Below are 70,838 nucleotides of genomic sequence, written 5' to 3'. Positions count from 1 at the left end.
AAGGAGCCAGGTCTGGCTCACATGCTCAGGGAACAGCCCATGGCCAGCACTGGGCTCAGCAAGGAACTTTTTCCCCCGGGGCACATTGGCACTGGTCCCCGGCGGTTTTTTGCCTTCCTCTGCAGTTCTCAGCACCGCCCCTTGCCACCATTTCTTTGGGCCATTTGGCCTGGGAGCCGGCTGCTCATGCTCCACCATGCTGGCAGCCGCAGCTGCCACTTCTCAGCTCTCCCTGCAGCTAACACAAGCGCCTGGCAGGGACCAGAGCGCTTCTCATGCATCCCTGGCCAAGAAGCACAGCAGCCAAACAAGTTGTGGAAGGCAAAAAGTCTGCTCGTCATCGCTACATGTCACGCTTTGGAAGAGATGCCACGGTACCACTCACCTCTTCTTCCTCTTCTTCCTCTTCTTCTTCTTCTTCTTCTTCTTCTTCTTCTTCTTCCTCTTTTGTGCATGGTCAGTCCCATAACTCCTTGTCAAGGTTCTCCCTCTGCAGGAACCGCGGACAGCTTGGCCTCTATTCCTGCTGCTGCTCTCTGCAGCTCTGGGACTTGCCTTTGCCAGCCTGCAAGGGATCTTTTCTCATGCTAAACTGAAGAATGCCTCAGCCTACTCCTGGCTACACTTGGGCTTGAGCTAATGCTTGTGAGCCTGGGTTCTGAAACAGAGTCACAAAGGAAAAGAATGACATGAAATAACATGAATTAACATCAAATCAAGAAAATTAATAAATTAACAACAAAATAAAATAAAATTCATTGTGTTTTGTGTCCTTGACATTGATTTTGGAACTGAAAACCCTCTGTCCTTTCAGGCAAACAGTCTCTTAGATATTGAACTGGCGAGCAGGAGAGAAGAGGAGAGGAGAGGAGAGGAGAGGAGAGGAGAGGAGAGCGGAGAGGAGAGGACAGGAGAGGATAGGAAAGGAGAGGAGAGGAGAGGAGAGGAGAGGAGGGGAGAGGAGAGCAGTTCTGCTCTGTCAGGCCTGCAGTTCTGCGTGACAAGCCCTGAGCGAGCCCTGAGGCCTCCATACATGATACTACAGGCAGTATTGCTACTGGAAGGAAGGCTGCACTGGCAACAAATCCACACTGCCTTTTTACAAAAAAGGGACTCTATTAGGTTGATTACTCCCCTATTTTGTAGGTACAGGGACTGATTTGGAGCCAGCACCCCAAAGGCTTCCTCCAAAGGGCTGCACATATGCGGCTGTGTCACCCCCATGTCACAATGCCAGCACCCGGCAACGCAGTGGTCACCAGGCCCCACGCAGGATCCAGAGGAGCAGCCTCCCGTGTCCACTGCCAGAGCTGGCCCGGGGGCAGCCCCAGCACATCTGACAGGAAGCACTTGAGGAGCTGCTGGAATCACAGGCCAGGGGCTGAGGGAAGAAAACCTTGCATGAGGCTGCTGGAGGTTCTCCGCTGCAAGACAAGCTGCTGGCAGGGCCACCTTCCAAGCTCGGCTCATGGATGCAAATCCTTTTCAACTGGATAGCAGTGGCAAGACCAAGGCAATTCCTTCTTGAGGAGCACTGCACAGCTGACCATCCTCATCTCCTACAGAGCAATGCTCAGGAGCCCTAAGAGATAGGATGTCGAGGGCTTGCAAGGGCTTGCAAGGGCTTGCAGTGCTTTGGAACACCCACTGGTGTCCTACACAGGGACAGCAAGGATTCTTGCCCACAAGGTCTATCAGCTCAGAGGCACTTGGGCACTCTGGCAAGTCCGCCAGATAGCTCCAGCTCAAGGGAGGATAGGGCTTGGGCAGCTCCTGGGAAGCATGAGCAGCCTGTGGGACAAGGAGCCAGGTCTGGCTCACATGCTCAGGGAACAGCCCATGGCCAGCACTGGGCTCAGCAAGGAACTTTTTCCCCCGGGGCACATCGGCACTGGTCCCCGGTGGTTTTTTGCCTTCCTCTGCAGTTCTCAGCACGGCCCCTTGCCACCATTTCTTTGGGCCATTTGGCCTGGGAGCCGGCTGCTCATGCTCCACCATGCTGGCAGCCGCAGCTGCCACTTCTCAGCTCTCCCTGCAGCTAACAGAAGCGCCTGGCAGGGACCAGAGCGCTTCTCATGCATCCCTGGCCAAGAAGCACAGCAGCCAAACAAGTTGTGCAAGGCAAAAAGTCTGCTCGTCATCGCTACATGTCACGCTTTGGAAGAGATGCCACGGTACCACTCACCTCTTCTTCCCCTTCTTCCTCTTCTTCTTCTTCTTCTTCTTCTTCTTCTTCTTCTTCCTCTTTTGTGCATGGTCAGTCCCATAACTCCTTGTCAAGGTTCTCCCTCTGCAGGAACCGCGGACAGCTTGGCCTCTATTCCTGCTGCTGCTCTCTGCAGCTCTGGGACTTGCCTTTGCCAGCCTGCAAGGGATCTTTTCTCATGCTAAACTGAAGAATGCCTCAGCCTACTCCTGGCTACACTTGGGCTTGAGCTAATGCTTGTGAGCCTGGGTTCTGAAACAGAGTCACAAAGGGAAAAAGAATGACATGAAATAATATGAATTAACATCAAATCAAGAAAATTAATAAATTAACAACAAAATAAAATAAAATTCATTGTGTTTTGTGTCCTTGACATTGATTTTGGAACTGAAAACCCTCTGTCCTTTCAGGCAAACAGTCTCTTAGATATTGAACTGGCGAGCAGGAGAGAAGAGGAGAGGAGAGGAGAGGAGAGGAGAGGAGAGGAGAGCGGAGAGGAGAGGACAGGAGAGGATAGGAAAGGAGAGGAGAGGAGAGGAGAGGAGAGGAGAGCAGTTCTGCTCTGTTAGGCCTGCAGTTCTGCGTGACAAGCCCTGAGCGAGCCCTGAGGCCTCCATACATGATACTACAGGCAGTATTGCTACTGGAAGGAAGGCTGCACTGGCAACAAATCCACACTGTCTTTTTGCAAAAAAGGGACTCTATTAGGTTGCTTACTCCCCTATTTTGTAGGTACAGGGACTGATTTGGATCCAGCACCCCAAAGGCTTCCTCCAAAGGGCTGCACATATGCGGCTGTGTCACCCCCATGGCACAATGCCAGCACCCGGCAACGCAGCGGTCACCAGGCCCCACGCAGGATCCAGAGGAGCAGCTTCCCGTGTCCACTGCCAGAGCTGGCCCGGGGGCAGCCCCAGCACATCTGACAGGAAGCACTTGAGGAGCTGCTGGAATCACAGGCCAGGGGCTGAGGGAAGAAAACCTTGCATGAGGCTGCTGGAGGTTCTCCGCTGCAAGACAATCTGCTGGCAGGGCCACCTTCCAAGCTCGGCTCATGGATGCAAATCCTTTTCAACTGGATAGCAGTGGCAAGACCAAGGCAATTCCTTCTTGAAGAGCACTGCACAGCTCACCATCCTCATCTCCTACAGAGCAACGCTCAGGAGCCGTAAGAGATAGGATGTCGAGGGCTTGCAAGGGCTTGCAAGGGCTTGCAGTGCTTTGGAACACCCACTGGTGTCCTACACAGGGACAGCAAGGATTCTTGCCCACAAGGTCTATCAGCTCAGAGGCACTTGGGCACTCTGGCAAGTCCGCCAGATAGCTCCAGCTCAAGGGAGTATAGGGCTTGGGCAGCTCCTGGGAAGCATGAGCAGCCTGTGGGACAAGGAGCCAGGTCTGGCTCACATGCTCAGGGAACAGCCCATGGCCAGCACTGGGCTCAGCAAGGAACTTTTTCCCCTGGGGCACATTGGCACTGGTCCCCGGCGGTTTTTTGCCTTCCTCTGCAGTTCTCAGCACCGCCCCTTGCCACCATTTCTTTGGGCCATTTGGCCTGGGAGCCGGCTGCTCATGCTCCACCATGCTGGCAGCCGCAGCTGCCACTTCTCAGCTCTCCCTGCAGCTAACACAAGCGCCTGGCAGGGACCAGAGCGCTTCTCATGCATCCCTGGCCAAGAAGTACAGCAGCCAAACAAGTTGTGGAAGCCAAAAAGTCTGCTCGTCATCGCTACATGTCACGCTTTGGAAGAGATGCCACGGTACCACTCACCTCTTCTTCCTCTTCTTCCTCTTCTTCCTCTTCTTCTTCTTCTTCTTCTTCTTCTTCTTCTTCTTCCTCTTTTGTGCATGGTCAGTCCCACAACTCCTTGTCAAGGTTCTCCCTCTGCAGGAACCGCGGACAGCTTGACCTCTATTCCTGCTGCTGCTCTCTGCAGCTCTGGGACTTGCCTTTGCCAGCCTGCAAGGGATCTTTTCTCATGCTAAACTGAAGAATGCCTCAGCCTACTCCCGGCTACACTTGGGCTTGAGCTAATGCTTGTGAGCCTGGCTTCTGAAACAGAGTCACAAAGGGAAAAAAAATGACATGAAATAACAGAACATGAATTAACATCAAATCAAGAAAATTAATAAATTAACAACAAAATAAAATCAAATTCATTGTGTTCTGTGTCCTTGACATTGATTTTGGAACTGAAAACCCTCTGTCCTTTCAGGCAAACAGTCTCTTAGATATGGGACTGGCGGACAGGAGAGAAGAGAAGAGGAGAGGAGAGGAGAGGAGAGGAGAGGAGAGGAGAGGAGAGCAGAGGAGAGGAGAGGAGAGGAGAGCAGTTCTGCTCTGTCAGGCCTGCAGTTCTGCGTGACAAGCCCTGAGCGAGCCCTGAGGCCTCCATACATGATACTACAGGCAGTATTGCTACTGGAAGGAAGGCTGCACTGGCAACAAATCCACACTGTCTTTTTGCAAAAAAGGGACTCTATTAGGTTGCTTACTCCCCTATTTTGTAGGTACAGGGACTGATTTGGAGCCAGCACCCCAAAGGCTTCCTCCAAAGGGCTGCACATATGCGGCTGTGTCACCCCCATGTCACAATGCCAGCACCCGGCAACGCAGTGGTCACCAGGCCCCACGCAGGATCCAGAGGAGCAGCCTCCCGTGTCCACTGCCAGAGCTGGCCCGGGGGCAGCCCCAGCACATCTCACAGGAAGCACTTGAGGAGCTGCTGGAATCACAGGCCAGGGGCTGAGGGAAGAAAACCTTGCATGAGGCTGCTGGAGGTTCTCCGCTGCAAGACAATCTGCTGGCAGGGCCACCTTCCAAGCTCGGCTCATGGATGCAAATCCTTTTCAACTGGATAGCAGTGGCAAGACCAAGGCAATTCCTTCTTGAGGAGCACTGCACAGCTCACCATCCTCATCTCCTACACAGCAACGCTCAGGAGCCGTAAGAGATAGGATGTCGAGGGCTTGCAAGGGCTTGCAAGGGCTTGCAGTGCTTTGGAACACCCACTGGTGTCCTACACAGGGACAGCAAGGATTCTTGCCCACAATCTCCATCAGCTCAGAGGCACTTGGGCACTCTGGCAAGTCCGCCAGATAGCTCCAGCTCAAGGGAGGATAGGGCTTGGGCAGCTCCTGGGAAGCATGAACAGCCTGTGGGACAAGGAGCCAGGTCTGGCTCACATGCTCAGGGAACAGCCCATGGCCAGCACTGGGCTCAGCAAGGAACTTTTTCCCCCGGGGCACATTGGCACTGGTCCCCGGCGGTTTTTTGCCTTCCTCTGCAGTTCTCAGCACGGCCCCTTGCCACCATTTCTTTGGGCCATTTGGCCTGGGAGCCGGCGGCTCATGCTCCACCATGCTGGCAGCCGCAGCTGCCACTTCTCAGCTCTCCCTGTAGCTAACACAAGCGCCTGGCAGGGACCAGAGTGCTTCTCATGCATCCCTGCCCAAGAAGCACAGCAGCCAAACAAGTTGTGGAAGGCAAAAAGTCTGCTCGTCATCGCTACATGTCACGCTTTGGAAGAGATGCCACGGTACCACTCACCTCTTCTTCCTCTTCTTCCTCTTCTTCCTCTTCTTCTTCTTCTTCTTGTTCTTCTTCTTTTTCTTCTTCCTCTTTTGTGCATGGTCAGTCCCACAACTCCTTGTCAAGGTTCTCGCTCTGCAGGAAGCGCGGACAGCTTGGCCTCTATTCCTGCTGCTGCTCTCTGCAGCTCTGGGACTTGCCTTTGCCAGCCTGCAAGGGATCTTTTCTCATGCTAAACTGAAGAATGCCTCAGCCTACTCCTGCCTACACTTGGGCTTGAGCTAATGCTTGTGAGCCTGGGTTCTGAAACAGAGTCACAAAGGGAAAAAAAATGACATGAAATAACATAACATGAATTAACATAAAATCAAGAAAATTAATAAATTAACAACAAAATAAAATAAAATTCATTGTGTTATGTGTCCTTGACATTGATTTTGGAACTGAAAACCCTCTGTCCTTTCAGGCAAACAGTCTCTTAGATACTGGACTGGCGGACAGGAGAGGAGAGGAGAGGAGAGGAGAGGAGAGGAGAGGAGAGGAGAGCAGTTCTGCTCTGTCAGGCCTGCAGTTCTGCGTGACAAGCCCTGAGCGAGCCCTGAGGCCTCCATACATGATACTACAGGCAGTATCGCTACTGGAAGGAAGGCTGCACTGGCAACAAATCCACACTGCCTTTTTGCAAAAAAGGGACTCTATTAGGTTGCTTACTCCCCTGTTTTGTAGGTACAGGGACAGATTTGGAGCCAGCACCCCAAAGGCTTCCTCCAAAGGGCTGCACATATGCGGCTGTGTCACCCCCATGTCACAATGCCAGCACCCGGCAACGCAGTGGTCACCAGGCCCCACGCAGGATCCAGAGGAGCAGCCTCCCGTGTCCACTGCCAGAGCTGGCCCGGGGGCAGCCCCAGCACATCTCACAGGAAGCACTTGAGGAGCTGCTGGAATCACAGGCCAGGGGCTGAGGGAAGAAAACCTTGCATCAGGCTGCTGGAGGTTCTCCGCTGCAAGACAATCTGCTGGCAGGGCCACCTTCCAAGCTCGGCTCATGGATGCAAATCCTTTTCAACTGGATAGCAGTGGCAAGACCAAGGCAATTCCTTCTTGAGGAGCACTGCAGAGCTCACCATCCTCATCTCCTACAGAGCAATGCTCAGGAGCCGTAAGAGATAGGATGTCGAGGGCTTGCAAGGGCTTGCAAGGGCTTGCAGTGCTTTGGAACACCCACTGGTGTCCTACACAGGGACAGCAAGGATTCTTGCCCACAAGGTCTATCAGCTCAGAGGCACTTGGGCACTCTGGCAAGGCCGCCAGATAGCTCCAGCTCAAGGGAGGATAGGGCTTGGGCAGCTCCTGGGAAGCATGAGCAGCCTGTGGGACAAAGAGCCAGGTCTGGCTCACATGCTCAGGGAACAGCCAGCACTGGGCTCAGCAAGGAACTTTTTCCCCTGGGGCACATTGGCACTGGTCCCCGGCGGTTTTTTGCCTTCCTCTGCAGTTCTCAGCACCGCCCCTTGCCACCATTTGTTTGGGCCATTTGGCCTGGGAGTCGGCTGCTCATGCTCCACCATGCTGGCAGCCGCAGCTGCCACTTCTCAGCTCTCTCTGCAGCTAACACGAACGCCTGGCAGGGACCAGAGCGCTTCTCATGCATCCCTGGCCAAGAAGCACAGCAGCAAAACAAGTTGTGGAAGGCAAAAAGTCTGCTCGTCATTGCTACATGTCACGCTTTGGAAGAGATGCTACGGTACCACTCACCTCTTCTTCCTCTTCTTCCTCCTCTTCTTCTTCCTCTTCTTCCTCTTCTTCCTCTTCTTCTTCTTCTTCTTCTTCTTCTTCTTCCTCTTTTGTGCATGGTCAGTCCCACAACTCCTTGTCAAGGTTCTCCCTCTGCAGGAACCGCGGACAGCTTGGCCTCTATTCCTGCTGCTGCTCTCTGCAGCTCTGGGACTTGCCTTTGCCAGCCTGCAAGGGATCTTTTCTCATGCTAAACTGAAGAATGCCTCAGCCTACTCCTGGCTACACTTGGGCTTGAGCTAATGCTTGTGAGCCTGGGTTCTGAAACAGAGTCACAAAGGGAAAAAAAATGACATGAAATAACATAACATGAATTAACATAAAATCAAGAAAATTAATAAATTAACAACAAAATAAAATAAAATTCATTGTGTTATGTGTCCTTGACACTGATTTTGGAACTGAAAACCCTCTGTCCTTTCAGGCAAACAGTCTCTTAGATATTGGACTGGCGGACAGGAGAGAAGAGGAGAGGAGAGGAGAGGAGAGGAGAGGAGAGGAGAGGAGAGGAGAGGAGAGGAGAGGAGAGGAGAGGAGAGGAGAGGAGAGGAGAGCAGTTCTGCTCTGTCAGGCCTGCAGTTCTGCGTGACAAGCCCTGAGCGAGCCCTGAGGCCTCCATACATGATACTACAGGCAGTATTGCTACTGGAAGGAAGGCTGCACTGGCAACAAATCCGCACTGGCAACAAATCCACACTGTCTTTTTGCAAAAAAGGGACACTATTAGGTTGCTTACTCCCCTGTTTTGTAGGTACAGGGACTGATTTGGAGCCAGCACCCCAAAGGCTTCCTCCAAAGGGCTGCACATATGCGGCTGTGTCACCCCCATGTCACAATGCCAGCACCCGGCAACGCAGTGGTCACCAGGCCCCACGCAGGATCCAGAGGAGCAGCCTCCCGTGTCCACTGCCAGAGCTGGCCCGGGGGCAGCCCCAGCACATCTCACAGGAAGCACTTGAGGAGCTGCTGGAATCACAGGCCAGGGGCTGAGGGAAGAAAACCTTGCATGAGGCTGCTGGAGGTTCTCCGCTGCAAGACAATGTGCTGGCAGGGCCACCTTCCAAGCTCGGCTCATGGATGCAAATCCTTTTCAACTGGATAGCAGTGGCAAGACCAAGGCAATTCCTTCTTGAGGAGCACTGCACAGCTCACCATCCTCATCTCCTACACAGCAACGCTCAGGAGCCGTAACAGATAGGATGTCGAGGGCTTGCAAGGGCTTGCAAGGGCTTGCAGTGCTTTGGAACACCCACTGGTGTCCTACACAGGGACAGCAAGGATTCTTGCCCACAAGCTCCATCAGCTCAGAGGCACTTGGGCACTCTGGCAAGTCCGCCAGATAGCTCCAGCTCAAGGGAGGATAGGGCTTGGGCAGCTCCTGGGAAGCATGAGCAGCCTGTGGGACAAAGAGCCAGGTCTGGCTCACATGCTCAGGGAACAGCCCATGGCCAGCACTGGGCTCAGCAAGGAACCTTTTCCCCCGGGGCACATTGGCACTGGTCCCCGGCGGTTTTTTGCCTTCCTCTGCAGTTCTCAGCATGGCCCCTTGCCACCATTTCTTTGGGCCATTTGGCCTGGGAGCCGGCTGCTCATGCTCCACCATGCTGGCAGCCGCAGCTGCCACTTCTCAGCTCTCCCTGCAGCTAACACAAGCGCCTGGAAGGGACCAGAGCGCTTCTCATGCATCCCTGGCCAAGAAGCACAGCAGCCAAACAAGTTGTGGAAGGCAAAAAGTCTGCTCGTCATCGCTACGTGTCACGCTTTGGAAGAGATGCCACGGTACCACTCACCTCTTCTTCCTCTTCTTCCTCTTCTTCTTCTTCTTCTTCTTCTTCCTCTTTTGTGCATGGTCAGTCCCACAACTCCTTGTCAAGGTTCTCCCTCTGCAGGAACCACGGACAGCTTGGCCTCTATTCCTGCTGCTGCTCTCTGCAGCTCTGGGACTTGCCTTTGCCAGCCTGCAAGGGATCTTTTCTCATGCTAAACTGAAGAATGCCTCAGCCTACTCCTGGCTACACTTGGGCTTGAGCTAATGCTTGTGAGCCTGGCTTCTGAAACAGAGTCACAAAGGGAAAAAAAATGACATGAAATAACATAACATGAATTAACATCAAATCAAGAAAATTAATAAATTAACAACAAAGTAAAATAAAATTCATTGTGTTATGTGTCCTTGACATTGATTTTGGAACTGAAAACCCTCTGTCCTTTCAGGCAAACAGTCTCTTAGATATTGGACTGGCGGACAGGAGAGGAGAGGAGAGGAGAGGATAGGAGAGGAGAGGAGAGGAGAGGAGAGGAGAGGAGAGGAGAGGAGAGGAGAGGAGAGGAGAGGAGAGGAGAGGAGAGGAGAGGAGAGGAGAGGAGAGGAGAGGACAGGAGAGGAGAGGAGAGGAGAGGAGAGCAGTTCTGCTCTGTCAGGCCTGCAGTTCTGCGTGACAAGCCCTGAGCGAGCCCTGACGCCTCCATACATGATACTACAGGCAGTATTGCTACTGGAAGGAAGGCTGCACTGGCAACAAATCCACACTGTCTTTTTGCAAAAAAGGGACTCTGTTAGGTTGCTTACTCCCCTATTTTGTAGCTACAGGGACTGATTTGGAGCCAGCACCCCAAAGGCTTCCTCCAAAGGGCTGCACATATGCGGCTGTGTCACCCCCATGTCACAATGCCAGCACCCGGCAACGCAGTGGTCACCAGGCCCCACGCAGGATCCAGAGGAGCAGCCTCCCGTGTCCACTGCCAGAGCTGGCTCGGGGGCAGCCCCAGCACGTCTCACAGGAAGCACTTGAGGAGCTGCTGGAATCACAGGCCAGGGGCTGAGGGAAGAAAACCTTGCATGAGGCTGCTGGAGGTTCTCCGCTGCAAGACAATCTGCTGGCAGGGCCACCTTCCAAGCTCGGCTCATGGATGCAAATCCTTTTCAACTGGATAGCAGTGGCAAGACCAAGGCAATTCCTTCTTGAGGAGCACTGCACAGCTCACCATCCTCATCTCCTACAGAGCAACGCTCAGGAGCCCTAAGAGATAGGATGTCGAGGGCTTGCAAGGGCTTGCAAGGGCTTGCAGTGCTTTGGAACACCCACTGGTGTCCTACACAGGGACAGCAAGGATTCTTGCCCACAAGGTCTATCAGCTCAGAGGCACTTGGGCACTCTGGCAAGTCCGCCAGATAGCTCCAGCTCAAGGGAGGATAGGGCTTGGGCAGCTCCTGGGAAGCATGAGCAGCCTGTGGGACAAAGAGCCAGGTCTGGCTCACATGCTCAGGGAACAGCCCATGGCCAGCACTGGGCTCAGCAAGGAACTTTTTCCCCCGGGGCACATTGGCACTGGTCCCCGGCGGTTTTTTGCCTTCCTCTGCAGTTCTCAGCACGGCCCCTTGCCACCATTTCTTTGGGCCATTTGGCCTGTGAGCCGGCTGCTCATGCTCCACCATGCTGGCAGCCGCAGCTGCCACTTCTCAGCTCTCCCTGCAGCTAACACAAGCGCCTGGCAGGGACCAGAGCGCTTCTCATGGATCCCTGCCCAAGAAGCACAGCAGCCAAACAAGTTGTGGAAGGCAAAAAGTCTGCTCGTCATCGCTACATGTCACGCTTTGGAAGAGATGCCACGGTACCACTCACCTCTTCTTCCTCTTCTTCCTCTTCTTCCTCTTCTTCTTCTTCTTCTTCTTCTTCTTCTTCTTCTTCTTCTTCTTCTTCCTCTTTTGTGCATGGTCAGTCCCACAACTCCTTGTCAAGGTTCTCCCTCTGCAGGAACCGCGGACAGCTTGGCCTCTATTCCTGCTGCTGCTCTCTGCAGCTCTGGGACTTGCCTTTGCCAGCCTGCAAGGGATCTTTTCTCAGGCTAAACTGAAGAATGCCTCAGCCTACTCCTGGCTACACTTGGGCTTGAGCTAATGCTTGTGAGCCTGGGTTCTGAAACAGAGTCACAAAGGGAAAAAAAATGACATGAAATAACATAACATGAATTAACATAAAATCAAGAAAATTAATAAATTAACAACAAAATAAAATAAAATTCATTGTGTTATGTGTCCTTGACATTGATTTTGGAACTGAAAACCCTCTGTCCTTTCAGGCAAACAGTCTCTTAGATATTGGACTGGCGGACAGGAGAGGAGAGGAGAGGAGAGGAGAGGAGAGGAGAGGAGAGGAGAGCAGTTCTGCTCTGTCAGGCCTGCAGTTCTGCGTGACAAGCCCTGAGCGAGCCCTGAGGCCTCCATACATGATACTACAGGCAGTATTGCTACTGGAAGGAAGGCTGCACTGGCAACAAATCCACACTGTCTTTTTGCAAAAAAGGGACTCTATTAGGTTGCTTACTCCCCTATTTTGTAGCTACAGGGACTGATTTGGAGCCAGCACCCCAAAGGCTTCCTCCAAAGGGCTGCACATATGCGGCTGTGTCACCCCCATGTCACAATGCCAGCACCCGGCAACGCAGTGGTCACCAGGCCCCACGCAGGATCCAGAGGAGCAGCCTCCCGTGTCCACTGCCAGAGCTGGCCCGGGGGCAGCCCCAGCACATCTGACAGGAAGCACTTGAGGAGCTGCTGGAATCACAGGCCAGGGGCTGAGGGAAGAAAACCTTGCATGAGGCTGCTGGAGGTTCTCCGCTGCAAGACAATCTGCTGGCAGGGCCACCTTCCAAGCTCGGCTCATGGATGCAAATCCTTTTCAACTGGATAGCAGTGGCAAGACCAAGGCAATTCCTTCTTGAGGAGCACTGCACAGCTCACCATCCTCATCTCCTACAGAGCAACGCTCAGGAGCCGTAAGAGGTAGGATGTCGAGGGCTTGCAAGGGCTTGCAAGGGCTTGCAGTGCTTTGGAACACCCACTGGTGTCCTACACAGGGACAGCAAGGATTCTTGCCCACAAGGTCTATCAGCTCAGAGGCACTTGGGCACTCTGGCAAGTCCGCCAGATAACTCCAGCTCAAGGGAGGATAGGGCTTGGGCAGCTCCTGGGAAGCATGAGCAGCCTGTGGGACAAAGAGCCAGGTCTGGCTCACATGCTCAGGGAACAGCCCATGGCCAGCACTGGGCTCAGCAAGGAACTTTTTCCCCTGGGGCACATTGGCACTGGTCCCCGGCGGTTTTTTGCCTTCCTCTGCAGTTCTCAGCACGGCCCCTTGCCACCATTTCTTTGGGCCATTTGGCCTGGGAGCCGGCTGCTCATGCTCCACCATGCTGCCAGCCGCAGCTGCCACTTCTCAGCTCTCCCTGCAGCTAACACAAGTGCCTGGCAGGGACCAGAGCGCTTCTCATGCATCCCTGGCCAAGAAGCACAGCAGCCAAACAAGTTGTGGAAGGCAAAAAGTCTGCTCGTCATCGCTACATGTCACGCTTTGGAAGAGATGCCACGGTACCACTCACCTCTTCTTCCTCTTCTTCCTCTTCTTCTTCTTCTTCTTCTTCTTCCTCTTTTGTGCATGGTCAGTCCCACAACTCCTTGTCAAGGTTCTCCCTCTGCAGGAACCACGGACAGCTTGGCCTCTATTCCTGCTGCTGCTCTCTGCAGCTCTGGGACTTGCCTTTGCCAGCCTGCAAGGGATCTTTTCTCATGCTAAACTGAAGAATGCCTCAGCCTACTCCTGGCTACACTTGGGCTTGAGCTAATGCTTGTGAGCCTGGGTTCTGAAACAGAGTCACAAAGGGAAAAAAAATGACATGAAATAACATAACATGAATTAACATCAAATCAAGAAAATTAATAAATTAACAACAAAGTAAAATAAAATTCATTGTGTTATGTGTCCTTGACATTGATTTTGGAACTGAAAACCCTCTGTCCTTTCAGGCAAACAGTCTCTTAGATATTGGACTGGCGGACAGGAGAGGAGAGGAGAGGAGAGGATAGGAGAGGAGAGGAGAGGAGAGGAGAGGAGAGGAGAGGAGAGGAGAGGAGAGGAGAGGAGAGGAGAGGAGAGGACAGGAGAGGAGAGGAGAGGAGAGGAGAGCAGTTCTGCTCTGTCAGGCCTGCAGTTCTGCGTGACAAGCCCTGAGCGAGCCCTGAGGCCTCCATACATGATACTACAGGCAGTATTGCTACTGGAAGGAAGGCTGCACTGGCAACAAATCCACACTGTCTTTTTGCAAAAAAGGGACTCTGTTAGGTTGCTTACTCCCCTATTTTGTAGCTACAGGGACTGATTTGGAGCCAGCACCCCAAAGGCTTCCTCCAAAGGGCTGCACATATGCGGCTGTGTCACCCCCATGTCACAATGCCAGCACCCGGCAACGCAGTGGTCACCAGGCCCCACGCAGGATCCAGAGGAGCAGCCTCCCGTGTCCACTGCCAGAGCTGGCTCGGGGGCAGCCCCAGCACATCTCACAGGAAGCACTTGAGGAGCTGCTGGAATCACAGGCCAGGGGCTGAGGGAAGAAAACCTTGCATGAGGCTGCTGGAGGTTCTCCGCTGCAAGACAATCTGCTGGCAGGGCCACCTTCCAAGCTCGGCTCATGGATGCAAATCCTTTTCAACTGGATAGCAGTGGCAAGACCAAGGCAATTCCTTCTTGAGGAGCACTGCACAGCTCACCATCCTCATCTCCTACAGAGCAACGCTCAGGAGCCGTAAGAGATAGGATGTCGAGGGCTTGCAAGGGCTTGCAAGGGCTTGCAGTGCTTTGGAACACCCACTGGTGTCCTACACAGGGACAGCAAGGATTCTTGCCCACAAGGTCTATCAGCTCAGAGGCACTTGGGCACTCTGGCAAGTCCGCCAGATAGCTCCAGCTCAAGGGAGGATAGGGCTTGGGCAGCTCCTGGGAAGCATGAGCAGCCTGTGGGACAAAGAGCCAGGTCTGGCTCACATGCTCAGGGAACAGCCCATGGCCAGCACTGGGCTCAGCAAGGAACTTTTTCCCCCGGGGCACATTGGCACTGGTCCCCGGCGGTTTTTTGCCTTCCTCTGCAGTTCTCAGCACCGCCCCTTGCCACCATTTCTTTGGGCCATTTGGCCTGAGAGCCGGCTGCTCATGCTCCACCATGCTGGCAGCCGCAGCTGCCACTTCTCAGCTCTCCCTGCAGCTAACACAAGCGCCTGGCAGGGACCAGAGCGCTTCTCATGCATCCCTGGCCAAGAAGCACAGCAGCCAAACAAGTTGTGGAAGGCAAAAAGTCTGCTCGTCATCGCTACATGTCACGCTTTGGAAGAGATGCCACGGTACCACTCACCTCTTCTTCCTCTTCTTCCTCTTCTTCTTCTTCTTCTTCTTCTTCTTCTTCTTCTTCTTCTTCCTCCTCTTTTGTGCATGGTCAGTCCCACAACTCCTTGTCAAGGTTCTCCCTCTGCAGGAACCGCGGACAGCTTGGCCTCTATTCCTGCTGCTGCTCTCTGCAGCCCATGGACTTGCCTTTGCCAGCCTGCAAGGGATCTTTTCTCAGGCTAAACTGAAGAATGCCTCAGCCTACTCCTGGCTACACTTGGGCTTGAGCTAATGCTTGTGAGCCTGGGTTCTGAAACAGAGTCACAAAGGGAAAAAAAATGACATGAAATAACATAACATGAATTAACATAAAATCAAGAAAATTAATAAATTAACAACAAAATAAAATAAAATTCATTGTGTTATGTGTCCTTGACATTGATTTTGGAACTGAAACCCCTCTGTCCTTTCAGGCAAACAGTCTCTTAGATATTGGACTGGCGGACAGGAGAGAAGAGGAGAGGAGAGGAGAGGAGAGGAGAGAAGAGGAGAGGAGAGGAGAGGAGAGCAGTTCTGCTCTGTCAGGCCTGCAGTTCTGCGTGACAAGCCCTGAGCGAGCCCTGACGCCTCCATACATGATACTACAGGCAGTATTGCTACTGGAAGGAAGGCTGCACTGGCAACAAATCCACACTGTCTTTTTGCAAAAAAGGGACTCTATTAGGTTGCTTACTCCCCTGTTTTGTAGGTACAGGGACTGATTTGGAGCCAGCACCCCAAAGGCTTCCTCCAAAGGGCTGCACATATGCGGCTGTGTCACCCCCATGTCACAATGCCAGCACCCGGCAACGCAGTGGTCACCAGGCCCCACGCAGGATCCAGAGGAGCAGCCTCCCGTGTCCACTGCCAGAGCTGGCCCGGGGGCAGCCCCAGCACGTCTCACAGGAAGCACTTGAGGAGCTGCTGGAATCACAGGCCAGGGGCTGAGGGAAGAAAACCTTGCATGAGGCTGCTGGAGGTTCTCCGCTGCAAGACAATCTGCTGGCAGGGCCACCTTCCAAGCTCGGCTCATGGATGCAAATCCTTTTCAACTGGATAGCAGTGGCAAGACCAAGGCAATTCCTTCTTGAGGAGCACTGCACAGCTCACCATCCTCATCTCCTACAGAGCAACGCTCAGGAGCCGTAAGAGGTAGGATGTCGAGGGCTTGCAAGGGCTTGCAAGGGCTTGCAGTGCTTTGGAACACCCACTGGTGTCCTACACAGGGACAGCAAGGATTCTTGCCCACAAGGTCTATCAGCTCCGAGGCACTTGGGCACTCTGGCAAGTCCGCCAGATAGCTCCAGCTCAAGGGAGGATAGGGCTTGGGCAGCTCCTGGGAAGCATGAACAGCCTGTGGGACAAGGAGCCAGGTCTGGCTCACATGCTCAGGGAACAGCCCATGGCCAGCACTGGGCTCAGCAAGGAACTTTTTCCCCCGGGGCACATTGGCACTGGTCCCCGGCGGTTTTTTGCCTTCCTCTGCAGTTCTCAGCACGGCCCCTTGCCACCATTTCTTTGGGCCATTTGGCCTGGGAGCCGGCGGCTCATGCTCCACCATGCTGGCAGCCGCAGCTGCCACTTCTCAGCTCTCCCTGTAGCTAACACAAGCGCCTGGCAGGGACCAGAGTGCTTCTCATGCATCCCTGCCCAAGAAGCACAGCAGCCAAACAAGTTGTGGAAGGCAAAAAGTCTGCTCGTCATCGCTACATGTCACGCTTTGGAAGAGATGCCACGGTACCACTCACCTCTTCTTCCTCTTCTTCCTCTTCTTCTTCTTCTTCTTCTTCTTCTTCTTCTTCTTCTTCTTCTTCTTCTTCTTCCTCTTTTGTGCATGGTCAGTCCCACAACTCCTTGTCAAGGTTCTCGCTCTGCAGGAACCGCGCACAGCTTGGCCTCTATTCCTGCTGCTGCTCTCTGCAGCTCTGGGACTTGCCTTTGCCAGCCTGCAAGGGATCTTTTCTCATGCTAAACTGAAGAATGCCTCAGCCTACTCCTGGCTACACTTGGGCTTGAGCTAATGCTTGTGAGCCTGGGTTCTGAAACAGAGTCACAAAGGGAAAAAAAATGACATGAAATAACATAACATGAATTAACATAAAATCAAGAAAATTAATAAATTAACAACAAAATAAAATAAAATTCATTGTGTTATGTGTCCTTGACATTGATTTTGGAACTGAAAACCCTCTGTCCTTTCAGGCAAACAGTCTCTTAGATACTGGACTGGCGGACAGGAGAGGAGAGGAGAGGAGAGGAGAGGAGAGGAGAGGAGAGGAGAGGAGAGGAGAGGAGAGGAGAGGAGAGCAGTTCTGCTCTGTCAGGCCTGCAGTTCTGCGTGACAAGCCCTGAGCGAGCCCTGAGGCCTCCATACATGATACTACAGGCAGTATCGCTACTGGAAGGAAGGCTGCACTGGCAACAAATCCACACTGCCTTTTTGCAAAAAAGGGACTCTATTAGGTTGCTTACTCCCCTGTTTTGTAGGTACAGGGACTGATTTGGAGCCAGCACCCCAAAGGCTTCCTCCAAAGGGCTGCACATATGCGGCTGTGTCACCCCCATGTCACAATGCCAGCACCCGGCAACGCAGTGGTCACCAGGCCCCACGCAGGATCCAGAGGAGCAGCCTCCCGTGTCCACTGCCAGAGCTGGCCCGGGGGCAGCCCCAGCACATCTCACAGGAAGCACTTGAGGAGCTGCTGGAATCACAGGCCAGGGGCTGAGGGAAGAAAACCTTGCATGAGGCTGCTGGAGGTTCTCCGCTGCAAGACAATCTGCTGGCAGGGCCACCTTCCAAGCTCGGCTCATGGATGCAAATCCTTTTCAACTGGATAGCAGTGGCAACACCAAGGCAATTCCTTCTTGAGGAGCACTGCACAGCTCACCATCCTCATCTCCTACAGAGCAATGCTCAGGAGCCGTAAGAGATAGGATGTCGAGGGCTTGCAAGGGCTTGCAAGGGCTTGCAGTGCTTTGGAACACCCACTGGTGTCCTACACAGGGACAGCAAGGATTCTTGCCCACAAGGTCTATCAGCTCAGAGGCACTTGGGCACTCTGGCAAGTCCGCCAGATAGCTCCAGCTCAAGGGAGGATAGGGCTTGGGCAGCTCCTGGGAAGCATGAGCAGCCTGTGGGACAAAGAGCCAGGTCTGGCTCACATGCTCAGGGAACAGCCAGCACTGGGCTCAGCAAGGAACTTTTTCCCCTGGGGCACATTGGCACTGGTCCCCGGCGGTTTTTTGCCTTCCTCTGCAGTTCTCAGCACCGCCCCTTGCCACCATTTGTTTGGGCCATTTGGCCTGGGAGCCGGCTGCTCATGCTCCACCATGCTGGCAGCCGCAGTTGCCACTTCTCAGCTCTCTCTGCAGCTAACACGAACGCCTGGCAGGGACCAGAGCGCTTCTCATGCATCCCTGCCCAAGAAGCACAGCAGCCAAACAAGTTGTGGAAGGCAAAAAGTCTGCTCGTCATTGCTACATGTCACGCTTTGGAAGAGATGCTACGGTACCACTCACCTCTTCTTCCTCTTCTTCCTCCTCTTCTTCTTCTTCTTCTTCTTCTTCTTCTTCTTCTTCTTCTTCTTCTTCTTCTTCTTCCTCTTTTGTGCATGGTCAGTCCCACAACTCCTTGTCAAGGTTCTCGCTCTGCAGGAAGCGCGGACAGCTTGGCCTCTATTCCTGCTGCTGCTCTCTGCAGCTCTGGGACTTGCCTTTGCCAGCCTGCAAGGGATCTTTTCTCATGCTAAACTGAAGAATGCCTCAGCCTACTCCTGGCTACACTTGGGCTTGAGCTAATGCTTGTGAGCCTGGGTTCTGAAACAGAGTCACAAAGGGGAAAAAAATGACATGAAATAACATAACATGAATTAACATAAAATCAAGAAAATTAATAAATTAACAACAAAATAAAATAAAATTCATTGTGTTATGTGTCCTTGACATTGATTTTGGAACTGAAAACCCTCTGTCCTTTCAGGCAAACAGTCTCTTAGATACTGGACTGGCGGACAGGAGAGGAGAGGAGAGGAGAGGAGAGGAGAGGAGAGGAGAGGAGAGGAGAGGAGAGCAGTTCTGCTCTGTCAGGCCTGCAGTTCTGCGTGACAAGCCCTGAGCGAGCCCTGAGGCCTCCATACATGATACTACAGGCAGTATCGCTACTGGAAGGAAGGCTGCACTGGCAACAAATCCACACTGCCTTTTTGCAAAAAAGGGACTCTATTAGGCTGCTTACTCCCCTGTTTTGTAGCTACAGGGACTGATTTGGAGCCAGCACCCCAAAGGCTTCCTCCAAAGGGCTGCACATATGCGGCTGTGTCACCCCCATGTCACAATGCCAGCACCCGGCAACGCAGTGGTCACCAGGCCCCACGCAGGATCCAGAGGAGCAGCCTCCCGTGTCCACTGCCAGAGCTGGCCCGGGGGCAGCCCCAGCACATCTCACAGGAAGCACTTGAGGAGCTGCTGGAATCACAGGCCAGGGGCTGAGGGAAGAAAACCTTGCATGAGGCTGCTGGAGGTTCTCCGCTGCAAGACAATCTGCTGGCAGGGCCACCTTCCAAGCTCGGCTCATGGATGCAAATCCTTTTCAACTGGATAGCAGTGGCAACACCAAGGCAATTCCTTCTTGAGGAGCACTGCACAGCTCACCATCCTCATCTCCTACAGAGCAATGCTCAGGAGCCGTAAGAGATAGGATGTCGAGGGCTTGCAAGGGCTTGCAAGGGCTTGCAGTGCTTTGGAACACCCACTGGTGTCCTACACAGGGACAGCAAGGATTCTTGCCCACAAGGTCTATCAGCTCAGAGGCACTTGGGCACTCTGGCAAGTCCGCCAGATAGCTCCAGCTCAAGGGAGGATAGGGCTTGGGCAGCTCCTGGGAAGCATGAGCAGCCTGTGGGACAAAGAGCCAGGTCTGGCTCACATGCTCAGGGAACAGCCAGCACTGGGCTCAGCAAGGAACTTTTTCCCCTGGGGCACATTGGCACTGGTCCCCGGCGGTTTTTTGCCTTCCTCTGCAGTTCTCAGCACCGCCCCTTGCCACCATTTGTTTGGGCCATTTGGCCTGGGAGCCGGCTGCTCATGCTCCACCATGCTGGCAGCCGCAGCTGCCACTTCTCAGCTCTCTCTGCAGCTAACACGAACGCCTGGCAGGGACCAGAGCGCTTCTCATGCATCCCTGCCCAAGAAGCACAGCAGCCAAACAAGTTGTGGAAGGCAAAAAGTCTGCTCGTCATTGCTACATGTCACGCTTTGGAAGAGATGCTACGGTACCACTCACCTCTTCTTCCTCTTCTTCCTCCTCTTCTTCTTCTTCTTCTTCTTCTTCTTCTTCTTCTTCTTCTTCTTCTTCTTCTTCTTCTTCTTCTTCCTCTTTTGTGCATGGTCAGTCCCACAACTCCTTGTCAAGGTTCTCCCTCTGCAGGAACCGCGGACAGCTTGGCCTCTATTCCTGCTGCTGCTCTCTGCAGCTCTGGGACTTGCCTTTGCCAGCCTGCAAGGGATCTTTTCTCATGCTAAACTGAAGAATGCCTCAGCCTACTCCTGGCTACACTTGGGCTTGAGCTAATGCTTGTGAGCCTGGGTTCTGAAACAGAGTCACAAAGGGAAAAAAAATGACATGAAATAACATAACATGAATTAACATAAAATCAAGAAAATTAATAAATTAACAACAAAATAAAATAAAATTCATTGTGTTATGTGTCCTTGACACTGATTTTGGAACTGAAAACCCTCTGTCCTTTCAGGCAAACAGTCTCTTAGATATTGGACTGGCGGACAGGAGAGAAGAGGAGAGGAGAGGAGAGGAGAGGAGAGGAGAGGAGAGGAGAGGAGAGGAGGGGAGAGGAGAGGAGAGGAGAGGAGAGCAGTTCTGCTCTGTCAGGCCTGCAGTTCTGCGTGACAAGCCCTGAGCGAGCCCTGAGGCCTCCATACATGATACTACAGGCAGTATTGCTACTGGAAGGAAGGCTGCACTGGCAACAAATCCGCACTGGCAACAAATCCACACTGTCTTTTTGCAAAAAAGGGACTCTATTAGGTTGCTTACTCCCCTATTTTGTAGCTACAGGGACTGATTTGGAGCCAGCACCCCAAAGGCTTCCTCCAAAGGGCTGCACATATGCGGCTGTGTCACCCCCATGTCACAATGCCAGCACCCGGCAACGCAGTGGTCACCAGGCCCCACGCAGGATCCAGAGGAGCAGCCTCCCGTGTCCACTGCCAGAGCTGGCCCGGGGGCAGCCCCAGCACATCTGACAGGAAGCACTTGAGGAGCTGCTGGAATCACAGGCCAGGGGCTGAGGGAAGAAAACCTTGCATCAGGCTGCTGGAGGTTCTCCGCTGCAAGACAATCTGCTGGCAGGGCCACCTTCCAAGCTCGGCTCATGGATGCAAATCCTTTTCAACTGGATAGCAGTGGCAAGACCAAGGCAATTCCTTCTTGAGGAGCACTGCACAGCTCACCATCCTCATCTCCTACAGAGCAATGCTCAGGAGCCGTAAGAGATAGGATGTCGAGGGCTTGCAAGGGCTTGCAAGGGCTTGCAGTACTTTGGAAAACCCACTGGTGTCCTACACAGGGACAGCAAGGATTCTTGCCCACAAGGTCTATCAGCTCCGAGGCACTTGGGCACTCTGGCAAGTCCGCCAGATAGCTCCAGCTCAAGGGAGGATAGGGCTTGGGCAGCTCCTGGGAAGCATGAGCAGCCTGTGGGACAAGGAGCCAGGTCTGGCTCACATGCTCAGGGAACAGCCCATGGCCAGCACTGGGCTCAGCAAGGAACTTTTTCCCCCGGGGCACATTGGCACTGGTCCCCGGCGGTTTTTTGCCTTCCTCTGCAGTTCTCAGCACGGCCCCTTGCCACCATTTCTTTGGGCCATTTGGCCTGTGAGCCGGCTGCTCATGCTCCACCATGCTGGCAGCCGCAGCTGCCACTTCTCAGCTCTCCCTGCAGCTAACACAAGTGCCTGGCAGGGACCAGAGCGCTTCTCATGCATCCCTGGCCAAGAAGCACAGCAGCCAAACAAGTTGTGGAAGGCAAAAAGTCTGCTCGTCATCGCTACATGTCACGCTTTGGAAGAGATGCCACGGTACCACTCACCTCTTCTTCCTCTTCTTCCTCTTCTTCCTCTTCTTCTTCTTCTTCTTCTTCTTCTTCTTCTTCTTCTTCCTCTTTTGTGCATGGTCAGTCCCACAACTCCTTGTCAAGGTTCTCGCTCTGCAGGAAGCGCGGACAGCTTGGCCTCTATTCCTGCTGCTGCTCTCTGCAGCTCTGGGACTTGCCTTTGCCAGCCTGCAAGGGATCTTTTCTCATGCTAAACTGAAGAATGCCTCAGCCTACTCCTGGCTACACTTGGGCTTGAACTAATGCTTGTGAGCCTGGGTTCTGAAACAGAGTCACAAAGGGAAAAAAAATGACATGAAATAACATAACATGAATTAACATAAAATCAAGAAAATTAATAAATTAACAACAAAATAAAATAAAATTCATTGTGTTATGTGTCCTTGACATTGATTTTGGAACTGAAAACCCTCTGTCCTTTCAGGCAAACAGTCTCTTAGATATTGGACTGGCGGACAGGAGAGGAGAGGAGAGGAGAGGAGAGGAGAGGAGAGGAGAGGAGAGGAGAGGAGAGGAGAGGAGAGGAGAGGAGAGGAGAGGAGAGGAGAGGAGAGCAGTTCTGCTCTGTCAGGCCTGCAGTTCTGCGTGACAAGCCCTGAGCGAGCCCTGAGGCCTCCATACATGATACTACAGGCAGTATTGCTACTGGAAGGAAGGCTGCACTGGCAACAAATCCACACTGCCTTTTTGCAAAAAAGGGACTCTATTAGGTTGCTTACTCCCCTATTTTGTAGCTACAGGGACTGATTTGGAGCCAGCACCCCAAAGGCTTCCTCCAAAGGGCTGCACATATGCGGCTGTGTCACCCCCATGTCACAATGCCAGCACCCGGCAACGCAGTGGTCACCAGGCCCCACGCAGGATCCAGAGGAGCAGCCTCCCGTGTCCACTGCCAGAGCTGGCCCGGGGGCAGCCCCAGCACATCTCACAGGAAGCACTTGAGGAGCTGCTGGAATCACCGGCCAGGGGCTGAGGGAAGAAAACCTTGCATGAGGCTGCTGGAGGTTCTCCGCTGCAAGACAATCTGCTGGCAGGGCCACCTTCCAAGCTCGGCTCATGGATGCAAATCCTTTTCAACTGGATAGCAGTGGCAAGACCAAGGCAATTCCTTCTTGAGGAGCACTGCACAGCTCACCATCCTCATCTCCTACAGAGCAACGCTCAGGAGCCGTAAGAGATAGGATGTCGAGGGCTTGCAAGGGCTTGCAAGGGCTTGCAGTGCTTTGGAACACCCACTGGTGTCCTACACAGGGACAGCAAGGATTCTTGCCCACAAGGTCTATCAGCTCAGAGGCACTTGGGCACTCTGGCAAGTCCGCCAGATAACTCCAGCTCAAGGGAGGATAGGGCTTGGGCAGCTCCTGGGAAGCATGAGCAGCCTGTGGGACAAAGAGCCAGGTCTGGCTCACATGCTCAGGGAACAGCCCATGGCCAGCACTGGGCTCAGCAAGGAACTTTTTCCCCTGGGGCACATTGGCACTGGTCCCCGGCGGTTTTTTGCCTTCCTCTGCAGTTCTCAGCACGGCCCCTTGCCACCATTTCTTTGGGCCATTTGGCCTGGGAGCCGGCTGCTCATGCTCCACCATGCTGCCAGCCGCAGCTGCCACTTCTCAGCTCTCCCTGCAGCTAACACAAGTGCCTGGCAGGGACCAGAGCGCTTCTCATGCATCCCTGGCCCAGAAGCACAGCAGCCAAACAAGTTGTGGAAGGCAAAAAGTCTGCTCGTCATCGCTACATGTCACGCTTTGGAAGAGATGCCACGGTACCACTCACCTCTTCTTCCTCTTCTTCCTCTTCTTCTTCTTCTTCTTCTTCTTCTTCTTCTTCTTCTTCTTCCTCTTTTGTGCATGGTCAGTCCCACAACTCCTTGTCAAGGTTCTCCCTCTGCAGGAAGCGCGGACAGCTTGGCCTCTATTCCTGCTGCTGCTCTCTGCAGCTCTGGGACTTGCCTTTGCCAGCCTGCAAGGGATCTTTTCTCATGCTAAACTGAAGAATGCCTCAGCCTACTCCTGGCTACACTTGGGCTTGAGCTAATGCTTATGAGCCTGGCTTCTGAAACAGAGTCACAAAGGGAAAAAAAATGACATGAAATAACATAACATGAATTAACATAAAATCAAGAAAATTAATAAATTAACAACAAAATAAAATAAAATTCATTGTGTTATGTGTCCTTGACATTGATTTTGGAACTGAAAACCCTCTGTCCTTTCAGGCAAACAGTCTCTTAGATATTGGACTGGCGGACAGGAGAGAAGAGAAGAGGAGAGGAGAGGAGAGGAGAGGAGAGGAGAGGAGAGGAGAGGAGAGGAGAGGAGAGGAGAGCAGTTCTGCTCTGTCAGGCCTGCAGTTCTGTGTGACAAGCCCTGAGCGAGCCCTGAGGCCTCCATACATGATACTACAGGCAGTATTGCTACTGGAAGGAAGGCTGCACTGGCAACAAATCCACACTGTCTTTTTGCAAAAAAGAGACTCTATTAGGTTGCTTACTCCCCTATTTTGTAGCTACAGGGACTGATTTGGAGCCAGCACCCCAAAGGCTTCCTCCAAAGGGCTGCACATATGCGGCTGTGTCACCCCCATGTCACAATGCCAGCACCCGGCAACGCAGTGGTCACCAGGCCCCACGCAGGATCCAGAGGAGCAGCCTCCCGTGTCCACTGCCAGAGCTGGCCCGGGGGCAGCCCCAGCACATCTGACAGGAAGCACTTGAGGAGCTGCTGGAATCACAGGCCAGGGGCTGAGGGAAGAAAACCTTGCATGAGGCTGCTGGAGGTTCTCCGCTGCAAGACAATCTGCTGGCAGGGCCACCTTCCAAGCTCGGCTCATGGATGCAAATCCTTTTCAACTGGATAGCAGTGGCAAGACCAAGGCAATTCCTTCTTGAGGAGCACTGCACAGCTCACCATCCTCATCTCCTACACAGCAACGCTCAGGAGCCGTAAGAGATAGGATGTCGAGGGCTTGCAAGAGCTTGCAAGGTCTTGCAGTGCTTTGGAACACCCACTGGTGTCCTACACAGGGACAGCAAGGATTCTTGCCCACAAGGTCTATCAGCTCAGAGGCACTTGGGCACTCTGGCAAGTCCGCCAGATAGCTCCAGCTCAAGGGAGGATAGGGCTTGGGCAGCTCCTGGGAAGCATGAGCAGCCTGTGGGACAAAGAGCCAGGTCTGGCTCACATGCTCAGGGAACAGCCCATGGCCAGCACTGGGCTCAGCAAGGAACCTTTTCCCCCGGGGCACATTGGCACTGGTCCCCGGCGGTTTTTTGCCTTCCTCTGCAGTTCTCAGCATGGCCCCTTGCCACCATTTCTTTGGGCCATTTGGCCTGGGAGCCGGCTGCTCAAGCTCCACCATGCTGGCAGCCGCAGCTGCCACTTCTCAGCTCTCCCTGCAGCTAACACAAGCGCCTGGCAGGGACCAGAGCGCTTCTCATGCATCCCTGGCCAAGAAGCACAGCAGCCAAACAAGTTGTGGAAGGCAAAAAGTCTGCTCGTCATCGCTACATGTCACGCTTTGGAAGAGATGCCACGGTACCACTCACCTCTTCTTCCTCTTCTTCCTCTTCTTCTTCTTCTTCTTCTTCTTCCTCTTTTGTGAATGGTCAGTCCCACAACTCCTTGTCAAGGTTCTCCCTCTGCAGGAACCACGGACAGCTTGGCCTCTATTCCTGCTGCTGCTCTCTGCAGCTCTGGGACTTGCCTTTGCCAGCCTGCAAGGGATCTTTTCTCCTGCTAAACTGAAGAATGCCTCAGCCTACTCCTGGCTACACTTGGGCTTGAGCTAATGCTTGTGAGCCTGGGTTCTGAAAGAGAGTCACAAAGGGAAAAAAAATGACATGAAATAACATAACATGAATTAACATCAAATCAAGAAAATTAATAAATTAACAACAAAGTAAAATAAAATTCATTGTGTTATGTGTCCTTGACATTGATTTTGGAACTGAAAACCCTCTGTCCTTTCAGGCAAACAGTCTCTTAGATATTGGACTGGCGGACAGGAGAGGAGAGGAGAGGAGAGGAGAGGATAGGAGAGGAGAGGAGAGGAGAGGAGAGGAGAGGAGAGGAGAGGAGAGGACAGGAGAGGAGAGGAGAGGAGAGGAGAGCAGTTCTGCTCTGTCAGGCCTGCAGTTCTGCGTGACAAGCCCTGAGCGAGCCCTGAGGCCTCCATACATGATACTACAGGCAGTATTGCTACTGGAAGGAAGGCTGCACTGGCTACAAATCCACACTGCCTTTTTGCAAAAAAGGGACTCTATTAGGTTGCTTACTCCCCTATTTTGTAGGTACAGGGACTGATTTGGAGCCAGCACCCCAAAGGCTTCCTCCAAAGGGCTGCACATATGCGGCTGTGTCACCCCCATGTCACAATGCCAGCACCGGCAACGCAGTGGTCACCAGGCCCCACGCAGGATCCAGAGGAGCAGCCTCCCGTGTCCACTGCCAGAGCTGGCCCGGGGGCAGCCCCAGCACATCTCACAGGAAGCACTTGAGGAGCTGCTGGAATCACAGGCCAGGGGCTGAGGGAAGAAAACCTTGCATGAGGCTGCTGGAGGTTCTCCGCTGCAAGACAATCTGCTGGCAGGGCCACCTTCCAAGCTCGGCTCATGGATGCAAATCCTTTTCAACTGGATAGCAGTGGCAAGACCAAGGCAATTCCTTCTTGAGGAGCACTGCACAGCTCACCATCCTCATCTCCTACAGAGCAACGCTCAGGAGCCGTAAGAGATAGGATGTCGAGGGCTTGCAAGGGCTTGCAAGGGCTTGCAGTGCTTTGGAACACCCACTGGTGTCCTACACAGGGACAGCAAGGATTCTTGCCCACAAGGTCTATCAGCTCAGAGGCACTTGGGCACTCTGGCAAGTCCGCCAGATAGCTCCAGCTCAAGGGAGGATAGGGCTTGGGCAGCTCCTGCGAAGCATGAGCAGCCTGTGGGACAAGGAGCCAGGTCTGGCTCACATGCTCAGGGAACAGCCCATGGCCAGCACTGGGCTCAGCAAGGAACTTTTTCCCCTGGGGCACATTGGCACTGGTCCCCGGCAGTTTTTTGCCTTCCTCTGCAGTTCTCAGCACGGCCCCTTGCCACCATTTCTTTGGGCCATTTGGCCTGGGAGCCGGCTGCTCATGCTCCACCATGCTGGCAGCCGCACCTGCCACTTCTCAGCTCTCCCTGCAGCTAACACAAGCGCCTGGCAGGGACCAGAGCGCTTCTCATGCATCCCTGGCCAAGAAGCACAGCAGCCAAACAAGTTGTGGAAGGCAAAAAGTCTGCTCGTCATCGCTACATGTCACGCTTTGGAAGAGATGCCACGGTACCACTCACCTCTTCTTCCTCTTCTTCCTCTTCTTCTTCTTCTTCTTCTTCTTCTTCTTCCTCTTCTTCTTCTTCTTCTTCTTCCTCCTCTTTTGTGCATGGTCAGTCCCACAACTCCTTGTCAAGGTTCTCCCTCTGCAGGAAGCGCGGACAGCTTGGCCTCTATTCCTGCTGCTGCTCTCTGCAGCTCTGGGACTTGCCTTTGCCAGCCTGCAAGGGATCTTTTCTCATGCTAAACTGAAGAATGCCTCAGCCTACTCCTGGCTACACTTGCGCTTGAGCTAGTGCTTGTGAGCCTGGGTTCTGAAACAGAGTCACAAAGGGAAAAAAAATGACATGAAATAACATAACATGAATTAACATAAAATCAAGAAAATTAATAAATTAACAACAAAATAAAATAAAATTCATTGTGTTATGTGTCCTTGACATTGATTTTGGAACTGAAAACCCTCTGTCCTTTCAGGCAAACAGTCTCTTAGATATTGGACTGGAGGACAGGAGAGAAGAGGAGAGGAGAGGAGAGGAGAGGAGAGGAGAGGAGAGGAGAGGAGAGGAGAGGAGAGCAGTTCTGCTCTGTCAGGCCTGCAGTTCTGCGTGACAAGCCCTGAGCGAGCCCTGAGGCCTCCATACATGATACTACAGGCAGTATTGCTACTGGAAGGAAGGCTGCACTGGCTACAAATCCACACTGTCTTTTTGCAAAAAAGGGACTCTATTAGGTTGCTTACTCCCCTATTTTGTAGCTACAGGGACTGATTTGGAGCCAGCACCCCAAAGGCTTCCTCCAAAGGGCTGCACATATGCGGCTGTGTCACCCCCATGTCACAATGCCAGCACCCGGCAACGCAGTGGTCACCAGGCCCCACGCAGGATCCAGAGGAGCAGCCTCCCGTGTCCACTGCCAGAGCTGGCCCGGGGGCAGCCCCAGCACATCTCACAGGAAGCACTTGAGGAGCTGCTGGAATCACAGGCCAGGGGCTGAGGGAAGAAAACCTTGCATGAGGCTGCTGGAGGTTCTCCGCTGCAAGACAATCTGCTGGCAGGGCCACCTTCCAAGCTCGGCTCATGGATGCAAATCCTTTTCAACTGGATAGCAGTGGCAACACCAAGGCAATTCCTTCTTGAGGAGCACTGCACAGCTCACCATCCTCATCTCCTACACAGCAACGCTCAGGAGCCCTAAGAGATAGGATGTCGAGGGCTTGCAAGGGCTTGCAAGGGCTTGCAGTGCTTTGGAACACCCACTGGTGTCCTACACAGGGACAGCAAGGATTCTTGCCCACAAGCTCCATCAGCTCAGAGGCACTTGGGCACTCTGGCAAGTCCGCCAGATAGCTCCAGCTCAAGGGAGGATAGGGCTTGGGCAGCTCCTGGGAAGCATGAGCAGCCTGTGGGATAAGGAGCCAGGTCTGGCTCACATGCTCAGGGAACAGCCCATGGCCAGCACTGGGCTCAGCAAGGAACTTTTTCCCCTGGGGCACATTGGCACTGGTCCCCGGCGGTTTTTTGCCTTCCTCTGCAGTTCTCAGCACGGCCCCTTGCCACCATTTCTTTGGGCCATTTGGCCTGGGAGCCGGCTGCTCATGCTCCACCATGCTGGCAGCCGCAGCTGCCACTTCTCAGCTCTCCCTGCAGCTAACACAAGCGCCTGGCAGGGACCAGAGCGCTTCTCATGCATCCCTGCCCAAGAAGCACAGCAGCCAAACAAGTTGTGGAAGGCAAAAAGTCTGCTCGTCATCGCTACATGTCACGCTTTGGAAGAGATGCCACGGTACCACTCACCTCTTCTTCCTCTTCTTCCTCTTCTTCCTCTTCTTCTTCTTCTTCTTCTTGTTCTTCTTCTTTTTCCTCTTTTGTGCATGATCAGTCCCACAACTCCTTGTCAAGGTTCTCCCTCTGCAGGAACCGCGGACAGCTTGGCCTCTATTCCTGCTGCTGCTCTCTGCAGCTCTGGGACTTGCCTTTGCCAGCCTGCAAGGGATCTTTTCTCATGCTAAACTGAAGAATACCTCAGCCTACTCCTGGCTACACTTGGGCTTGAGCTAGTGCTTGTGAGCCTGGGTTCTGAAACAGAGTCACAAAGGGAAAAAAAATGACATGAAATAACATAACAGGAATTAACATCAAATCAAGAAAATTAATAAATTAACAACAAAATAAAATAAAATTCTTTGTGTTATGTGTCCTTGACATTGATTTTGGAACTGAAAACCCTCTGTCCTTTCAGGCAAACAGTCTCTTAGGTATTGGACTGGCGGACTGGAGAGAAGAGAAGAGGAGAGGAGAGGAGACGAGAGGAGAGGAGAGGAGAGGAGAAGAGAGGACAGGAGAGGAGAGGAGAGGACAGGAGAGCAGTTCTGCTCTGTCAGGCCTGCAGTTCTGCGTGACAAGCCCTGAGCGAGCCCTGAGGCCTCCATACATGATACTACAGGCAGTATTGCTACTGGAAGGAAGGCTGCACTGGCTACAAATCCACACTGTCTTTTTGCAAAAAAGGGACTCTATTAGGTTGCTTACTCCCCTATTTTGTAGGTACAGGGACTGATTTGGAGCCAGCACCCCAAAGGCTTCCTCCAAAGGGCTGCACATATGCGGCTGTGTCACCCCCATGGCACAATGCCAGCACCCGGCAACGCAGTGGTCACCAGGCCCCACGCAGGATCCACAGGAGCAGCCTCCCGTGTCCACTGCCAGAGCTGGCCCGGGGGCAGCCCCAGCACATCTGACAGGAAGCACTTGAGGAGCTGCTGGAATCACAGGCCAGGGGCTGAGGGAAGAAAACCTTGCATGAGGCTGCTGGAGGTTCTCCGCTGCAAGACAATCTGCTGGCAGGGCCACCTTCCAAGCTCGGCTCATGGATGCAAATCCTTTTCAACTGGATAGCAGTGGCAAGACCAAGGCAATTCCTTCTTGAGGAGCACTGCACAGCTCACCATCCTCATCTCCTACACAGCAACGCTCAGGAGCCGTAAGAGATAGGATGTCGAGGGCTTGCAAGGGCTTGCAAGGGCTTGCAGTGCTTTGGAACACCCACTGGTGTCCTACACAGGGACAGCAAGGATTCTTGCCCACAAGCTCCATCAGCTCAGAGGCACTTGGGCACTCTGGCAAGTCCGCCAGATAGCTCCAACTCAAGGGAGGATAGGGCTTGGGCAGCTCCTGGGAAGCATGAGCAGCCTGTGGGACAAGGAGCCAGGTCTGGCTCACATGCTCAGGGAACAGTCCATGGCCAGCACTGGGCTCAGCAAGGAACTTTTTCCCCCGGGGCACATTGGCACTGGTCCCCGGCGGTTTTTTGCCTTCCTCTGCAGTTCTCAGCACCGCCCCTTGCCACCATTTCTTTGGGCCATTTGGCCTGGGAGCCGGCTGCTCATGCTCCACCATGCTGGCAGCCGCAGCTGCCACTTCTCAGCTCTCCCTGCAGCTAACACAAGCGCCTGGCAGGGACCAGAGTGCTTCTCATGCATCCCTGCCCAAGAAGCACAGCAGCCAAACAAGTTGTGGAAGGCAAAAAGTCTGCTCGTCATCGCTACATGTCACGCTTTGGAAGAGATGCCACGGTACCACTCACCTCTTCTTCTTCTTCTTCTTCTTCTTCTTCTTCTTCTTCTTCTTCCTCTTTTGTGCATGGTCAGTCCCACAACTCCTTGTCAAGGTTCTCCCTCTGCAGGAACCGCGGACAGCTTGGCCTCTATTCCTGCTGCTGCTCTCTGCAGCTCTGGGACTTGCCTTTGCCAGCCTGCAAGGGATCTTTTCTCATGCTAAACTGAAGAATGCCTCAGCCTACTCCTGGCTACACTTGGGCTTGAGCTAGTGCTTGTGAGCCTGGGTTCTGAAACAGAGTCACAAAGGGAAAAAAAATGACATGAAATAACATAACATGAATTAACATCAAATCAAGAAAATTAATAAATTAACAACAAAACAAAATAAAATTCATTGTGTTATGTGTCCTTGACATTGATTTTGGAACTGAAAACCCTCTGTCCTTTCAGGCAAACAGTCTCTTAGATATTGGACTGGCGGACAGGAGAGAAGAGGAGAGGACAGGAGAGGAGAGGAGAGTACAGGAGAGGAGAGGAGAGGAGAGGAGAGGAGAGGACAGGAGAGCAGTTCTGCTCTGTCAGGCCTGCAGTTCTGCGTGACAAGCCCTGAGCGAGCCCTGAGGCCTCCATGCATGATACTACAGGCAGTATTGCTACTGGAAGGAGGGCTGCACTGGCAACAAATCCACACTGTCTTTTTGCAAAAAAGGGACTCTATTAGGTTGCTTACTCCCCTATTTTGTAGGTACAGGGACTGATTTGGAGCCAGCACCCCAAAGGCTTCCTCCAAAGGGCTGCACATATGCGGCTATGTCACCCCCATGGCACAATGCCAGCACCCGGCAACGCAGTGGTCACCAGGCCCCACGCAGGATCCAGAGGAGCAGCCTCCCGTGTCCACTGCCAGAGCTGGCCCGGGGGCAGCCCCAGCACATCTGACAGGAAGCACTTGAGGAGCTGCTGGAATCACAGGCCAGGGGCTGAGGGAAGAAAACCTTGCATGAGGCTGCTGGAGGTTCTCCGCTGCAAGACAATCTGCTGGCAGGGCCACCTTCCAAGCTCGGCTCATGGATGCAAATCCTTTTCAACTGGATAGCAGTGGCAAGACCAAGGCAATTCCTTCTTGAGGAGCACTGCACAGCTCACCATCCTCATCTCCTACACAGCAACGCTCAGGAGCCGTAAGAGATAGGATGTCGAGGGCTTGCAAGGGCTTGCAAGGGCTTGCAGTGCTTTGGAACACCCACTGGTGTCCTACACAGGGACAGCAAGGATTCTTGCCCACAAGGTCTATCAGCTCAGAGGCACTTGGGCACTCTGGCAAGTCCGCCAGATAGCTCCAGCTCAAGGGAGGATAGGGTTTGGGCAGCTGCTGGCAAGCATGAGCAGCCTGTGGGACAAGGAGCCAGGTCTGGCTCACATGCTCAGGGAACAGCCCATGGCCAGCACTGGGCTCAGCAAGGAACTTTTTCCCCTGGGCCACATTGGCACTGGTCCCCGGCGGTTTTTTGCCTTCCTCTGCAGTTCTCAGCACGGCCCCTTGCCACCATTTCTTTGGGCCATTTGGCCTGGGAGCCGGCTGCTCATGCTCCACCATGCTGGCAGCCGCAGCTGCCACTTCTCAGCTCTCCCTGCAGCTAACACAAGCGCCTGGCAGGGACCAGAGCGCTTCTCATGCATCCCTGCCCAAGAAGCACAGCAGCCAAACAAGTTGTGGAAGGCAAAAAGTCTGCTCGTCATCGCTACATGTCACGCTTTGGAAGAGATGCCACGGTACCACTCACCTCTTCTTCCTCTTCTTCCTCTTCTTCTTCTTCTTCTTCTTCTTCTTCTTCCTCTTCTTCTTCTTCTTCTTCCTCTTTTGTGCACGGTCAGTCCCACAACTCCTTGTCAAGGTTATCCCTCTGCAGGAACCGCGGACAGCTTGGCCTCTATTCCTGCTGCTGCTCTCTGCAGCTCTGGGACTTGCCTTTGCCAGCCTGCAAGGGATCTTTTCTCATGCTAAACTGAAGAATGCCTCAGCCTACTCCTGGCTACACTTGGGCTTGAGCTAGTGCTTGTGAGCCTGGGTTCTGAAACAGAGTCACAAAGGGAAAAAAAATGACATGAAATAACATAACATGAATTAACATCAAATCAAGAAAATTAATAAATTAACAACAAAACAAAATAAAATTCATTGTGTTATGTGTCCTTGACATTGATTTTGGAACTGAAAACCCTCTGTCCTTTCAGGCAAACAGTCTCTTAGATATTGGACTGGCGGACAGGAGAGAAGAGGAGAGGAGAGGAGAGGAGAGGAGAGGAGAGGAGAGGACAGGAGAGGAGAGGAGAGTACAGGAGAGGAGAGGAGAGGAGAGGAGAGGAGAGGACAGGAGAGCAGTTCTGCTCTGTCAGGCCTGCAGTTCTGCGTGACAAGCCCTGAGCGAGCCCTGAGGCCTCCATGCATGATACTACAGGCAGTATTGCTACTGGAAGGAGGGCTGCACTGGCAACAAATCCACACTGTCTTTTTGCAAAAAAGGGACTCTATTAGGTTGCTTACTCCCCTATTTTGTAGGTACAGGGACTGATTTGGAGCCAGCACCCCAAAGGCTTCCTCCAAAGGGCTGCACATATGCGGCTATGTCACCCCCATGGCACAATGCCAGCACCCGGCAACGCAGTGGTCACCAGGCCCCACGCAGGATCCAGAGGAGCAGCCTCCCGTGTCCACTGCCAGAGCTGGCCCGGGGGCAGCCCCAGCACATCTGACAGGAAGCACTTGAGGAGCTGCTGGAATCACAGGCCAGGGGCTGAGGGAAGAAAACCTTGCATGAGGCTGCTGGAGGTTCTCCGCTGCAAGACAATCTGCTGGCAGGGCCACCTTCCAAGCTCGGCTCATGGATGCAAATCCTTTTCAACTGGATAGCAGTGGCAAGACCAAGGCAATTCCTTCTTGAGGAGCACTGCACAGCTCACCATCCTCATCTCCTACACAGCAACGCTCAGGAGCCCTAAGAGATAGGATGTCGAGGGCTTGCAAGGGCTTGCAAGGGCTTGCAGTGCTTTGGAACACCCACTGGTGTCCTACACAGGGACAGCAAGGATTCTTGCCCACAAGGTCTATCAGCTCAGAGGCACTTGGGCACTCTGGCAAGTCCGCCAGATAGCTCCAGCTCAAGGGAGGATAGGGCTTGCGCAGCTCCTGGGAAGCATGAGCAGCCTGTGGGACAAGGAGCCAGGTCTGGCTCACATGCTCAGGGAACAGCCCATGGCCAGCACTGGGCTCAGCAAGGACCTTTTTCCCCTGGGGCACTTTGGCACTGGTCCCCGGCGGTTTTTTGCCTTCCTCTGCAGTTCTCAGCACGGCCCCTTGCCACCATTTCTTTGGGCCATTTGGCCTGGGAGCCGGCTGCTCATGCTCCACCATGCTGGCAGCCGCAGCTGCCACTTCTCAGCTCTCCCTGCAGCTAACACAAGCGCCTGGCAGGGACCAGAGCGCTTCTCATGCATCCCTGCCCAAGAAGCACAGCAGCCAAACAAGTTGTGGAAGGCAAAAAGTCTGCTCGTCATCGCTACATGTCACGCTTTGGAAGAGATGCCACGGTACCACTCACCTCTTCTTCTTCTTCTTCTTCTTCTTCTTCTTCTTCTTCTTCTTCCTCTTTTGTGCATGGTCAGTCCCACAACTCCTTGTCAAGGTTCTCCCTCTGCAGGAACCGCGCACAGCTTGGCCTCTATTCCTGCTGCTGCTCAGTGCAGCTCTGGGACTTGCCTTTTCCAGCCTGCAAGGGATCTTTTCTCATGCTAAACTGAAGAATGCCTCAGCCTACTCCTGGCTACACTTGGGCTTGAGCTAATGCTTGTGAGCCTGGGTTCTGAAACAGAGTCACAAAGGGAAAAAAAATGACATGAAATAACATAACATGAATTAACATAAAATCAAGAAAATTAATAAATTAACAACAAAATAAAATAAAATTCATTGTGTTATGTGTCCTTGACATTGATTTTGGAACTGAAAACCCTCTGTCCTTTCAGGCAAACAGTCTCTTAGATATTGGACTGGTGGACAGGAGAGAAGAGGAGAGGAGAGGAGAGGAGAGGAGAGGAGAGGAGAGGAGAGGAGAGGAGAGGAGAGGAGAGGAGAGCAGTTCTGCTCTGTCAGGCCTGCAGTTCTGCGTGACAAGCCCTGAGCGAGCCCTGAGGCCTCCATACATGATACTACAGGCAGTATTGCTACTGGAAGGAAGGCTGCACTGGCAACAAATCCACACTGTCTTTTTGCAAAAAAGGGACTCTATTAGGTTGCTTACTCCCCTATTTTGTAGGTACAGGGACTGATTTGGAGCCAGCACCCCAAAGGCTTCCTCCAAAGGGCTGCACATATGCGGCTGTGTCACCCCCATGTCACAATGCCAGCACCCGGCAATGCAGTGGTCACCAGGCCCCACGCAGGATCCAGAGGAGCAGCCTCCCGTGTCCACTGCCAGAGCTGGCCCGGGGGCAGCCCCAGCACATCTGACAGGAAGCACTTGAGGAGCTGCTGGAATCACAGGCCAGGGGCTGAGGGAAGAAAACCTTGCATGAGTCTGCTGGAGGTTCTCCGCTGCAAGACAATCTGCTGGCAGGGCCACCTTCCAAGCTCGGCTCATGGATGCAAATCCTTTTCAACTGGATAGCAGTGGCAACACCAAGGCAATTCCTTCTTGAGGAGCACTGCACAGCTCACCATCCTCATCTCCTACAGAGCAACGCTCAGGAGCTGTAAGAGATAGGACGTCAAGGGCTTGCAAGGGCTTGCAAGGGCTTGCAGTGCTTTGGAACACCCACTGGTGTCCTACACAGGGACAGCAAGGATTCTTGCCCACAAGGTCTATCAGCTCAGAGGCACTTGGGCACTCTGGCAAGTCCGCCAGATAGCTCCAGCTCAAGGGAGGATAGGGTTTGGGCAGCTCCTGGCAAGCATGAGCAGCCTGTGGGACAAGGAGCCAGGTCTGGCTCACATGCTCAGGGAGCAGCCCATGGCCAGCACTGGGCTCAGCAAGGAACTTTTTCCCCTGGGGCACATTGGCACTGGTCCCCAGCGGTTTTTTGCCTTCCTCTGCAGTTCTCAGCACCGCCCCTTGCCACCATTTGTTTGGGCCATTTGGCCTGGGAGCCGGCTGCTCATGCTCCACCATGCTGGCAGCCGCAGCTGCCACTTCTCAGCTCTCCCTGCAGCTAACACAAGCGCCTGGCAGGGACCAGAGCGCTACTCATGCATCCCTGGCCAAGAAGCACAGCAGCCAAACAAGTTGTGGAAGGCAAAAAGTCTGCTCGTCATCGCTACATGTCACGCTTTGGAAGAGATGCCACGGTACCACTCACCTCTTCTTCCTCTTCTTCCTCTTCTTCTTCTTCTTCTTCTTCTTCTTCTTCTTCCTCTTCTTCTTCTTCTTCTTCCTCTTTTGTGCACGGTCAGTCCCACAACTCCTTGTCAAGGTTATCCCTCTGCAGGAACCGCGGACAGCTTGGCCTCTATTCCTGCTGCTGCTCTCTGCAGCTCTGGGACTTGCCTTTGCCAGCCTGCAAGGGATCTTTTCTCATGCTAAACTGAAGAATGCCTCAGCCTACTCCTGGCTACACTTGGGCTTGAGCTAGTGCTTGTGAGCCTGGGTTCTGAAACAGAGTCACAAAGGGAAAAAAAATGACATGAAATAACATAACATGAATTAACATAAAATCAAGAAAATTAATAAATTAACAACAAAATAAAATAAAATTCATTATGTTATGTGTCCTTGACATTGATTTTGGAACTGAAAACCCTCTGTCCTTTCAGGCAAACAGTCTCTTAGATATTGGACTGGCGGACAGGAGAGAAGAGGAGAGGAGAGGAGAGGAGAGGAGAGGAGAGGAGAGGAGAGGAGAGGAGAGGAGAGGAGAGGAGAGGAGAGGAGAGGAGAGCAGTTCTGCTCTGTCAGGCCTGCAGTTCTGCGTGACAAGCCCTGAGCGAGCCCTGAGGCCTCCATACATGATACTACAGGCAGTATTGCTACTGGAAGGAAGGCTGCACTGGCAACAAATCCACACTGTCTTTTTGCAAAAAAGGGACTCTATTAGGTTGCTTACTCCCCTATTTTGTAGGTACAGGGACTGATTTGGAGCCAGCACCCCAAAGGCTTCCTCCAAAGGGCTGCACATATGCGGCTGTGTCACCCCCATGTCACAATGCCAGCACCGGCAACGCAGTGGTCACCAGGCCCCACGCAGGATCCAGAGGAGCAGCCTCCCGTGTCCACTGCCAGAGCTGGCCCGGGGGCAGCCCCAGCACATCTGACAGGAAGCACTTGAGGAGCTGCTGGAATCACAGGCCAGGGGCTGAGGGAAGAAAACCTTGCATGAGGCTGCTGGAGGTTCTCCGCTGCAAGACAATCTGCTGGCAGGGCCACCTTCCAAGCTCGGCTCATGGATGCAAATCCTTTTCAACTGGATAGCAGTGGCAAGACCAAGGCAATTCCTTCTTGAGGAGCACTGCACAGCTCACCATCCTCATCTCCTACACAGCAACGCTCAGGAGCCCTAAGAGATAGGATGTCGAGGGCTTGCAAGGGCTTGCAAGGGCTTGCAGTGCTTTGGAACACCCACTGGTGTCCTACACAGGGACAGCAAGGATTCTTGCCCACAAGGTCTATCAGCTCAGAGGCACTTGGGCACTCTGGCAAGTCCGCCAGATAGCTCCAGCTCAAGGGAGGATAGGGCTTGCGCAGCTCCTGGGAAGCATGAGCAGCCTGTGGGACAAGGAGCCAGGTCTGGCTCACATGCTCAGGGAACAGCCCATGGCCAGCACTGGGCTCAGCAAGGACCTTTTTCCCCTGGGGCACTTTGGCACTGGTCCCCGGCGGTTTTTTGCCTTCCTCTGCAGTTCTCAGCACGGCCCCTTGCCACCATTTCTTTGGGCCATTTGGCCTGGGAGCCGGCTGCTCATGCTCCACCATGCTGGCAGCCGCAGCTGCCACTTCTCAGCTCTCCCTGCAGCTAACACAAGCGCCTGGCAGGGACCAGAGCGCTTCTCATGCATCCCTGCCCAAGAAGCACAGCAGCCAAACAAGTTGTGGAAGGCAAAAAGTCTGCTCGTCATCGCTACATGTCACGCTTTGGAAGAGATGCCACGGTACCACTCACCTCTTCTTCTTCTTCTTCTTCTTCTTCTTCTTCTTCTTCTTCTTCCTCTTTTGTGCATGGTCAGTCCCACAACTCCTTGTCAAGGTTCTCCCTCTGCAGGAACCGCGCACAGCTTGGCCTCTATTCCTGCTGCTGCTCAGTGCAGCTCTGGGACTTGCCTTTTCCAGCCTGCAAGGGATCTTTTCTCATGCTAAACTGAAGAATGCCTCAGCCTACTCCTGGCTACACTTGGGCTTGAGCTAATGCTTGTGAGCCTGGGTTCTGAAACAGAGTCACAAAGGGAAAAAAAATGACATGAAATAACATAACATGAATTAACATAAAATCAAGAAAATTAATAAATTAACAACAAAATAAAATAAAATTCATTGTGTTATGTGTCCTTGACATTGATTTTGGAACTGAAAACCCTCTGTCCTTTCAGGCAAACAGTCTCTTAGATATTGGACTGGTGGACAGGAGAGAAGAGGAGAGGAGAGGAGAGGAGAGGAGAGGAGAGGAGAGGAGAGGAGAGGAGAGGAGAGGAGAGGAGAGGAGAGGAGAGCAGTTCTGCTCTGTCAGGCCTGCAGTTCTGCGTGACAAGCCCTGAGCGAGCCCTGAGGCCTCCATACATGATACTACAGGCAGTATTGCTACTGGAAGGAAGGCTGCACTGGCAACAAATCCACACTGTCTTTTTGCAAAAAAGGGACTCTATTAGGTTGCTTACTCCCCTATTTTGTAGGTACAGGGACTGATTTGGAGCCAGCACCCCAAAGGCTTCCTCCAAAGGGCTGCACATATGCGGCTGTGTCACCCCCATGTCACAATGCCAGCACCCGGCAATGCAGTGGTCACCAGGCCCCACGCAGGATCCAGAGGAGCAGCCTCCCGTGTCCACTGCCAGAGCTGGCCCGGGGGCAGCCCCAGCACATCTGACAGGAAGCACTTGAGGAGCTGCTGGAATCACAGGCCAGGGGCTGAGGGAAGAAAACCTTGCATGAGTCTGCTGGAGGTTCTCCGCTGCAAGACAATCTGCTGGCAGGGCCACCTTCCAAGCTCGGCTCATGGATGCAAATCCTTTTCAACTGGATAGCAGTGGCAAGACCAAGGCAATTCCTTCTTGAGGAGCACTGCACAGCTCACCATCCTCATCTCCTACAGAGCAACGCTCAGGAGCTGTAAGAGATAGGACGTCAAGGGCTTGCAAGGGCTTGCAAGGGCTTGCAGTGCTTTGGAACACCCACTGGTGTCCTACACAGGGACAGCAAGGATTCTTGCCCACAAGGTCTATCAGCTCAGAGGCACTTGGGCACTCTGGCAAGTCCGCCAGATAGCTCCAGCTCAAGGGAGGATAGGGTTTGGGCAGCTCCTGGCAAGCATGAGCAGCCTGTGGGACAAGGAGCCAGGTCTGGCTCACATGCTCAGGGAGCAGCCCATGGCCAGCACTGGGCTCAGCAAGGAACTTTTTCCCCTGGGGCACATTGGCACTGGTCCCCAGCGGTTTTTTGCCTTCCTCTGCAGTTCTCAGCACCGCCCCTTGCCACCATTTGTTTGGGCCATTTGGCCTGGGAGCCGGCTGCTCATGCTCCACCATGCTGGCAGCCGCAGCTGCCACTTCTCAGCTCTCCCTGCAGCTAACACAAGCGCCTGGCAGGGACCAGAGCGCTACTCATGCATCCCTGGCCAAGAAGCACAGCAGCCAAACAAGTTGTGGAAGGCAAAAAGTCTGCTCGTCATCGCTACATGTCACGCTTTGGAAGAGATGCCACGGTACCACTCACCTCTTCTTCCTCTTCTTCCTCTTCTTCTTCTTCTTCTTCTTCTTCTTCTTCTTCCTCTTCTTCTTCTTCTTCTTCCTCTTTTGTGCACGGTCAGTCCCACAACTCCTTGTCAAGGTTATCCCTCTGCAGGAACCGCGGACAGCTTGGCCTCTATTCCTGCTGCTGCTCTCTGCAGCTCTGGGACTTGCCTTTGCCAGCCTGCAAGGGATCTTTTCTCATGCTAAACTGAAGAATGCCTCAGCCTACTCCTGGCTACACTTGGGCTTGAGCTAGTGCTTGTGAGCCTGGGTTCTGAAACAGAGTCACAAAGGGAAAAAAAATGACATGAAATAACATAACATGAATTAACATAAAATCAAGAAAATTAATAAATTAACAACAAAATAAAATAAAATTCATTATGTTATGTGTCCTTGACATTGATTTTGGAACTGAAAACCCTCTGTCCTTTCAGGCAAACAGTCTCTTAGATATTGGACTGGCGGACAGGAGAGAAGAGGAGAGGAGAGGAGAGGAGAGGAGAGGAGAGGAGAGGAGAGGAGAGGAGAGGAGAGGAGAGGAGAGCAGTTCTGCTCTGTCAGGCCTGCAGTTCTGCGTGACAAGCCCTGAGCGAGCCCTGAGGCCTCCATACATGATACTACAGGCAGTATTGCTACTGGAAGGAAGGCTGCACTGGCAACAAATCCACACTGTCTTTTTGCAAAAAAGGGACTCTATTAGGTTGCTTACTCCCCTATTTTGTAGGTACAGGGACTGATTTGGAGCCAGCACCCCAAAGGCTTCCTCCAAAGGGCTGCACATATGCGGCTGTGTCACCCCCATGTCACAATGCCAGCACCGGCAACGCAGTGGTCACCAGGCCCCACGCAGGATCCAGAGGAGCAGCCTCCCGTGTCCACTGCCAGAGCTGGCCCGGGGGCAGCCCCAGCACATCTGACAGGAAGCACTTGAGGAGCTGCTGGAATCACAGGCCAGGGGCTGAGGGAAGAAAACCTTGCATGAGGCTGCTGGAGGTTCTCCGCTGCAAGACAATCTGCTGGCAGGGCCACCTTCCAAGCTCGGCTCATGGATGCAAATCCTTTTCAACTGGATAGCAGTGGCAAGACCAAGGCAATTCCTTCTTGAGGAGCACTGCACAGCTCACCATCCTCATCTCCTACAGAGCAACGCTCAGGAGCCGTAAGAGATAGGATGTCGAGGGCTTGCAAGGGCTTGCAAGGGCTTGCAGTGCTTTGGAACACCCACTGGTGTCCTACACAGGGACAGCAAGGATTCTTGCCCACAAGGTCTATCAGCTCAGAGGCACTTGGGCACTCTGGCAAGTCCGCCAGATAGCTCCAGCTCAAGGGAGGATAGGGCTTGGGCAGCTCCTGGGAAGCATGAGCAGCCTGTGGGACAAGGAGCCAGGTCTGGCTCACATGCTCAGGGAACAGCCCATGGCCAGCACTGGGCTCAGCAAGGAACTTTTTCCCCTGGGGCACATTGGCACTGGTCCCCGGCAGTTTTTTGCCTTCCTCTGCAGTTCTCAGCACGGCCCCTTGCCACCATTTCTTTGGGCCATTTGGCCTGGGAGCCGGCTGCTCATGCTCCACCATGCTGGCAGCCGCACCTGCCACTTCTCAGCTCTCCCTGCAGCTAACACAAGCGCCTGGCAGGGACCAGAGCGCTTCTCATGCATCCCTGCCCAAGAAGCACAGCAGCCAAACAAGTTGTGGAAGGCAAAAAGTCTGCTCGTCATCGCTACATGTCACGCTTTGGAAGAGATGCCACGGTACCACTCACCTCTTCTTCCTCTTCTTCCTCTTCTTCTTCTTCTTCTTCTTCTTCTTCTTCCTCTTCTTCTTCTTCTTCTTCTTCCTCCTCTTTTGTGCATGGTCAGTCCCACAACTCCTTGTCAAGGTTCTCCCTCTGCAGGAACCGCGCACAGCTTGGCCTCTATTCCTGCTGCTGCTCTCTGCAGCTCTGGGACTTGCCTTTGCCAGCCTGCAAGGGATCTTTTCTCATGCTAAACTGAAGAATGCCTCAGCCTACTCCTGGCTACACTTGGGCTTGAGCTAGTGCTTGTGAGCCTGGGTTCTGAAACAGAGTCACAAAGGGAAAAAAAATGACATGAAATAACATAACATGAATTAACATAAAATCAAGAAAATTAATAAATTAACAACAAAATAAAATAAAATTCATTGTGTTATGTGTCCTTGACATTGATTTTGGAACTGAAAACCCTCTGTCCTTTCAGGCAAACAGTCTCTTAGATATTGGACTGGAGGACAGGAGAGAAGAGGAGAGGAGAGGAGAGGAGAGGAGAGGAGAGGAGAGGAGAGGAGAGGAGAGGAGAGGAGAGCAGTTCTGCTCTGTCAGGCCTGCAGTTCTGCGTGACAAGCCCTGAGCGAGCCCTGAGGCCTCCATACATGATACTACAGGCAGTATTGCTACTGGAAGGAAGGCTGCACTGGCTACAAATCCACACTGTCTTTTTGCAAAAAAGGGACTCTATTAGGTTGCTTACTCCCCTATTTTGTAGGTACAGGGACTGATTTGGAGCCAGCACCCCAAAGGCTTCCTCCAAAGGGCTGCACATATGCGGCTGTGTCACCCCCATGGCACAATGCCAGCACCCGGCAACGCAGTGGTCACCAGGCCCCACGCAGGATCCAGAGGAGCAGCCTCCCATGTCCACTGCCAGAGCTGGCCCGGGGGCAGCCCCAGCACATCTGACAGGAAGCACTTGAGGAGCTGCTGGAATCACAGGCCAGGGGCTGAGGGAAGAAAACCTTGCATGAGGCTGCTGGAGGTTCTCCGCTGCAAGACAATCTGCTGGCAGGGCCACCTTCCAAGCTCGGCTCATGGATGCAAATCCTTTTCAACTGGATAGCAGTGGCAAGACCAAGGCAATTCCTTCTTGAGGAGCACTGCAGAGCTCACCATCCTCATCTCCTACACAGCAACGCTCAGGAGCCCTAAGAGATAGGATGTCGAGGGCTTGCAAGGGCTTGCAAGGGCTTGCAGTGCTTTGGAACACCCACTGGTGTCCTACACAGGGACAGCAAGGATTCTTGCCCACAAGCTCCATCAGCTCAGAGGCACTTGGGCACTCTGGCAAGTCCGCCAGATAGCTCCAGCTCAAGGGAGGATAGGGCTTGGGCAGCTCCTGGGAAGCATGAGCAGCCTGTGGGATAAGGAGCCAGGTCTGGCTCACATGCTCAGGGAACAGCCCATGGCCAGCACTGGGCTCAGCAAGGAACTTTTTCCCCTGGGGCACATTGGCACTGGTCCCCGCGGTTTTTTGCCTTCCTCTGCAGTTCTCAGCACGGCCCCTTGCCACCATTTCTTTGGGCCATTTGGCCTGGGAGCCGGCTGCTCATGCTCCACCATGCTGGCAGCCGCAGCTGCCACTTCTCAGCTCTCCCTGCAGCTAACACAAGCGCCTGGCAGGGACCAGAGCGCTTCTCATGCATCCCTGGCCAAGAAGCACAGCAGCCAAACAAGTTGTGGAAGGCAAAAAGTCTGCTCGTCATCGCTAAATGTCACGCTTTGGAAGAGATGCCACGGTACCACTTACCTCTTCTTCCTCTTCTTCCTCTTCTTCTTCTTCTTCTTCTTCTTCTTCTTCTTCTTCTTCTTCTTCCTCTTCTTCTTCTTCTTCTTCCTCTTTTGTGCACGGTCAGTCCCACAACTCCTTGTCAAGGTTATCCCTCTGCAGGAACCGCGGACAGCTTGGCCTCTATTCCTGCTGCTGCTCTCTGCAGCTCTGGGACTTGCCTTTGCCAGCCTGCAAGGGATCTTTTCTCATGCTAAACTGAAGAATGCCTCAGCCTACTCCTGGCTACACTTGGGCTTGAGCTAATGCTTGTGAGCCTGGGTTCTGAAACAGAGTCACAAAGGGAAAAAAAATGACATGAAATAACATAACATGAATTAACATAAAATCAAGAAAATTAATAAATTAACAACAAAATAAAATAAAATTCATTGTGTTATGTGTCCTTGACATTGATTTTGGAACTGAAAACCCTCTGTCCTTTCAGGCAAACAGTCTCTTAGATATTGGACTGGCAGACAGGAGAGAAGAGGAGAGGAGAGGAGAGGAGAGGAGAGGAGAGGAGAGGAGAGGAGAGGAGAGAAGAGGAGAGGAGAGGAGAGGAGAGGAGAGGAGAGGAGAGGAGAGGAGAGGAGAGGAGAGGAGAGGAGAGCAGTTCTGCTCTGTCAGGCCTGCAGTTCTGCGTGACAAGCCCTGAGCGAGCCCTGAGGCCTCCATACATGATACTACAGGCAGTATTGCTACTGGAAGGAAGGCTGCACTGGCAACAAATCCACACTGTCTTTTTGCAAAAAAGGGACTCTATTAGGTTGCTTACTCCCCTATTTTGTAGCTACAGGGACTGATTTGGAGCCAGCACCCCAAAGGCTTCCTCCAAAGGGCTGCACATGTGCGGCTGTGTCACCCCCATGGCACAATGCCAGCACCCGGCAACGCAGTGGTCACCAGGCCCCACGCAGGATCCAGAGGAGCAGCCTCCCGTGTCCACTGCCAGAGCTGGCCCGGGGGCAGCCCCAGCACATCTGACAGGAAGCACTTGAGGAGCTGCTGGAATCACAGGCCAGGGGCTGAGGGAAGAAAACCTTGCATGAGGCTGCTGGAGGTTCTCCGCTGCAAGACAATCTGCTGGCAGGGCCACCTTCCAAGCTCGGCTCATGGATGCAAATCCTTTTCAACTGGATAGCAGTGGCAAGACCAAGGCAATTCCTTCTTGAGGAGCACTGCACAGCTCACCATCCTCATCTCCTAAACAGCAACGCTCAGGAGCCGTAAGAGATAGGACGTCGAGGGCTTGCAAGGGCTTGCAAGGGCTTGCAGTGCTTTGGAACACCCACTGGTGTCCTACACAGGGACAGCAAGGATTCTTGCCCACAAGCTCCATCAGCTCAGAGGCACTTGGGCACTCTGGCAAGTCCGCGACATAGCTCCAGCTCAAGGGAGGATAGGGCTTGGGCAGCTCCTGGGAAGCATGAGCAGCCTGTGGGACAAGGAGCCAGGTCTGGCTCACATGCTCAGGGAACAGCCCATGGCCAGCACTGGGCTCAGCAAGGAACTTTTTCCCCTGGGGCACATTGGCACTGGTCCCCGGCGGTTTTTTGCCTTCCTCTGCAGTTCTCAGCACGGCCCCTTGCCACCACTTCTTTGGGCCATTTGGCCTGGGAGCCGGCTGCTCATGCTCCACCATGCTGCCAGCCGCAGCTGCCACTTCTCAGCTCTCCCTGCAGCTAACACAAGCGCCTGGCAGGGACCAGAGCGCTTCTCATGCATCCCTGTCCAAGAAGCACAGCAGCCAAACAAGTTGTGGAAGGCAAAAAGTCTGCTCGTCGTCGCTACATGTCACGCTTTGGAAGAGATGCCACGGTACCACTCACCTCTTCTTCCTCTTCTTCCTCTTCTCCCTCTTCTTCTTCTTCTTCTTCTTCTTCTTCTTCTTCCTCCTCTTTTGTGCATGGTCAGTCCCACAACTCCTTGTCAAGGTTTCCCTCTGCAGGAACCGCGCACAGCTTGGCCTCTATTCCTGCTGCTGCTCTCTGCAGCTCTGGGACTTGCCTTTGCCAGCCTGCAAGGCATCTTTTCTCATGCTAAACTGAAGAATGCCTCAGCCTACTCCTGGCTACACTTGGGCTTGAGCTAATGCTTGTGAGCCTGGGTTCTGAAACAGAGTCACAAAGGGAAAAAAAATGACACCAAGAAACATCACATGAATTAACATCAAATCAAGAAAATTAATGAATTAACAACAAAATAAAATAAAATTCATTGTGTTATGTGTCCTTGAAATTGGTTTTGGAACTGAAAGCCGTCTGTCCTTTCAGGCAAACAGTCTCTTAGATATTGGACTGGCGGACAGGAGAGAAGAGGAGAGGACAGGAGAGGAGAGGAGAGTACAGGAGAGGAGAGGAGAGGAGAGCAGTTCTGCTCTGTCAGGCCTGCAGTTCTGCGTGACAAGCCCTGAGCGAGCCCTGAGGCCTCCATACATGATACTACAGGCAGTATTGCTACTGGAAGGAAGGCTGCACTGGCAACAAATCCACACTGTCTTTTTGCAAAAAAGGGACTCTATTAGGTTGCTTACTCCCCTATTTTGTAGGTACAGGGACTGATTTGGAGCCAGCACCCCAAAGGCTTCCTCCAAAGGGCTGCACATATGCGGCTGTGTCACCCCCATGTCACAATGCCAGCACCCGGCAACGCAGTGGTCACCAGGCCCCACGCAGGATCCAGAGGAGCAGCCTCCCGTGTCCACTGCCAGAGCTGGCCCGGGGGCAGCCCCAGCACATCTGACAGGAAGCACTTGAGGAGCTGCTGGAATCACAGGCCAGGGGCTGAGGGAAGAAAACCTTGCATGAGGCTGCTGGAGGTTCTCCGCTGCAAGGCAATCTGCTGGCAGGGCCACCTTCCAAGCTCGGCTCATGGATGCAAATCCTTTTCAACTGGATAGCAGTGGCAAGACCAAGGCAATTCCTTCTTGAGGAGCACTGCACAGCTCACCATCCTCATCTCCTGCAGAGCAACGCTCAGGATCCCTAAGAGATAGGATGTCGAGGGCTTGCAAGGGCTTGCAGTGCTTTGGAACACCCACTGGTGTCCTACACAGGGACAGCAAGGATTCTTGCCCACAAGCTCCATCAGCTCAGAGGCACTTGGGCACTCTGGCAAGTCCGCCAGATAGCTCCAGCTCAAGGGAGGATAGGGCTTGGGCAGCTCCTGGGAAGCATGAGCAGCCTGTGGGACAAGGAGCCAGGTCTGGCTCACATGCTCAGGGAACAGCCCATGGCCAGCACTGGGCTCAGCAAGGAACTTTTTCCCCCGGGGCACATTGGCACTGGTCCCCGGCGGTTTTTTGCCTTCCTCTGCAGTTCTCAGCACCGCCCCTTGCCACCATTTCTTTGGGCCATTTGGCCTGGGAGCCGGCTGCTCATGCTCCACCATGCTGCCAGCCGCAGCTGCCACTTCTCAGCTCTCCCTGCAGCTAACACAAGCGCCTGGCAGGGACCAGAGCGCTTCTCATGCATCCCTGGCCAAGAAGCACAGCAGCCAAACAAGTTGTGGAAGGCAAAAAATCTGCTCGTCATCGCTACATGTCACGCTTTGGAAGAGATGCCACGGTATCACTCACCTCTTCTTCCTCTTCTTCCTCTTCTTCCTCTTCTTCTTCTTCTTCTTCTTCTTCTTCCTCCTCTTTTGTGCATGGTCAGTCCCACAACTCCTTGTCAAGGTTTCCCTCTGCAGGAACCGCGCACAGCTTGGCCTCTATTCCTGCTGCTGCTCTCTGCAGCTCTGGGACTTGCCTTTGCCAGCCTGCAAGGGATCTTTTCTCAGGCTAAACTGAAGAATGCCTCAGCCTACTCCTGGCTACACTTGGGCTTGAGCTAGTGCTTGTGAGCCTGGGTTCTGAAACAGAGTCACAAAGGGAAAAAAAATGACATGAAATAACATAACATGAATTAACATAAAATCAAGAAAATTAATAAATTAACAACAAAATAAAATAAAATTCATTGTGTTATGTGTCCTTGACATTGATTTTGGAACTGAAAACCCTCTGTCCTTTCAGGCAAACAGTCTCTTAGATATTGGACTGGCAGACAGGAGAGAAGAGGAGAGGAGAGGAGAGGAGAGGAGAGGAGAGGAGAGGAGAGGAGAGGAGAGGAGAGGAGAGGAGAGGAGAGGAGAGGAGAGGAGAGGAGAGGAGAGGAGAGGAGAGGAGAGCAGTTCTGCTCTGTCAGGCCTGCAGTTCTGCGTGACAAGCCCTGAGCGAGCCCTGAGGCCTCCATACATGATACTACAGGCAGTATTGCTACTGGAAGGAAGGCTGCACTGGCAACAAATCCACACTGTCTTTTTGCAAAAAAGGGACTCTATTAGGTTGCTTACTCCCCTATTTTGTAGCTACAGGGACTGATTTGGAGCCAGCACCCCAAAGGCTTCCTCCAAAGGGCTGCACATATGCGGCTGTGTCACCCCCATGTCACAATGCCAGCACCCGGCAACACAGTGGTCACCAGGCCCCACGCAGGATCCAGAGGAGCAGCCTCCCGTGTCCACTGCCAGAGCTGGCCCGGGGGCAGCCCCAGCACATCTGACAGGAAGCACTTGAGGAGCTGCTGGAATCACAGGCCAGGGGCTGAGGGAAGAAAACCTTGCATGAGGCTGCTGGAGGTTCTCCGCTGCAAGACAATCTGCTGGCAGGGCCACCTTCCAAGCTCGGCTCATGGATGCAAATCCTTTTCAACTGGATAGCAGTGGCAAGACCAAGGCAATTCCTTCTTGAGGAGCACTGCACAGCTCACCATCCTCATCTCCTAAACAGCAACGCTCAGGAGCCGTAAGAGATAGGACGTCGAGGGCTTGCAAGGGCTTGCAAGGGCTTGCAGTGCTTTGGAACACCCACTGGTGTCCTACACAGGGACAGCAAGGATTCTTGCCCACAAGCTCCATCAGCTCAGAGGCACTTGGGCACTCTGGCAAGTCCGCGACATAGCTCCAGCTCAAGGGAGGATAGGGCTTGGGCAGCTCCTGGGAAGCACGAGCAGCCTATGGGACAAGGAGCCAGGTCTGGCTCACATGCTCAGGGAACAGCCCATGGCCAGCACTGGGCTCAGCAAGGAACTTTTTCCCCCGGGGCACATTGGCACTGGTCCCCGGCGGTTTTTTGCCTTCCTCTGCAGTTCTCAGCACGGCCCCTTGCCACCATTTCTTTGGGCCATTTGGCCTGGGAGCCGGCTGCTCATGCTCCACCATGCTGCCAGCCGCAGCTGCCACTTCTCAGCTCTCCCTGCAGCTAACACAAGCGCCTGGCAGGGACCAGAGCGCTTCTCATGCATCCCTGCCCAAGAAGCACAGCAGCCAAACAAGTTGTGTAAGGCAAAAAGTCTGCTCGTCGTCGCTACATGTCACGCTTTGGAAGAGATGCCACGGTACCACTCACCTCTTCTTCCTCTTCTTCCTCTTCTTCTTCTTCTTCTTCTTCTTCTTCTTCTTCTTCCTCCTCTTTTGTGCATGGGCAGTCCCACAAGTCCTTGTCAAGGTTCTCCCTCTGCAGGAACCGCGGACAGCTTGGCCTCTATTCCTGCAGCTGCTCTCTGCAGCTCTGGGACTTGCCTTTGCCAGCCTGCAAGGGATCTTTTCTCAGGCTAAACTGAAGAATGCCTCAGCCTACTCCTGGCTACACTTGGGCTTGAGCTAATGCTTGTGAGCCTGGGTTCTGAAACAGAGTCACAAAGGGAAAAAAAATGACACCAAGAAACATAACATGAATTAACATCAAATCAAGAAAATTAATAAATTAACAACAAAATAAAATAAAATTCATTGTGTTATGTGTCCTTGACATTGATTTTGGAACTGAAAGCCCTCTGTCCTTTCAGGCAAACAGTCTCTTAGATATTGGACTGGCGGACAGGAGAGAAGAGGAGAGGAGAGGAGAGGAGAGGAGAGGAGAGGAGAGGAGAGGAGAGGAGAGGAGAGGAGAGCAGTTCTGCTCTGTCAGGCGTGCAGTTCTGCGTGAAAGGCCTGAGCGAGCCCTGAGGCCTCCATACATGATAATACAGGCAGTATTGCTACTGGAAGTAAGGCTACACTGGCAACAAATCCACACTGTCTTTTTGCAAAAAAGGGACTCTATTAGGTTGCTTACTCCCCTATTTTGTAGGTACAGGGACTGATTTGGAGCCAGCACCCCAAAGGCTTCCTCCAAAGGGCTGCACGTATGCGGGTGTGTCACCCCCATGTCACAATGCCAGCACCCGGCAACGCAGTGGTCACCAGGCCCCACGCAGGATCCAGAGGAGCAGCCTCCCGTGTCCACTGCCAGAGCTGGCCCGGGGGCAGCCCCAGCACATCTGACAGGAAGCACTTGAGGAGCTGCTGGAATCACAGGCCAGGGGCTGAGGGAAGAAAACCTTGCATGAGGCTGCTGGAGGTTCTCCGCTGCAAGACAATCTGCTGGCAGGGCCACCTTCCAAGCTCGGCTCATGGATGCAAATCCTTTTCAACTGGATAGCAGTGGCAAGACCAAGGCAATTCCTTCTTGAGGAGCACTGCACAGCTCACCATCCTCATCTCCTGCAGAGCAACGCTCAGGATCCCTAAGAGATAGGATGTCGAGGGCTTGCAAGGGCTTGCAGTGCTTTGGAACACCCACTGGTGTCCTACACAGGGACAGCAAGGATTCTTGCCCAGAAGGTCTATCAGCTCAGAGGCATCTGGGCACTCTGGCAAGTCCGCGACATAGCTCCAGCTCAAGGGAGGATAGGGCTTGGGCAGCTCCTGGGAAGCATGAGCAGCCTGTGGGACAAGGAGCCAGGTCTGGCTCACATGCTCAGGGAACAGCCCATGGCCAGCACTGGGCTCAGCAAGGAACTTTTTCCCCCGGGGCACATTGGCACTGGTCCCCGGTGGTTTTTTGCCTTCCTCTGCACTTCTCAGCACCGCCCCTTGCCACCATTTCTTTGGGCCATTTGGCCTGGGAGCCGGCTGCTCATGCTCCACCATGCTGCCAGCCGCAGCTGCCACTTCTCAGCTCTCCCTGCAGCTAACACAAGCGCCTGGCAGGGACCAGAGCGCTTCTCATGCATCCCTGCCCAAGAAGCACAGCAGCCAAACAAGTTGTGGAAGGCAAAAAGTCTGCTCGTCATCGCTACATGTCACGCTTTGGAAGAGATGCCACGGTACCACTCACCTCTTCTTCCTCTTCTTCCTCTTCTTCCTCTTCTTCTTCTTCTTCTTCTTCCTCCTCTTTTGTGCATGGTCAGTCCCACAACTCCTTGTCAAGGTTCTCCCTCTGCAGGAACCGCGCACAGCTTGGCCTCTATTCCTGCTGCTGCTCTCTGCAGCTCTGGGACTTGCCTTTGCCAGCCTGCAAGGGATCTTTTCTCAGGCTAAACTGAAGAATGCCTCAGCCTACTCCTGGCTACACTTGGGCTTGAGCTAATGCTTGTGAGCCTGGGTTCTGAAACAGAGTCACAAAGGGAAAAAAAATGACACGAAGAAACATAACATGAATTAACATCAAATCAAGAAAATTAATAAATTAACAACAAAATAAAATAAAATTCATTGTGTTCTGTGTCCTTGAAATTGGTTTTGGAACTGAAAGCCCTCTGTCCTTTCAGGCAAACAGTCTCTTAGATATTGGACTGGCGGACTGGAGAGAAGAGGAGAGGAGAGGAGAGGAGAGGAGAGGAGAGGAGAGGAGAGGAGAGGAGAGGAGAGGAGAGGAGAGGAGAGGAGAGCAGTTCTGCTCTGTCAGGCCTGCAGTTCTGCGTGACAAGCCCTGAGCGAGCCCTGAGGCCTCCATACATGATACTACAGGCAGTATTGCTACTGGAAGTAAGGCTACACTGGCAACAAATCCACACTGTCTTTTTGCAAAAAAGGGACTCTGTTAGGTTGCTTACTCCCCTATTTTGTAGCTACAGGGACTGATTTGGACCAGCACCCCAAAGGCTTCCTCCAAAGGGCTGCACATATGCGGCTGTGTCACCCCCATGTCACAATGCCAGCACCCGGCAATGCAGTGGTCACCAGGCCCCACGCAGGATCCAGAGGAGCAGCCTCCCGTGTCCACTGCCAGAGCTGGCCCGGGGGCAGCCCCAGCACATCTCACAGGAAGCACTTGAGGAGCTGCTGGAATCACAGGCCAGGGGCTGAGGGAAGAAAACCTTGCATCAGGCTGCTGGAGGTTCTCCGCTGCAAGACAATCTGCTGGCAGGGCCACCTTCCAAGCTCGGCTCATGGATGCAAATCCTTTTCAACTGGATAGCAGTGGCAAGACCAAGGCAATTCCTTCTTGAGGAGCACTGCACAGCTCACCATCCTCATCTCCTACAGAGCAACGCTCAGGAGCCGTAAGAGATAGGATGTCGAGGGCTTGCAAGGGCTTGCAAGGGCTTGCAGTGCTTTGGAACACCCACTGGTGTCCTACACAGGGACAGCAAGGATTCTTGCCCACAAGGTCTATCAGCTCAGAGGCAGCTGGGCACTCTGGCAAGTCCGCGACATAGCTCCAGCTCAAGGGAGGATAGGGCTTGGGCAGCTCCTGGGAAGCATGAGCAGCCTGTGGGACAAGGAGCCAGGTCTGGCTCACATGCTCAGGGAACAGCCCATGGCCAGCACTGGGCTCAGCAAGGAACTTTTTCCCCCGGGGCACATTGGCACTGGTCCCCGGCGGTTTTTTGCCTTCCTCTGCAGTTCTCCCCACCGCCCCTTGCCACCATTTCTTTGGGCCATTTGGCCTGGGAGCCGGCTGCTCATGCTCCACCATGCTGGCAGCCGCAGCTGACACTTCTCAGCTCTCCCTGCAGCTAACACAAGCGCCTGGCAGGGACCAGAGCGCCTCTCATGCATCCCTGGCCAAGAAGCACAGCAGCCAAACAAGTTGTGGAAGGCAAAAAGTCTGCTCGTCATCGCTACATGTCACGCTTTGGAAGAGATGCCACGGTACCACTCACCTCTTCTTCCTCTTCTTCCACTTCTTCTTCTTCTTCTTCTTCTTCCTCTTTTGTGCATGGTCAGTCCCACAACTCCTTGTCAAGGTTCTCCCTCTGCAGGAAGCGCGGACAGCTTGGCCTCTATTCCTGCTGCTGCTCTCTGCAGCTCTGGGACTTGCCTTTGACAGCCTGCAAGGGATCTTTTCTCAGGCTAAACTGAAGAATGCCTCAGCCTACTCCTGGCTACACTTGGGCTTGAGCTAGTGCTTGTGAGCCTGGGTTCTGAAACAGAGTCACAAAGGGAAAAAAAAATGACATGAAATAACATAACATGAATTAACATAAAATCAAGAAAATTAATAAATTAACAACAAAATAAAATAAAATTCATTGTGTTATGTGTCCTTGACATTGATTTTGGAACTGAAAACCCTCTGTCCTTTCAGGCAAACAGTCTCTTAGATACTGGACTGGCGGACAGGAGAGAAGAGGAGAGGAGAGGAGAGGAGAGGAGAGGAGAGGAAGAGAGGAGAGGAGAGGAGAGGAGAGGAGAGGAGAGGAGAGGAGAGGAGAGGAGAGGAGAGGAGAGGAGAGGAGAGGAGAGGAGAGCAGTTCTGCTCTGTCAGGCCTGCAGTTCTGCGTGACAAGCCCTGAGCGAGCCCTGAGGCCTCCATACATGATACTACAGGCAGTATTGCTACTGGAAGGAAGGCTGCACTGGCAACAAATCCACACTGTCTTTTTGCAAAAAAGGGACTCTATTAGGTTGCTTACTCCCCTGTTTTGTAGGTACAGGGACTGATTTGGAGCCAGCACCCCAAAGGCTTCCTCCAAAGGGCTGCACATATGCGGCTGTGTCACCCCCATGTCACAATGCCAGCACCCGGCAACGCAGTGGTCACCAGGCCCCACACAGGATCCAGAGGAGCAGCCTCCCGTGTCCACTGCCAGAGCTGGCCCGGGGGCAGCCCCAGCACATCTGACAGGAAGCACTTGAGGAGCTGCTGGAATCCCAGGCCAGGGGCTGAGGGAAGAAAACCTTGCATGAGGCTGCTGGAGGTTCTCCGCTGCAAGACAATCTGCTGGCAGGGCCACCTTCCAAGCTCGGCTCATGGATGCAAATCCTTTTCAACTGGATAGCAGTGGCAAGACCAAGGCAATTCCTTCTTGAGGAGCACTGCACAGCTCACCATCCTCATCTCCTACAGAGCAACGTTCAGGAGCCGTAAGAGATAGGATGTCGAGGGCTTGCAAGGGCTTGCAAGGGCTTGCAGTGCTTTGGAACACCCACTGGTGTCCTACACAGGGACAGCAAGGATTCTTGCCCACAAGCTCCATCAGCTCAGAGGCACTTGGGCACTCTGGCAAGTCTGCGACATAGCTCCAGCTCAAGGGAGGATAGGGCTTGGGCAGCTCCTGGGAAGCATGAGCAGCCTATGGGACAAGGAGCCAGGTCTGGCTCACATGCTCAGGGAACAGCCCATGGCCAGCACTGGGCTCAGCAAGGAACTTTTTCCCCCGGGGCACATTGGCACTGGTCCCCGGCGGTTTTTTGCCTTCCTCTGCAGTTCTCAGCACCGCCCCTTGCCACCATTTCTTTGGGCCATTTGGCCTGGGAGCCGGCTGCTCATGCTCCACCATGCTGCCAGCCGCAGCTGCCACTTCTCAGCTCTCCCTGCAGCTAACACAAGCGCCTGGCAGGGACTAGAGCGCTTCTCATGCATCCCTGCCCAAGAAGCACAGCAGCCAAACAAGTTGTGGAAGGCAAAAAGTCTGCTCGTCATCGCTACATGTCACGCTTTGGAAGAGATGCCACAGTACCACTCACCTCTTCTTCCTCTTCTTCCTCTTCTTCCTCTTCTTCTTCTTCTTCTTCTTCTTCTTCCTCCTCTTTTGTGCATGGTCAGTCCCACAACTCCTTGTCAAGGTTCTCCCTCTGCAGGAACCGCGGACAGCTTGGCCTCTATTCCTGCTGCTGCTCTCTGCAGCTCTGGGACTTGCCTTTGCCAGCCTGCAAGGGATGTTTTCTCAGGCTAAACTGAAGAATGCCTCAGCCTACTCCTGGCTACACTTGGGCTTGAGCTAATGCTTGTGAGCCTGGGTTCTGAAACAGAGTCACAAAGGGAAAAAAAATGACACGAAGAAACATAACATGAATTAACATAAAATCAAGAAAATTAATAAATTAACAACAAAATAAAATAAAATTCATTGTGTTATGTGTCCTTGACATTGATTTTGGAACTGAAAACCCTCTGTCCTTTCAGGCAAACAGTCTCTTAGATATTGGACTGGCGGACAGGGGAGAAGAGGAGAGGAGAGGAGAGGAGAGGAGAGGAGAGGAGAGGAGAGGAGAGGAGAGGAGAGGAGAGGAGAGGAGAGGAGAGCAGTTCTGCTCTGTCAGGCCTGCAGTTCTGCGTGACAAGCCCTGAGCGAGCCCTGAGGCCTCCATACATGATACTACAGGCAGTATTGCTACTGGAAGGAAGGCTGCACTGGCAACAAATCCACACTGTCTTTTTGCAAAAAAGAGACTCTATTAGGTTGCTTACTCCCCTATTTTGTAGCTACAGGGACTGATTTGGAGCCAGCACCCCAAAGGCTTCCTCCAAAGGGCTGCACATATGCGGCTGTGTCACCCCCATGTCACAATGCCAGCACCCGGCAACGCAGTGGTCACCAGGCCCCACGCAGGATCCAGAGGAGCAGCCTCCCGTGTCCACTGCCAGAGCTGGCCCGGGGGCAGCCCCAGCACATCTGACAGGAAGCACTTGAGGAGCTGCTGGAATCACAGGCCAGGGGCTGAGGGAAGAAAACCTTGCATGAGGCTGCTGGAGGTTCTCCGCTGCAAGACAATCTGCTGGCAGGGCCACCTTCCAAGCTCGGCTCATGGATGCAAATCCTTTTCAACTGGATAGCAGTGGCAAGACCAAGGCAATTCCTTCTTGAGGAGCACTGCACAGCTCACCATCCTCATCTCCTACAGAGTAACGCTCAGGAGCCCTAAGAGATAGGATGTCGAGGGCTTGCAAGGGCTTGCAAGGGCTTGCAGTGCTTTGGAACACCCACTGGTGTCCTACACAGGGACAGCAAGGATTCTTGCCCACAAGGTCCATCAGCTCAGAGGCACTTGGGCACTCTGGCAAGTCCGCGACATAGCTCCAGCTCAAGGGAGGATAGGGCTTGGGCAGCTCCTGGGAAGCATGAGCAGCCTGTGGGACAAGGAGCCAGGTCTGGCTCACATGCTCAGGGAACAGCCCATGACCAGCACTGGGCTCAGCAAGGAACTTTTTCCCCCGGGGCATATCGGCACTGATCCCCAGCGGTTTTTTGCCTTCCTCTGCAGTTCTCAGCACGGCCCCTTGCCACCATTTCTTTGGGCCATTTGGCCTGGGAGCCGGCTGCTCATGCTCCACCATGCTGCCAGCCGCAGCTGCCACTTCTCAGCTCTCCCTGCAGATAACACAAGTGCCTGGCAGGGACCAGAGCGCTTCTCATGCATCCCTGCCCAAGAAGCACAGCAGCCAAACAAGTTGTGGAAGGCAAAAAGTCTGCTCGTCATCGCTACATGTCACGCTTTGGAAGAGATGCCACGGTACCACTCACCTCTTCTTCCTCTTCTTCCTCTTCTTCTTCTTCTTCTTCTTCTTCTTCTTCTTCCTCCTCTTTTGTGCATGGTCAGTCCCACAACTCCTTGTCAAGGTTCTCCCTCTGCAGGAACCGCGGACAGCTTGGCCTCTATTCCTGCTGCTGCTCTCTGCAGTTCTGGGACTTGCCTTTGCCAGCCTGCAAGGGATCTTTTCTCAGGCTAAACTGAAGAATGCCTCAGCCTACTCCTGGCTACACTTGGGCTTGAGCTAATGCTTGTGAGCCTGGGTTCTGAAACAGAGTCACAAAGGGAAAAAAAATGACATGAAATAACATAACATGAATTAACATCAAATCAAGAAAATTAATAAATTAACAACAAAATAAAATAAAATTCATTGTGTTATGTGTCCTTGACATTGATTTTGGAACTGAAAACCCTCTGTCCTTTCAGGCAAACAGTCTCTTAGATATTGGACTGGCGGACAGGAGAGAAGAGGAGAGGAGAGGAGAGGAGAGGAGAGGAGAGGAGAGGAGAGGTGAGGAGAGGAGAGGAGAGGAGAGCAGTTCTGCTCTGTCAGGCCTGCAGTTCTGCGTGACAAGCCCTGAGCGAGCCCTGAGGCCTCCATACATGATACTACAGGCAGTATTGCTACTGGAAGGAAGGCTGCACTGGCAACAAATCCACACTGTCTTTTTGCAAAAAAGGGACTCTATTAGGTTGCTTACTCCCCTGTTTTGTAGGTACAGGGACTGATTTGGAGCCAGCACCCCAAAGGCTTCCTCCAAAGGGCTGCACATATGCCGCTGTGTCACCCCCATGTCACAATGCCAGCACCCGGCAACGCAGTGCTCACCAGGCCCCACGCAGGATCCAGAGGAGCAGCCTCCCATGTCCACTGCCAGAGCTGGCCCGGGGGCAGCCCCAGCACATCTGACAGGAAGCACTTGAGGAGCTGCTGGAATCACAGGCCAGGGGCTGAGGGAAGAAAACCTTGCATGAGGCTGCTGGAGGTTCTCCGCTGCAAGACAATCTGCTGGCAGGGCCACCTTCCAAGCTCGGCTCATGGATGCAAATCCTTTTCAACTGGATAGCAGTGGCAAGACCAAGGCAATTCCTTCTTGAGGAGCACTGCAGAGCTCACCATCCTCATCTCCTACAGAGCAACGCTCAGGAGCCGTAAGAGATAGGATGTCGAGGGCTTGCAAGGGCTTGCAAGGGCTTGCAGTGCTTTGGAACACCCACTGGTGTCCTACACAGGGACAGCAAGGATTCTTGCCCACAAGCTCCATCAGCTCAGAGGCACTTGGGCACTCTGGCAAGTCCACCAGATAGCTCCAGCTCAAGGGAGGATAGGGCTTGGGCAGCTCCTGGGAAGCATGAGCAGCCTGTGGGACAAGGAGCCAGGTCTGGCTCACATGCTCAGGGAACAGCCCATGGCCAGCACTGGGCTCAGCAAGGAACTTTTTCCCCCGGGGCACATTGGCACTGGTCCCCGGCTTTTTTTTGCCTTCCTCTGCACTTCTCAGCACCGCCCCTTGCCACCATTTCTTTGGGCCATTTGGCCTGGGAGCCGGCTGCTCATGCTCCACCATGCTGGCAGCCGCACCTGCCACTTCTCAGCTCTCCCTGCAGCTAACACAAGCGCCTGGAAGGGACCAGAGCACTTCTCATGCATCCCTGCCCAAGAAGCACAGCAGCCAAACAAGTTGTGGAAGGCAAAAAGTCTGCTCGTCATCGCTACATGTCACGCTTTGGAAGACATGCCACGGTACCACTCACCTCTTCTTCCTCTTCTTCCTCTTCTTCTTCTTCTTCTTCTTCTTCTTCTTCTTCTTCTTCTTCTTCCTCTTTTGTGCATGGTCAGTCCCACAACTCCTTGTAAAGGTTCTCCCTCTGCAGGAACCGCGGACAGCTTGGCCTCTATTCCTGCTGCTGCTCTCTGCAGCTCTGGGACTTGCCTTTGCCAGCCTGCAAGGGATCTTTTCTCATGCTAAACTGAAGAATGCCTCAGCCTACTCCTGGCTACACTTGGGCTTGAGCTAATGCTTGTGAGCCTGGGTTCTGAAACAGAGTCACAAAGGGGAAAAAAATGACATGAAATAACATAACATGAATTAACATCAAATCAAGAAAATTAATAAATTAACAACAAAATAAAATAAAATTCATTGTGTTATGTGTCCTTGACATTGATTTTGGAACTGAAAACCCTCTGTCCTTTCAGGCAAACAGTCTCTTAGATATTGGACTGGCGGACAGGAGAGAAGAGGAGAGGAGAGGAGAAGAGAGGAGAGGAGAGGAGAGGAGAGGACGGGAGAGGAGAGGAGAGGAGAGGAGAGGAGAGGAGAGGAGAGCAGTTCTGCTCTGTCAGGCCTGCAGTTCTGCGTGACAAGCCCTGAGCGAGCCCTGAGGCCTCCATACATGATACTACAGGCAGTATTGCTACTGGAAGGAAGGCTGCACTGGCAACAAAAACACACTGTCTTTTTGCAAAAAAGGGACTCTATTAGGTTGCTTACTCCCCTATTTTGTAGCTACAGGGACTGATTTGGAGCCAGCACCCCAAAGGCTTCCTCCAAAGGGCTGCACATATGCGGCTGTGTCACCGCCATGTCACAATGCCAGCACCCGGCAACACAGTGGTCACCAGGCCCCACGCAGGATCCAGAGGAGCAGCCTCCCGTGTCCACTGCCAGAGCTGGCCCGGGGGCAGCCCCAGCACATCTGACAGGAAGCACTTGAGGAGCTGCTGGAATCACAGGCCAGGGGCTGAGGGAAGAAAACCTTGCATGAGGCTGCTGGAGGTTCTCCGCTGCAAGACAATCTGCTGGCAGGGCCACCTTCCAAGCTCGGCTCATGGATGCAAATCCTTTTCAACTGGATAGCAGTGGCAAGACCAAGGCAATTCCTTCTTGAGGGGCACTGCAGAGCTCACCATCCTCATCTCCTACAGAGCAAGGCTCAGGAGCCGTAAGAGATAGGATGTCGAGGGCTTGCAAGGGCTTGCAAGGGCTTGCAGTGCTTTGGAACACCCACTGGTGTCCTACACAGGGACAGCAAGGATTCTTGCCCACAAGGTCCATCAGCTCAGAGGCACTTGGGCACTCTGGCAAGTCCGCGACATAGCTCCAGCTCAAGGGAGGATAGGGCTTGGGCAGCTCCTGGGAAGCATGAGCAGCCTGTGGGACAAGGAGCCAGGTCTGGCTCACATGCTCAGGGAACAGCCCATGGCCAGCACTGGGCTCAGCAAGGAACTTTTTCCCCCGGGGCACATTGGCACTGGTCCCCGGCGGTTTTTTGCCTTCCTCTGCAGTTCTCAGCACCGCCCCTTGCCACCATTTCTTTGGGCCATTTGGCCTGGGAGCCGGCTGCTCATGCTCCACCATGCTGCCAGCTGCAGCTGCCACTTCTCAGCTCTCCCTGCAGCTAACACAAGCGCCTGGCAGGGACCAGAGCGCTTCTCATGCATCCCTGCCCAAGAAGCACAGCAGCCAAACAAGTTGTGGAAGGCAAAAAGTCTGCTCGTCATCGCTACATGTCACGCTTTGGAAGAGATGCCACGGTACCACTCACCTCTTCTTCCTCTTCTTCCTCTTCTTCTTCTTCTTCTTCTTCTTCTTCTTCTTCCTCCTCTTTTGTGCATGGTCAGTCCCACAACTCCTTGTCAAGGTTCTCCCTCTGCAGGAACCGCGGACAGCTTGGCCTCTATTCCTGCTGCTGCTCTCTGCAGTTCTGGGACTTGCCTTTGCCAGCCTGCAAGGGATGTTTTCTCAGGCTAAACTGAAGAATGCCTCAGCCTACTCCTGGCTACACTTGGGCTTGAGCTAATGCTTGTGAGCCTGGGTTCTGAAACAGAGTCACAAAGGGAAAAAAAATGACACCAAGAAACATAACATGAATTAACATAAAATCAAGAAAATTAATAAATTAACAACAAAATAAAATAAAATTCATTGTGTTATGTGTCCTTGACATTGATTTTGGAACTGAAAACCCTCTGTCCTTTCAGGCAAACAGTCTCTTAGATATTGGACTGGCGGACAGGGGAGAAGAGGAGAGGAGAGGAGAGGAGAGGAGAGGAGAGGAGAGGAGAGGAGAGGAGAGGAGAGGAGAGGAGAGGAGAGGAGAGGAGAGGAGAGCAGTTCTGCTCTGTCAGGCCTGCAGTTCTGCGTGACAAGCCCTGAGCGAGCCCTGAGGCCTCCATACATGATACTACAGGCAGTATTGCTACTGGAAGGAAGGCTCCACTGGCAACAAATCCACACTGTCTTTTTGCAAAAAAGGGACTCTATTAGGTCGCTTACTCCCCTGTTTTGTAGGTACAGGGACTGATTTGGAGCCAGCACCCCAAAGGCTTCCTCCAAAGGGCTGCACATATGCGGCTGTGTCACCCCCATGTCACAATGCCAGCACCCGGCAATGCAGTGGTCACCAGGCCCCACGCAGGATCCAGAGGAGCAGCCTCCCGTGTCCACTGCCAGAGCTGGCCCGGGGGCAGCCCCAGCACATCTCACAGGAAGCACTTGAGGAGCTGCTGGAATCACAGGCCAGGGGCTGAGGGAAGAAAACCTTGCATGAGGCTGCTGGAGGTTCTCCGCTGCAAGACAATCTGCTGGCAGGGCCACCTTCCAAGCTCGGCTCATGGATGCAAATCCTTTGCAACTGGATAGCAGTGGCAAGACCAAGGCAATTCCTTCTTGAGGAGCACTGCACAGCTCACCATCCTCATCTCCTACAGAGCAACGCTCAGGAGCCGTAAGAGATAGGATGTCGAGGGCTTGCAAGGGCTTGCAGTGCTTTGGAACACCCACTGGTGTCCTACACAGGGACAGCAAGGATTCTTGCCCACAAGGTCCATCAGCTCAGAGGCACTTGGGCACTCTGGCAAGTGCGCGACATAGCTCCAGCTCAAGGGAGGATAGGGCTTGGGCAGCTCCTGGGAAGCATGAGCAGCCTATGGGACAAGGAGCCAGGTCTGGCTCACATGCTCAGGGAACAGCCCATGGCCAGCACTGGGCTCAGCAAGGAACTTTTTCCCCCGGGGCACATTGGCACTGGTCCCCGGCGGTTTTTTGCCTTCCTCTGCAGTTCTCAGCACCGCCCCTTGCCACCATTTCTTTGGGCCATTTGGCCTGGGAGCCGGCTGCTCATGCTCCACCATGCTGGCAGCCGCAGCTGCCACTTCTCAGCTCTCCCTGCAGCTAACACAAGCGCCTGGCAGGGACCAGAGCGCTTCTCATGCATCCCTGCCCAAGAAGCACAGCAGCCAAACAAGTTGTGGAAGGCAAAAAGTCTGCTCGTCATCGCTACATGTCACGCTTTGGAAGAGATGCCACGGTACCACTCACCTCTTCTTCCTCTTCTTCCTCTTCTTCCTCTTCTTCCTCTTCTTCTTCTTCTTCTTCTTCTTCTTCTTCCTCCTCTTTTGTGCATGGTCAGTCCCACAACTCCTTGTCAAGGTTCTCCCTCTGCAGGAACCGCGCACAGCTTGGCCTCTATTCCTGCTGCTGCTCTCTGCAGCTCTGGGACTTGCATTTGCCAGCCTGCAAGGGATCTTTTCTCAGGCTAAACTGAAGAATGCCTCAGCCTACTCCTGGCTACACTTGGGCTTGAGCTAATGCTTGTGAGCCTGGGTTCTGAAACAGAGTCACAAAGGGAAAAAAAATGACACCAAGAAACATAACATGAATTAACATAAAATCAAGAAAATTAATAAATTAACAACAAAATAAAATAAAATTCATTGTGTTATGTGTCCTTGACATTGATTTTGGAACTGAAAGCCCTCTGTCCTTTCAGGCAAACAGTCTCTTAGATATTGGACTGGCGGACCGGAGAGAAGAGAAGAGGAGAGGAGAGGAGAGGAGAGGAGAGGAGAGGAGAGGAGAGGAGAGGAGAGCAGTTCTGCTCTGTCAGGCCTGCAGTTCTGCGTGACAAGCCCTGAGCGAGCCCTGAGGCCTCCATACATGATACTACAGGCAGTATTGCTACTGGAAGGAAGGCTGCACTGGCAACAAATCCACACTGTCTTTTTGCAAAAAAGGGACTCTATTAGGTTGCTTACTCCCCTGTTTTGTAGGTACAGGGACTGATTTGGAGCCAGCACCCCAAAGGCTTCCTCCAAAGGGCTGCACATATGCGGCTGTGTCACCCCCATGTCACAATGCCAGCACCCGGCAATGCAGTGGTCACCAGGCCCCACGCAGGATCCAGAGGAGCAGCCTCCCGTGTCCACTGCCAGAGCTGGCCCGGGGGCAGCCCCAGCACATCTGACAGGAAGCACTTGAGGAGCTGCTGGAATCACAGGCCAGGGGCTGAGGGAAGAAAACCTTGCAGGAGGCTGCTGGAGGTTCTCCGCTGCAAGACAATCTGCTGGCAGGGCCACCTTCCAAGCTCGGCTCATGGATGCAAATCCTTTTCAACTGGATAGCAGTGGCAAGACCAAGGCAATTCCTTCTTGAGGAGCACTGCACAGCTCACCATCCTCATCTCCTACAGAGCAACGCTCAGGAGCCCTAAGAGATAGGATGTCGAGGGCTTGCAAGGGCTTGCAAGGGCTTGCAGTGCTTTGGAACATCCACTGGTGTCCTACACAGGGACAGCAAGGATTCTTGCCCACAAGCTCCATCAGCTCAGAGGCACTTGGTACCTCTGGCAAGTCCGCGACATAGCTCCAGCTCAAGGGAGGATAGGGCTTGGGCAGCTCCTGGGAAGCATGAGCAGCCTATGGGACAAGGAGCCAGGTCTGGCTCACATGCTCAGGGAACAGCCCATGGCCAGCACTGGGCTCAGCAAGGAACTTTTTCCCCCGGGGCACATTGGCACTGGTCCCCGGCGGTTTTTTGCCTTCCTCTGCAGTTCTCAGCACCGCCCCTTGCCACCATTTCTTTGGGCCATTTGGCCTGGGAGCCGGCTGCTCATGCTCCACCATGCTGGCAGCCGCAGCTGCCACTTCTCAGCTCTCCCTGCAGGTAACACAAGCGCCTGGCAGGGACCAGAGCGCTTCTCATGCATCCCTGCCCAAGAAGCACAGCAGCCAAACAAGTTGTGGAAGGCAAAAAGTCTGCTCGTCATCGCTACATGTCACGCTTTGGAAGACATGCCACGGTACCACTCACCTCTTCTTCCTCTTCTTCCTCTTCTTCTTCTTCTTCTTCTTCTTCTTCTTCTTCCTCCTCTTTTGTGCATGGTCAGTCCCACAACTCCTTGTCAAGGTTCTCCCTCTGCAGGAACCGCGGACAGCTTGGCCTCTATTCCTGCTGCTGCTCTCTGCAGCTCTGGGACTTGCCTTTGCCAGCCTGCAAGGGATCTTTTCTCATGCTAAACTGAAGAATGCCTCAGCCTACTCGTGGCTACACTTGGGCTTGAGCTAATGCTTGTGAGCCTGGGTTCTGAAACAGAGTCACAAAGGGAAAAAAAATGACATGAAATAACATAACATGAATTAACATCAAATCAAGAAAATTAATAAATTAACAACAAAATAAAATAAAATTCATTGTGTTATGTGTCCTTGAAATTGATTTCGGAACTGAAAACCCTCTGTCCTTTCAGGCAAACAGTCTCTTAGATATTGGACTGGCGGACCGGAGAGAAGAGGAGAGGAGAGGAGAGGAGAGGAGAGGAGAGGAGAGGAGAGGAGAGCAGTTCTGCTCTGTCAGGCCTGCAGTTCTGCGTGACAAGCCCTGAGCGAGCCCTGAGGCCTCCATACATGATACCACAGGCAGTATTTCTACTGGAAGGAAGGCTGCACTGGCAACAAATCCACACTGTCTTTTTGCAAAAAAGGGACTCTATTAGGTTGCTTACTCCCCTATTTTGTAGCTACAGGGACTGATTTGGAGCCAGCACCCCAAAGGCTTCCTCCAAAGGGCTGCACATATGCGGCTGTGTCACCCCCATGTCACAATGCCAGCACCCGGCAACGCAGTGGTCACCAGGCCCCACGCAGGATCCAGAGGAGCAGCCTCCCGTGTCCACTGCCAGAGCTGGCCCGGGGGCAGCCCCAGCACATCTGACAGGAAGCACTTGAGGAGCTGCTGGAATCACAGGCCAGGGGCTGAGGGAAGAAAACCTTGCATGAGGCTGCTGGAGGTTCTCCGCTGCAAGACAATCTGCTGGCAGGGCCACCTTCCAAGCTCGGCTCATGGATGCAAATCCTTTTCAACTGGATAGCAGTGGCAAGACCAAGGCAATTCCTTCTTGAGGAGCACTGCACAGCTCACCATCCTCATCTCCTACAGAGCAACGCTCAGGAGCCGTAAGAGATAGGATGTCGAGGGCTTGCAAGGGCTTGCAAGGGCTTGCAGTGCTTTGGAACACCCACTGGTGTCCTACACAGGGACAGCAAGGATTCTTGCCCACAAGGTCCATCACCTCAGAGGCACTTGGGCACTCTGGCAAGTCCGCCAGATAGCTCCAGCTCAAGGGAGGATAGGTTCTTGGGCATCTCCTGCGAAGTATGAGCAGCCTGTGGGACAAGGAGCCAGGTCTGGCTCACATGCTCAGGGAACAGCCCATGGCCAGCACTGGGCCCAGCAAGGAACTTTTTCCCCCGGGGCACATTGGCACTGGTCCCCGGCGGTTTTTTGCCTTCCTCTGCAGTTCTCAGCACCACCCCTTGCCACCATTTCTTTGGGCCATTTGGCCTGGGAGCCGGCTGCTCATGCTCCACCATGCTGCCAGCCGCAGCTGCCACTTCTCAGCTCTCCCTGCAGCTAACACAAGCGCCTGGCAGGGACCAGAGTGCTTCTCATGCATACCTGCCCAAGAAGCACAGCAGCCAAACAAGTTGTGGAAGGCAAAAAGTCTGCTCGTCATCGCTACATGTCACGCTTTGGAAGAGATGCCACGGTACCACTCACCTCTTCTTCCTCTTCTTCCTCTTCTTCTTCTTCTTCTTCTTCTTCTTCTTCTTCTTCCTCCTCTTTTGTGCATGGTTAGTCCCACAACTCCTTGTCAAGGTTCTCCCTCTGCAGGAACCGCACACAGCTTGGCCTCTATTCCTGCTGCTGCTCTCTGCAGCTCTGGGACTTGCCTTTGCCAGCCTGCAAGGGATCTTTTCTCAGGCTAAACTGAAGAATGCCTCAGCCTACTCCTGGCTACACTTGGGCTTGAGCTAATGCTTGTGAGCCTGGGTTCTGAAACAGAGTCACAAAGGGAAAAAAAATGACACCAAGAAACATAACATGAATTAACATCAAATCAAGAAAATTAATAAATTAACAACAAAATAAAATAAAATTCATTGTGTTATGTGTCCTTGAAATTGATTTTGGAACTGAAAGCCCTCTGTCCTTTCAGGCAAACAGTCTCTTAGATATTGGACTGGCGGACAGGAGAGAAGAGGAGAGGAGAGGAGAGGAGAGGAGAGGAGAGGAGAGGAGAGGAGAGGAGAGGAGAGGAGAGGAGAGCAGTTCTGCTCTGTCAGGCCTGCAGTTCTGCATGACAAGCCCTGAGCGAGCCCTGAGGCCTCCATACATGATACTACAGGCAGTATTGCTACTGGAAGTAAGGCTGCACTGGCAACAAAAACACACTGTCTTTTTGCAAAAAAGGGACTCTATTAGGTTGCTTACTCCCCTATTTTGTAGCTACAGGGACTGATTTGGAGCCAGCACCCCAAAGGCTTCCTCCAAAGGGCTGCACATATGCGGCTGTGTCACCCCCATGTCACAATGCCAGCACCCGGCAACACAGTGGTCACCAGGCCCCACGCAGGATCCAGAGGAGCAGCCTCCCGTGTCCACTGCCAGAGCTGGCCCGGGGGCAGCCCCAGCACATCTGACAGGAAGCACTTGAGGAGCTGCTGGAATCACAGGCCAGGGGCTGAGGGAAGAAAACCTTGCATGAGGCTGCTGGAGGTTCTCCGCTGCAAGACAATCTGCTGGCAGGGCCACCTTCCAAGCTCGGCTCATGGATGCAAATCCTTTGCAACTGGATAGCAGTGGCAAGACCAAGGCAATTCCTTCTTGAGGAGCACTGCAGAGCTCACCATCCTCATCTCCTACAGAGTAAGGCTCAGGAGCCGTAAGAGAGAGGATGTCGAGGGCTTGCAAGGGCTTGCAAGGGCTTGCAGTGCTTTGGAACACCCACTGGTGTCCTACACAGGGACAGCAAGGATTCTTGCCCACAAGGTCTATCAGCTCAGAGGCACTTGGGCACTCTGGCAAGTCCGCGACATAGCTCCAGCTCAAGGGAGGATAGGGCTTGGGCAGCTCCTGGGAAGCATGAGCAGCCTATGGGACAAGGAGCCAGGTCTGGCTCACATGCTCAGGGAACAGCCCATGGCCAGCACTGGGCTCAGCAAGGAACTTTTTCCCCCGGGGCACATTGGCACTGGTCCCCGGCGGTTTTTTGCCTTCCTCTGCAGTTCTCAGCACCGCCCCTTGCCACCATTTCTTTGGGCCATTTGGCCTGGGAGCCGGCTGCTCATGCTCCACCATGCTGGCAGCCGCAGCTGCCACTTCTCAGCTCTCCCTGCAGCTAACACAAGCGCCTGGCAGGGACCAGAGCGCTTCTCATGCATCCCTGCCCAAGAAGCACAGCAGCCAAACAAGTTGTGGAAGGCAAAAAGTCTGCTCGTCATCGCTACATGTCACGCTTTGGAAGACATGCCACGGTACCACTCACCTCTTCTTCCTCTTCTTCCTCTTCTTCCTCTTCTTCTTCTTCTTCTTCTTCTTCTTCCTCCTCTTTTGTGCATGGTCAGTCCCACAACTCCTTGTCAAGGTTCTCCCTCTGCAGGAACCGCGCACAGCTTGGCCTCTATTCCTGCTGCTGCTCTCTGCAGCTCTGGGACTTGCCTTTGCCAGCCTGCAAGGGATGTTTTCTCAGGCTAAACTGAAGAATGCCTCAGCCTACTCCTGGCTACACTTGGGCTTGAGCTAATGCTTGTGAGCCTGGGTTCTGAAACAGAGTCACAAAGGGAAAAAAAATGACACCAAGAAACATAACATGAATTAACATCAAATCAAGAAAATTAATAAATTAACAACAAAATAAAATAAAATTCATTGTGTTATGTGTCCTTGACATTGATTTTGGAACTGAAAACCCTCTGTCCTTTCAGGCAAACAGTCTCTTAGATATTGGACTGGCGGACAGGGGAGAAGAGGAGAGGAGAGGAGAGGAGAGGAGAGGAGAGGAGAGGAGAGGAGAGGAGAGGAGAGGAGAGGAGAGGAGAGGAGAGGAGAGCAGTTCTGCTCTGTCAGGCCTGCAGTTCTGCGTGACAAGCCCTGAGCGAGCCCTGAGGCCTCCATACATGATACTACAGGCAGTATTGCTACTGGAAGGAAGGCTCCACTGGCAACAAATCCACACTGTCTTTTTGCAAAAAAGGGACTCTATTAGGTTGCTTACTCCCCTGTTTTGTAGGTACAGGGACTGATTTGGAGCCAGCACCCCAAAGGCTTCCTCCAAAGGGCTGCACATATGCGGCTGTGTCACCCCCATGTCACAATGCCAGCACCCGGCAACGCAGTGGTCACCAGGCCCCACGCAGGATCCAGAGGAGCAGCCTCCCGTGTCCACTGCCAGAGCTGGCCCGGGGGCAGCCCCAGCACATCTGACAGGAAGCACTTGAGGAGCTGCTGGAATCACAGGCCAGGGGCTGAGGGAAGAAAACCTTGCATGAGGCTGCTGGAGGTTCTCCGCTGCAAGACAATCTGCTGGCAGGGCCACCTTCCAAGCTCGGCTCATGGATGCAAATCCTTTTCAACTGGATAGCAGTGGCAAGACCAAGACAATTCCTTCTTGAGGAGCACTGCACAGCTCACCATCCTCATCTCCTACAGAGCAACGCTCAGGAGCCGTAAGAGATAGGATGTCGAGGGCTTGCAAGGGCTTGCAAGGGCTTGCAGTGCTTTGGAACACCCACTGGTGTCCTACACAGGGACAGCAAGGATTCTTGCCCACAAGCTCCATCAGCTCAGAGGCACTTGGGCACTCTGGCAAGTCCGCCAGATAGCTCCAGCTCAAGGGAGGATAGGGCTTGGGCAGCTCCTGGGAAGCATGAGCAGCCTATGGGACAAGGAGCCAGGTCTGGCTCACATGCTCAGGGAACAGCCCATGGCCAGCACTGGGCTCAGCAAGGAACTTTTTCCCCCGGGGCACATTGGCACTGGTCCCCGGCGGTTTTTTGCCTTCCTCTGCAGTTCTCAGCACCGCCCCTTGCCACCATTTCTTTGGGCCATTTGGCCTGGGAGCCGGCTGCTCATGCTCCACCATGCTGGCAGCCGCAGCTGCCACTTCTCAGCTCTCCCTGCAGCTAACACAAGCGCCTGGCAGGGACCAGAGCGCTTCTCATGCATCCCTGCCCAAGAAGCACAGCAGCCAAACAAGTTGTGGAAGGCAAAAAGTCTGCTCGTCATCGCTACATGTCACGCTTTGGAAGAGATGCCACGGTACCACTCACCTCTTCTTCCTCTTCTTCCTCTTCTTCCTCTTCTTCTTCTCCTTCTTCTTCTTCTTCTTCTTCCTCTTCTTCTTCTTCTTCCTCCTCTTTTGTGCATGGTCAGTCCCACAACTCCTTGTCAAGGTTTCCCTCTGCAGGAACCGCGCACAGCTTGGCCTCTATTCCTGCTGCTGCTCTCTGCAGCTCTGGGACTTGCCTTTGCCAGCCTGCAAGGGGTCTTTTCTCATGCTAAACTGAAGAATGCCTCAGCCTACTCCTGGCTACACTTGGGCTTGAGCTAATGCTTGTGAGCCTGGGTTCTGAAACAGAGTCACAAAGGGAAAAAAAATGACACCAAGAAACATAACATGAATTAACATAAAATCAAGAAAATTAATAAATTAACAACAAAATAAAATAAAATTCATTGTGTTATGTGTCCTTGAAATTGATTTTGGAACTGAAAGCCCTCTGTCCTTTCAGGCAAACAGTCTCTTAGATATTGGACTGGTGGACAGGAGAGAAGAGGAGAGGAGAGGAGAGGAGAGCAGTTCTGCTGTGTCAGGCCTGCAGTTCTGCGTGACAAGCCCTGAGCGAGCCCTGAGGCCTCCATACATGATACTACAGGCAGTATTGCTACTGGAAGGAAGGCTGCACTGGCAACAAATCCACACTGTCTTTTTGCAAAAAAGGGACTCTATGAGGTTGCTTACTCCCCTATTTTGTAGCTACAGGGACTAATTTGGAGCCAGCACCCCAAAGGCTTCCTCCAAAGGGCTGCACATATGCGGCTGTGTCACCCCCATGTCACAATGCCAGCACCCGGCAATGCAGTGGTCACCAGGCTCCACGCAGGATCCAGAGGAGCAGCCTCCCGTGTCCACTGCCAGAGCTGGCCCGGGGGCAGCCCCAGCACATCTCACAGGAAGCACTTGAGGAGCTGCTGGAATCACAGGCCAGGGGCTGAGGGAAGAAAACCTTGCAGGAGGCTGCTGGAGGTTCTCCGCTGCAAGACAATCTGCTGGCAGGGCCACCTTCCAAGCTCGGCTCATGGATGCAAATCCTTTTCAACTGGATAGCAGTGGCAAGACCAAGGCAATTCCTTCTTGAGGAGCACTGCAGAGCTCACCATCCTCATCTCCTACACAGCAACGCTCAGGAGCCCTAAGAGATAGGATGTCGAGGGCTTGCAAGGGCTTGCAAGGGCTTGCAGTGCTTTGGAACACCCACTGGTGTCCTACACAGGGACAGCAAGGATTCTTGCCCACAAGGTCTATCAGCTCAGAGGCAGCTGGGCACTCTGGCAAGTCCGCGACATAGCTCCAGCTCAAGGGAGGATAGGGCTTGGGCAGCTCCTGGGAAGCATGAGCAGCCTGTGGGACAAGGAGCCAGGTCTGGCTCACATGCTCAGGGAACAGCCCATGGCCAGCACTGGGCTCAGCAAGGAACTTTTTCCCCCGGGGCACATCGGCACTGGTCCCCGGCGGTTTTTTGCCTTCCTCTGCAGTTCTCAGCACCGCCCCTTGCCACCATTTCTTTGGGCCATTTGGCCTGGGAGCCGGCTGCTCATGCTCCACCATGCTGGCAGCCGCAGCTGCCGCTTCTCAGCTCTCCCTGCAGCTAACACAAGCGCCTGGCAGGGACCAGAGCGCTTCTCATGCATCCCTGCCCAAGAAGCACAGCAGCCAAACAAGTTGTGGAAGGCAAAAAGTCTGCTCGTCATCGCTACATGTCACGCTTTGGAAGACATGCCACGGTACCACTCACCTCTTCTTCCTCTTCTTCCTCTTCTTCTTCTTCTTCTTCTTCTTCTTCTTCCTCCTCTTTTGTGCATGGTCAGTCCCACAACTCCTTGTCAAGGTTCTCCCTCTGCAGGAACCGCGCACAGCTTGGCCTCTATTCCTGCTGCTGCTCTCTGCAGCTCTGGGACTTGCCTTTGCCAGCCTGCAAGGGATCTTTTCTCAGGCTAAACTGAAGAATGCCTCAGCCTACTCCTGGCTACACTTGGGCTTGAGCTAATGCTTGTGAGCCTGGGTTCTGAAACAGAGTCACAAAGGGAAAAAAAATGACACGAAGAAACATAACATGAATTAACATCAAATCAAGAAAATTAATAAATTAACAACAAAATAAAATAAAATTCATTGTGTTATGTGTCCTTGAAATTGATTTTGGAACTGAAAGCCCTCTGTCCTTTCAGGCAAACAGTCTCTTAGATATTGGACTGGCGGACAGGAGAGAAGAGGAGAGGAGAGGAGAGGAGAGGAGAGGAGAGGAGAGCAGTTCTGCTCTGTCAGGCCTGCAGTTCTGCGTGACAAGCCCTGAGCGAGCCCTGAGGCCTCCATACATGATACTACAGGCAGTATTGCTACTGGAAGGAAGGCTGCACTGGCAACAAATCCACACTGTCTTTTTGCAAAAAAGGGACTCTATTAGGTTGCTTACTCCCCTATTTTGTAGCTACAGGGACTGATTTGGAGCCAGCACCCCAAAGGCTTCCTCCAAAGGGCTGCACATATGCGGCTGTGTCACCCCCATGTCACAATGCCAGCACCCAGCAACGCAGCGGTCACCAGGCCCCACGCAGGATCCAGAGGAGCAGCCTCCCGTGTCCACTGCCAGAGCTGGCCCGGGGGCAGCCCCAGCACATCTGACAGGAAGCACTTGAGGAGCTGCTGGAATCACAGGCCAGGGGCTGAGGGAAGAAAACCTTGCATGAGGCTGCTGGAGGTTCTCCGCTGCA

Source organism: Caloenas nicobarica, unplaced genomic scaffold, assembly GCF_036013445.1.
Source record: "Caloenas nicobarica isolate bCalNic1 unplaced genomic scaffold, bCalNic1.hap1 Scaffold_93, whole genome shotgun sequence".
Classification (NCBI taxonomy): Eukaryota; Metazoa; Chordata; class Aves; order Columbiformes; family Columbidae; genus Caloenas; species Caloenas nicobarica.
This window is presented reverse-complemented; position numbering follows the sequence as displayed.